Source organism: Pelodiscus sinensis, chromosome 30, assembly GCF_052426305.1.
Source record: "Pelodiscus sinensis isolate ZL-2025 chromosome 30, ASM5242630v1, whole genome shotgun sequence".
In the NCBI taxonomy this organism is placed as follows: Eukaryota; Metazoa; Chordata; order Testudines; family Trionychidae; genus Pelodiscus; species Pelodiscus sinensis.
In genome coordinates this window covers 6,583,135-6,652,841 of record NC_143081.1, presented here as the reverse complement: position 1 = coordinate 6,652,841, position 69,707 = coordinate 6,583,135, and the positions used below count along the sequence as shown (strand labels likewise).

General features: G+C 55.9%; 2 protein-coding genes and 2 pseudogenes across 2 annotated transcripts in view; 3 read left to right on the top strand and 1 right to left on the bottom strand.

Annotated features, from left to right (window-relative positions):
- LOC112544448 (olfactory receptor 10A7-like) overlaps positions 1-8,226 on the top strand; it is a 10,515-nt gene extending 2,289 nt beyond the window's left edge. Inside the window, exons 2-4 of the mRNA XM_089774207.1 lie at positions 6,878-6,924; positions 7,011-7,231; positions 8,206-8,226. Of these exons, the coding sequence (XP_089630333.1) occupies positions 6,878-6,924; positions 7,011-7,231; positions 8,206-8,226 (289 nt within the window). The remainder of the gene's footprint in view (positions 1-6,877; positions 6,925-7,010; positions 7,232-8,205) is intronic.
- Positions 8,227-32,105: 23,879 nt separating this feature from the next.
- LOC142821388 (uncharacterized) lies at positions 32,106-33,161 on the bottom strand. The gene is made up of 2 exons (XM_075912301.2): positions 32,908-33,161; positions 32,106-32,792 (listed from the first exon to the last, which is right to left on the bottom strand). The coding sequence occupies exons 1-2, from the start codon at positions 33,145-33,147 to the stop codon at positions 32,106-32,108; spliced, it is 927 nt and encodes a 308-aa protein (XP_075768416.2). The 5' UTR covers positions 33,148-33,161.
- Positions 33,162-35,534: 2,373 nt separating this feature from the next.
- Positions 35,535-38,201, top strand: LOC149521075 (T cell receptor alpha variable 4 pseudogene; annotated as a pseudogene).
- A 1,809-nt stretch (positions 38,202-40,010) lies between these two features.
- On the top strand, positions 40,011-40,872 carry LOC149521074 (T cell receptor alpha variable 9-1 pseudogene; annotated as a pseudogene).
- Positions 40,873-69,707: the final 28,835 nt, after the last annotated feature.

The window sequence follows — 69,707 nt, the reverse complement described above, 5'->3', positions numbered from 1 at the left end:
GAGCTGCAACCATAGGAGTGGCCACGATGGGTCAGACCCGAGGTCCTAAGCCCACAGTCCTGTTTGCCGGCAGCGGCCAATGGCAGGTGCGTCAGGAGGAATGAACCCAACAGGGAATTAGCAAGTGGCCCGCCCCGCTTGCCAGATACTTTGCAATCGACGGGCAGGGGCACGTCTCTGTGTCCGGGTCGGTGCCCGGGGAACGTTTCCTGCCAAATGTCGGTTCCAGGTGCGCTCGGGCGCCTGCAGAATTCCGGGGGAGCCGAGCCGGGCAGGGAACGGGGGAGGCTCCGTCCCATATCGGGCCTGGCTCCGGGATTGATTCCGCCCCTTGGTCTCTAGGGGGCTCAGGGAGGCGGAGAACGTTGGATTTCCCCGAGTGACTTAGGCCTGGAATCTCAAAGGTGCCCGAGGGAGCCAGGCGCTGCCCCGCTGCCCCGTCCCACCACGTCCCCCGCGGAGATTTCAGTCCCGCCTGAGGCTGCGGGGGGAGAAATTCTCTGGCAGGGGGCGCTGGTGAGTCACGGTCCGCACGGGGCAGGCGTTGGGAGCGTCGCAGAGAAGGGGCCGGGGTAGAAATGTGGGTTCCCCAGTGAGGGGGAGTGTGACGGGGACAAAGCAGGTGCCTCGCTGCGGCTGCGCATCCCAGTCCGGGTGAGCGGCCAGAAATGGGCCAACGGCTTGGGCCACTCACCGAGCGCAGCGGGAAGCGATCGGGGGGGAGTTACAGACACGGTGCGAACTGGGGCTCGCGTGTCCCAAGCGGCGTAAAGGAGGAAGAATCGCACTGAACCGCCCTGAGCCCCCTGGCCTGGAGCTGCAAATCCCTCCGAACCTGACCCGAGAGGGGAAATGTTCGCGCCTCAGGCCTCCCAACAAACACGGATCCCCCCCCCCCCCAAGTGAGCCGAAACCCACTAACGCCTGGGAAAATATTCCCCTTCATCACAACCGATCCCCAGGAACCCCTAGACATTCATGACGAGCTAAGTGACGTCATTTCTCGGTGTCTCCCCAGAGCTGTGAGAGCCCATCGGGACCCCCGCGCTGTGCCAGGCGCTGCACAAACACACCGGGAGGGGGACGGAGACTCCTGCCGGAGAGTCCATGGCAGTGACTCGGCTCGTTCAGGGAAGGCGTTTGTGTCTCTGATAAGGCGGGGAATATGCAAATAGCGGTGACCGCTGCCTGCTTAAATCGGTCTCTCTCTCCCTAAGCTGCACCCGGAGAGACACCCCGCAGCTCCCGGTGTCTGTGCAGTTACCAGCCAGCTCTGCCCCTCAGCAACTGGGAACATGAAATTTTGGGTCTATTTAGTGTTCGTGGTGGCTGCTTTGCCAGGTATTTTCTAGCTAAATACGCTGGAGAGGGGGACGGAGATTTTGTTTTGCATGTTTGATATTAATGCTTCTGTCGCGCCTTTGTTCCCAGGTGCCCGGTCCCAGGTGCAGCTGGTGGAGTCCGGGGGGGATGTGAAGAAGCCCGGAGACTCTCTGCGCCTCTCCTGCAAAGCCTCCGGCTTCACCTTCAGCGATTACTACATGCACTGGGTTAGGCAGGCTCCGGGGAAGGGGCTGGAGTGGCTCGCTTATATCAGCGACAGTGGGGGTATTATACGCTACCTTGATGCCGTGAAAGGCCGATTCACCATCTCCAGGGACAATCCCAACAACCTGCTGCACCTGCAAATGACCGGCCTGAAGCCCGAGGACACCGCCCGCTATTACTGTGCTAGAGACACAGTGACACGAAACCTATTGACGCTCCTACAAAAACCCAGGCTGCAGAACCCGCAGCCGCCTCGCAGGGAATTGACTGTAGCCTGTCGGGGCTCGGCTGCTGGGTGAAGCAGGCAGTGGGCGTGACAAGGGGAGCTGCTGTGCGCTGGGACATGTATGAGCTTGTGTAGGTCTGGCCCCACTGTGGGGAGTGCAGCCTGCGGGACCTGGCTCCGAGCCGTTCGGGGTACGCGGTTCTAAAGGGGGATCGGTCGCTCCGGGTCTTTTGACCCTTCTTAATCCGGCCCTGGCGGTCGGACCCGGTAGGGAAAGTTCCACGCTGCGTGCCTGTTCTCGTGTCCTTATGTCATACGGTGTGTGACAGACAGACACAGACAGACCCCGCCCTTCAGCGATTTCCCAGCTGCCCATTGGCCTGCGGGCTGAGTAAACAGCAGCGGGACGTTCCGTGTCCAGCCGGCCTCGAACTCCCCCGCCAGGAGACAGAACAGCGCAACTCTGCGTCACACCCTCCCCGGATATCCCCGTTCTGTTGGCCCCGCCCCCGGCCCATTGCCTTGCAGCTCATCACACACCACCTCACTGCTGTACGGCAGGTGACTGTGTGTCCATTGGCTGCGCCCTGCAATGGCTGGGAGGGGCTCGAAGGGGAAGACCCCCCCCCCTCCGCCTCCCCGAGCAAGTGCACTCCCCTCTCCCCCTGAGGCATAGTGATCCACTATTTGATCTGAGGAAGTGGGTCTGGCCCACGAAAGCTCATCATCTAATAAACCATCTTGTTAGTCTTTAAAGTGCTACATTGTCCTGCATTTTGCCCCTGAGGCAGGCATTCTCAGCATCAGGAGCCCCGCTCCAATCAAATCTCCCTCCTGCAGAGCCAGGCAGGGAGGAAGAGTCTTACTTTGAAAAGGGGCTGCTCCTGCCTCCCAGCCCAACCGCCTCATCTCGCAGCTGGTAGGGGAGGCATCAGGTGGCCAGCTGTCAGTCTCTGCTGGTCAGGTGGGCCAGAGCAGCACGCGCTCCCCTCCCTCCCAGCCCAGCACCCCCCTAGCACGGAGCCCGGCAACGGCCCCCTCCTGCCCCCCCTTCACTAGACTGCGGCACTCCTCAATCCCCTGCCCCCGCCAGACACAGCAGGGAAAACTGACCCGATGGAGCCCGCAAACACTGAACTATCTGGAGATGCCAGGGAGACACAAATTCAAGAAAAAAAATGGATCCAGCTGTGACCCTCTGTAAATTGCTCACAACTGAGACTCTCAGTTTGAGAAACACTGCCTCAGGGTATGTCGACACTACAGTGTTATTTCGAAATATCTTATTTCAAAATAGTTAATTTGAAATAAATTATTTCAAATTAACACGTCTACACACAAAATGCATTTCGAAATAGCACGTCCACACTGAGTGGACACTGAATTGCATTTAAGGCCAGCCAGAGCCAGGTCCAGCAGGGCATCAGGTCAGGACTTACTTTGTGTGGCTGCCGCCTGAGGCTATCTGAGGCCTGTGCTTAAAGGGACCCCCCATGGACAGGCGATTCTCAGGCTTCCCTGTTTGCTTGCCTACCTCAATGAGGGACAGCAAAGCATTTTGTCCCTGCGTGCTCTGGTTGCCCTCACTCAGGACACCACAGTCTGCAACATGGAGCCAGAACTGCCCCTGGGCACTCTGATGCTACTCATGGACTTGCTGCTGTGAGCCTGGCTGCACTTTCTGCAGGCTGCCATTTGGGAGGTCCATTGGGAGTCTGTCAGTATCCAGAAAGCCCTGCAGGAGAGCTTCCACCCTGAGGAGCACTGAGAGCCCCCGGTCTCCTCCACTGAGTGCTTGTGCCTCATTCCTCCCTCACGTCCCCCTTCCTGATGTCAAATAAAGTACACATCTTTTCATGAACACAAACTCTCTTTATTTAACAAAACTGGGGGGGGAGGTGAACTCTGGTGAGACTGGGGGAAGGGAGCAGGAAAGCAGAGAGAGTGGGAGGGGGAGGGGGAAACCTGGGACAGAATCAGCTTTAGGAAGTGCAGGGGCCCAATTTGAACAGTTTTGATGGGGCCCTGGCAGCCAGGATTTTTTGTTGAGGGGAAAAAAACCCCAAAACACTGCACACATAAAGGCTACGACTACACTGGCATGATTTTCCAAAAATGCTTTTAACCAAAAAATTTTCTGTTAAAAGCATTTTTGGAAAAATCGCGTCTAGATTGGCAGGATGCTTTTACGCAAAAGCACTTTTTGTGGAAAAGCGTCTGTGGCCAATCTAGACGCGATTTTCTGCAAAAAAGCTCCAATCGCCATTTTCACAATGGGGGATTTTTTGCAGAAAACAGTACTATGCTGTCTACACTGGCCCTTTTGTGCAAAAGTCTTTCGGAAACAGACTTTTGCCCGAATGGGAGCAGCATAGTTTTTCCGGAAAAGCACTGATGATTTTACATGAGATCGTCAGTGCTTTTCCGGAAATTCAAGCGGCCAGTGTAGACAGCTGGCAAGTTTTCTGCAAAATCACATGATTTTGCAGAAAAGCTTGCCAGTCTAGACAAAGCCAAAAAGTCACAGCCCCTTTGAATCCACAGCTACAGAGCAGAGTCATGTCCTGCCTTCCCGCCCCCCACCCAGCTTCACCAGGCACCCAAGTGCTGCTGTTTTCTCTGAGCTTTGCACAGGTCATGTAAGGGAGGGGCAGAACCCCTCCCCCATAAGGGCCAATGAGACTAAATGTCTGAGCTAATAAACGACTGTGTCACACGCTATACAAAGCTACACACACTGGGCTTTAGGATGTGAGGGTTCAGAAAATTGGTTTGTGGTATGTGAGGGGCTCAGGGCAGGGGGTTCCAGTGTATGACAGGCTCAGATGTAGGGTCTGGGGGAAAATAAATAGTCACATGAACCTTAAAGGGAAAGGGGGTATGTCTACACTACCCCGCTAGTATGTATGCATACCGCACTTGCTAATGAAGCCCGGGATTTGAATTTCCCGGGCTTCATTAGCATAAGCGGGGAGCCGCCATTTTTAAATCCCCGCTGCTTCGAACCCCGTGTAGCGCGGCTACACGGGGCTCGAACTAGGTAGTTCGGACTAGGGTCCTAGTCCGAACTACCGTTACTCCTCGTGAAACGAGGAGTACCGGTAGTTCGGAATAGGCACCCTAGTCCGAACTACCTAGTTCGAGCCCCGTGTAGCCGCGCTACACGGGGTTCGAAGCAGCGGGGATTTAAAAATGGCGGCTCCCCGCTTATGCTAATGAAGCCCGGGAAATTCAAATCCCGGGCTTCATTAGCAAGTGCGGTATGCATACATTACCCTCCTAGTTCGAACTAGGAGGGTAGTGTAGACATACCCAGGTAGTGAAATGGTTCCCACCCTCACCAAAGGGGCAGAGCCACAAGGGGGCAGCAAAGTGTCACGTGGGAGCACGAAGCGTTTCTTCCCACAGACTGACCCTGGGCACAGACTCCGGGAATTCCCGCCCCAGCGCCCAGGGCTGGATTGTCCCAGGGAGGGTCCGACCGCTCCGCCCCCTTCCCCGTCAGCACAAGGGCAGCGCCCAGGGCCCCTCGGAGGGTTTGGCAGCCGCAGCGCTCGGCCCGTTTCACCCGGGCGGGGGGAGCCCTTGGTTCTGTTCTCGCTGTGACACGTACTGAGCAGCACATGGTACCACTGCTCAGTATTGGGGGTCACTGGAGCCGGTGGGACCTAGCCCATGTCATAGCTGCTGAAGGTGAAGACTCTTATCACCAGAGCAGGCTGGGTATGGGGAGGGGAGCGGAGGCGCAGCTGCCTCTGGCCCGGGGCACCTCTGGTGGGGGCTGGGGCATGCTGGGGGCCTCTGCTCGGGAGGGGGGATGCTTCTAGCTTTGATTGAAGGGGGCAGTGCTGGCCACGGGGAGAGGGTGCGGTGGAAGGACTGGAGAGGGGGCTGGTCTCTTCCAAGGGGGCTCCACCCACCGCCCACACGCTCATGCCTGCGGCTCGCCTGGGCAATTTCAAGGCGTCCAATGGCTTCCGACTGCAGTTACGCCGCAGTTGCCGGGGCCCGGGGCCATTTTAATAGCCTGGGGGGCCTGGGGACTGTCCCTGTTCAGTGTGTTTGTGCGAGTCCGTAGTGCTCGGTGGAGAGGGTGGGAGGGCGGAACATCGGGAGGAGCGTTTTAGAGATTGGCCTTTACTGACACTGTCTCTGTTCTGATTGCACCTTACTAGATACTGGCCCCTAGAGCCGCGGGCAGATTGGGAGCCAGGTGGGACAGTTCTGAAGTTGGGTTCTGAAGAGGCTCAGCCCTTCAGTTAATCACCAGGGCCGGCTCACTCCAGTTCTACTCAGCCGGGGGTTACTTCGCACTCACTCGCTGTGTCTACACTACAATTGCAGGTGTGTGGTTAGAGGGCTGGTGCCTCCCACACTCTGGTTCTTCTCATGCAGACAGAGACCCGCCACAGCAGAAGCCAAAAGGGGCAGAGAATTCGATGTTCACCGGGTTGGCTTCCAGCAACCATGACTCCATGTTCCTGTTTCCTGTTTTCCCAAATTACTTCCTGCTTGCCCCCAATGCAAACTGTAATATCCTCAGCTATAACTTAACCAATCATGGTCCTGAAATGAACTGACCAGTCCTCACATATTATAATATAGTTATCTAACCAATAATATCCCACCGCCTTAATTGTCCTACATCCAGTAAATCCGTTATGCAGGAGGCAGAAACAATTAAAGAGTCAGCTAGAGGCCATACAGATAAATAATAGATAAGGGAGGCAGGTCATAAAAAAATTAAAGAAATGAGGATTTCACAACTGTCTTTGCTGACTTGTGGGTTCTTGCCAGAGGAAAAAGGGAGGAACCCAAGCTTGAAAGAAAGAAAGAAAGAAAAGGGCCGGAGCCCGCAGCGGTCGCTGGTCTCTTGTTCATTTCCCCGCCCTTTGACCCAGCCACGAGGCCGCAGCGGAGCAGAAGCGCTAAGACTCCTGCGCTCCCCGCCCCTTTTCTAGGGCGGTACCGGGGTGTCGGACTTTATGCAAATCTCCCGCCAGGGCCCGGGTTAAATCGCAGCCCCTGGGTTCCCCGGGACCCGCCTGCCCAGGGGCTGAAGCGAGTTTCAGTTTTCGTCCTTCTCGTTGCTCCGTTTCCCAGGATGGACCCCGCGGTGTCGCTGCTGCTGTTACTCGCCCTCTCGCCCTGTGAGTCGGGAGGGGAAATCCGGGGAATGATTAAAGCCCCAGGGAGCGAGCTGAGGATTTAACTCTAACGGTTCGTGTCTTTGCAGGTGTCCGGTCCCAAATCCAGCTGGTCCAGTCCGGCCCAGGCGCGGTGAAGCCCGGAGAGACCCTCACCCTGACCTGCGCTGTCTCGGGTTACACCATCACCACCGGTTACAATTGGAACTGGATCCGGCAGCCCGTCGGGATAGGGCTGGAGTGGCTGGTGTCGGGATATTACAGCAGTTCCAAGTGGAACACACAGTACAGCCCATCCTTCCAGAGCCGGGTAACCATCTCCCTTGACTCTTCCAAGAACCAGTTCTCGCTGCAGCTCCGCTCGCTGACAGCTGCAGACACCGCCACCTATTACTGCGCCAGAGACATAGTGACACAAAACAACGCAGGACCCGTACAAAAAGGGGAAGCGAAGGCTGCCCAGACATTCACGCCTCTAACGCTATCAAGTATCTGTCTGGATAAGCAGCAGATCACCCCTAACCGTCTCCGCTAGATGGCGGTAAAGGGACACCTCTGTTTTCACTCGAGCCTTTCACACCTGTCCGTCAAAGTGGGGTTAGACCCTGGCCAAAAGGAGGAAGACGGGGGAGGAGGGAAAATTCCCGGACTCCTCACTCAGTTCATATGGGATCGCACTGGTGGAAAGATAAAAAGAAAGAAAGAAGAATGACTCCGCCGAATCTAGCAAGATCTCTTGCAGGGAAAGTGCCGCATGTTTATTTATCAGCAGGTGGCGCTGTTGCTCCAAAGGGACTGAGAAACGCAGAGAAGAGCCCCCTAAGAGTACATAGATCGATGCTCTTCCAAAGGGGCTTTGGGAGACTGGCCATTGGCTCCCGTAACAGCCAGTGTCTCAGTCCGGGTGTAAGGAAACAGTCACCGCTGGCTTCATTCCCTCTAGGGGTCCAAAAGTGTCAGGAGGATCCCAGGACCCCGTACCCAGCGGTTCACAGACACCCAGGCCGGGGCACTCTGACCCCTGCACCCGGAGCTCTGGGGCGAATCAGTCAGATCATTGACAGGAGCAGCGCGTGTCTCTTATAAGCCGGGGAATGCTAATGTGGGAATCAGTGTCCTCTTTAAATCTGTCCCTGTCTCTGCCCAGGCAGCACCCGCAAGGACAATTTGCAGCCCCCTGGGTCTGGGCAGCGATCAGCCAGTCCCCTGAGAACTTTCCCTTCCAGCACCAGGGACAATGACTTTTTTTGCTCCCAGTAATTTTGTCTGTTGCGACCTTGCAAGGTGTTTTCGTCCTCTGAATAACGACAGATGTGGAAGCATATTCAATTCTCCTTGTGCTGACACCAATATGTATAACCGGTCTGTGTTCCCAAGTGCCCGTTCCCAGGTGCAGGAGGTGGAGTCTGGGGGGGATGTGAAGAAGCCCGGAGACTCTCTGCGTTTCTCCTGCAAAGCCTCCGGCTTCACCTTCACAGACTACGGCTTGCCTTGGGTCCGACACGCTCCCGGGAAGGGGCTGGACAGGGTCGCCTACATTAGTGGCCCCAGCCCTAAGGGCGATTCACCATCTCCAGAGACAACCCCAACAGCCTGCTGAGCCTGCAAATGACCGGCCTGAAGGCGGAAGACACGGGCCTGTATCTCTGCTCCAGACACACAGTGAGTGACAGCTGGCACCTGAGGCGGGCAGCTCAACTGACACCCCCATGACTGTTATGCGAGCAGCTCAAATGACACCCCTCCTTCCTCCAGCACAACACTCCACCATCTCTGTGCATATAGAGCAAAGAGAATACATACCCAACAGCAGCAGACACAATTTTCTACCCCCTGGGACTTAGTGCTCCTCTTCCGCCAGTCTGGCACCTGAGGCAGTCACCGCAGTTCGCCTCATGATAAACCCCTCCCGGGGCCTCCCTTTTTCCTTAATGTTCATGTAACTTGATAGTTTCTTTTGCCTTTGAGGGACCTGGGGCAGGAGTTTTGTTTATTTGATTTTTGAAGACAATTTCTAGGATTTTCCCTCTACCACGCTGTGAGGTAGTGGGGGTACCTTGCTGGTTGCTATGCTGGGTGGTGGGCTGTGGGTGACCCCCACTGGCTGCTTTAAACTCCCTGTTCCTCAGGACACAGACTCATGGGACTGGGAGGGGCTTAGAGCGGACATCCAGTCCCGTTCCCTGCACACTTGGTGGGGCTCAGTGTTATCGAGACCGCCCCGACAGGTGCCCTTTGCCGCAGCTGGGGCTGGAACCAACAAAACTCTTAATCCGGGTTAGATCTGGCAAAAAGCCACCAGCCTGCCATTCATACACACAGACGATTGGAGACAGGTTGGTTTGTGGCTTGGCCTCCGGTGCCCTTGGTAGGTGGCACATGGAGGCGGCGCTTCCTGCTGCCTCCCTTGTGTGACCTGCCAAAGGAAGAAGCGAGGCAGGAATGGGGCAAAGGAGGAAACTCAAGCTGAGGGAGGCAGGGCAGAAGCTCAGAGCCAAAGCCTGTGGGGTGCGGCTGGCTGTTCGGAGGCCCAATCCTGAGCCTGTCTCATGGCATCCGAGAGCCAAAGAGAAAAGGGGGAAAACAATCAAAGCTGTGTCCCAGTGGGCATGAGCCTGCGCCCCATTTGGCCGAGCTGTTTGGGCGATGTTGGGCTTGACGGGCTCCCTGTCAGCCTTTTTCTCTGCTCAAGTTGTGCCTTTGTGGTTGCCCCAGGGTGTTATTCGTGGCTTTGGATGTGGGGTGGGGTGGCTGTGAGCAACCGAGATCCACGAAGCCCCCACCTGGCCCTATGGCGGTGCAGTCTGAGGCGCGCATCCTAGAATGGAACGTCTGGGACCGGACCCAGCGCTATTGGCTGCCCAGCTGTTCTCAGACTCTCCTGGACAGGCTGGTGCAGCCTTTCACCCGCAGGCGGCTCCCAGGCCCGCTGCCCTTATCGCTTCTCCACAGCGGCTGTGTCCCCGGGACTCCCCCTCCCTTCCCTTGGCTTCCTCGGCTCCCGGCTCCGCAGCGCTTCCCGACAGCCGGAGATTGCACTTTCCAGGCATGATCTTATGTATCTGAGTCTCCAGACCGCTTCCTAAGGGCCACCCCAGGAGAAAGGGAATTTCCTTCAGGCAGTGGCCCCAGTGGCTGGGAATGGGGGTGTCGCTCTGGGCAAAGCCAAGATTCATTGAGCTCCTGGTGCACAAGAACCGTTAAAAGCCACCTGCCCGGACACCTCGGCTCCGGGGTTAACAGCCTGATGCTCTGCCAGCTGCGCTAATGAGTGGCCTTAGAAAAGGCTCCAGGCTACTGGTACCAGAGAGAAATTGTTCCCACGCGCAGCAACGGGACAGAGCCACAAGGGGGCAGTAAAGTGTCACGTGGGAGCACGAAGCGTTTCTTCCCGCAGACTGACCCTGGGCACAGGCTCCGGGAATTCCCGCCCCAGCGCCCAGGGCTGGATTGTCCCAGGGAGGGTCCGACCGCTCCGCCCCCTTCCCCGTCAGCACAAGGGCAGCGCCCAGGGCCCCTCGGAGGGTTTGGCAGCCGCAGCGCTCGGGCCAGTTTCACCCGGGCGGGGGGAGCCCTCGGTTCGGTTCTGTCAGTTTCCTTCCTATCGCCTGTTACATTCTGAGTTCACAATAGGAGGAATCTTCCTGCTGAGCCCCCCAGTTAACTCCGAGCTCAGACCCATGTCCACGTGCTTCAGTGTCTGCCGGGATCGGGACCCGAATTTCATTCGTGTGTTTAGTGCCCGCCAGGACCGCGCCCCGCTCAGTTCTCCCGGCGGCTATTTGTACAGGCGGGTGACGCTGAGGTTTAGTCAAGTGACGTAGCGGTGCCCACATGCAAATGAAGAAGGAAACTGACTGATAAAGGCGAACAAGCGGCCCTACCTGAACAGCTGCCGGCAGAGAAAAGGTCGCTGCTTCCCAGCCACGGGTCTGAGGCTGAAAATGCTCCGTCTGGGCGTCTTTTTCTTATTGGCAGCTCTCCCAGGTAGGTGAATGGATACCCTGGCAGCTGCTCAGTACACCTGGGCTTGGAGAGGGAAGATGGTTTTAAAGCTAACCCAACGCGGAAGCGATTCAGGATTGTAAATTCTCTGGCTTTGAACAAATCATATAGCTTGGGATTTTGAAACAGCCAAAAGGATTTAAATACCTAAATTCATCATTTTTGGGGGGAACTGTGTGTAAGAACTCAGATCCAGCTCTGCAATACTTCAGGCTGAATCTATGCCTCAGTTTCCCTTCTGCAGAATGTGAACAACTGCACCGGCCCACTACACAGGAGTGTGGGGCGTGTAAATTCTTTTTACACACAAGCAGCTTCGCTTCTGCTGTGAGAAGGGCATCAAAGAGACTTGGATAAACCTGGGAAGGGGGAAGAACGGAATTCACTGTGTTTTTATGATTGACAGGTGCCAGCTCTCAGGTCCAGCTGACTCAATCTGGAGCAGAAATCAAGAAGCCTGGAGAGTCCGTGAAGCTGACATGTAAAACCTCCGGCTACACTTTTACCAACAATGATATTAGCTGGGTCCGCCAGGCTCCCGGGAAAGGCCTGGAGTGGATCGGATACATCAACACAAATACTGGTGGCACTAGCTACGCCTCGGCCTTCCAGGGCCGATTTACCATCACAATGGACCCTTCCGTAAGCACGGCCTGGCTGCAGCTGGGCAGCCTGCGAGCCGATGACACCGCCACGTATTACTGCGCTACATACACAGTGACACAAACCAGAGCCACAGCCCTTCAAAAACCCCAGTGAGAGAACCCAGGGCTCCTGCGAAGTCCTCACTCACCCTGGACAACGGTTACCCGCGTGAACCCGGGTCATTAGTCCCCTTCCCCCCTCCAGTGACTTAGAATCAGAAACAGTTAAAGGGGTGTAGAGCCCTAAGTGCCTAACTCACTTGCCAGGGTACGACTCAATTATTGGGCCACAGTCAGCTCCACATGGGCGTGTGGGGTGGACAGACAGACAGGGATGTCATGTCACCAAAGTGCCAGGGGGAACAAGGCCTACCCACCCTTGACTGCTGGTTTCCAGTCCCAGGCACCCGGCAACCTCTATTCATGTCCCACGTTTCTTTCTGGGGCCAAGCCTCACACCGGGATAGGGAGGAGAGGAAATCCGGGGAGTTCGTGGCAGTGGGTGTTCAGCAGCTAGAACATGGGGCCCCGGTCCGTGTCTAGGACTCCCGGGCACGGCCAGAGAACAAATAAGGAGAATGGGGGGCGGTGCAGCCACAGAGGTGAAGGGTGGAGAGTCTGTGTGAACCCAGCAGGTGCAGTTCGAGATGGGATCGATTGGCCACTAGGCGGCAGGCGACGACAGTCAATGGGGGATCTCCCAGGCTCCCCTTACTCCTCAACCCAAGTCCCCGAGGCTCCTTTGGCAGTTCCAGCCTTATGGAGCGTATATCTGAAAGACAGCCCAGCCTAGCCCAGCCCAGCCCCACTGCCCGCTCCCTCCTGGCTCTTAGCAGCCACTCCCCTGCGGGTCCCGGCAGCGCGCTGAACACTAGGGTTCATTGTCCGCTCGTAAGAAGCAAGTTCTCTGACTCAGTTTCCTTTGTAAAGCGCGCCCCGCCCCCGCCCTGCAATTCCGGGTGCAGAATCCGCTGCCACCAAGGGGTTGTGCAGCACCAGGCAAACCCCGCATCAATGGCGGAGGAAGAAGAGGAAGGAGCCAGCACCCCCGGGCAAACACGAATGTCTGGGGCCTCGGCTCTGCGGCTAGCAGGGCCCGTCGCGGGACTGGGGACTCGAAGCCGGAGCCCTGCAGAGATCCCTGGAGCCGCGCTGGGGAAAGCTGGGACTGCGTCGGGGCACCGGGCCAGTGGGCACCGGGCTACGGGAAGTTTCTGGCCTCTGCTGGTCCCCGCTCGGGCTGACGTGATGGGGGGTGCTGTACCCGCAGTGCCACTCGGGCGTTCGCAGATCCCTGGGGAGGAGCAGAGACCCTGGAGACCCGGGAGCTCCCAAAGGTCTCCCTGAGGCACAGGCAATAGCAGCTCCTGGGAATGCTGGACTCGGCAGGGCGCGCCGAGGGGCCGGCATTCCTCTCGGGAAATGGGAAAGGCCCGAGTCTCCCAACCCCGCCACTGCAGCACCGGCCAGAGGACCCGGGCCCCTTTACATCCTCCAGGACCTTCGGAGCTAGGGTCGAATTAACCGTCTTTGGGATCCAGGCACCGAATCGCATTGAACCACTTTGAGCCCCCAGGGCCGGAGCAGCGATTCCCACCGAATCTGCACAGAGAGGAGAAATGTTCGCACCTCCGAGCTCCCAATAAACATGGACACCCCCTCCTCTCCCCAACCATCACCACGTGAGCCGAAGCCACTAACACCAATTAAACTTATTTCCCTTCTCCACAGCCGATTCCCAGGCAACCCCTAGACATAAATGGCGAGCTATGTGACGTCATTTCCCCTTCTCTTCCCACAGCTGTGAGAGCCCATCGGGACCCCCCGCGCTGTGCCAGGCGCTGCACAAACACACCGGGAGGGGGACGGAGACTCCTTCTGCCGGACACTCCATGGCAGTGACTCGGCTTGTTCAGGGAAGGCGTTTGTGTCTCTGATAAGGAGGGGAATATGCAAATGACGGGGACCGGTGCCTGCTTAAATCGGTGTCTCTCTCTCCGCTGGGCTGCACCCGGAGAGACACCCCGCAGCCCCGGTGTCTGTGCAGTTACCGGCCACCTCTATCCCCTGCAACGGGAAAAATGAAATTTTGGGTCTATTTAGTTTTCGCGGTGGCAGTTTTGCCAGGTATTTTCTAGCTAAATACGCTGGAGAGAAGGACGGATAATTAGGTGTTTGCGATTTTGATACTTAGTTTGTATCGTGTTTGTTCCCAGGTGCCCGGGGCCAGATCAGCTTGGTGGAGTCCGGAGGGGATGTGAAGAAGCCCGGAGACTCTCTGCGCCTCTCCTGCAAAGCCTCCGGCTTCACCTTCAGCAGCTACGGGATGAGCTGGGTCCGGCAGGCTCCTGGAAAGGGGCTGGAGTGGATCTCACATATTTACAGTGATGGGAGCCAACAATTTTATGCAGACTCAGTCAAAGGCCGATTCACCATCTCCAGGGACAATCCCAACAACCTGCTGCACCTGCAAATGACCGGCCTCAAGCCCGAGGACACCGCCCGCTATTACTGTGCCGCACACCGTGACATGAAACCTATTGAGGCTCCTGCAAAAACCCAGGCTGCAGAACCCGCGGCTGCCACGAGGGGGCAGCAGAGACTCGAACAACTGGGCGCTGGGCACAGAACTGAGAAGGCTCCTTCAGGCAAATAAAACAGAAACCTGCCGCTGGGCTTTTAACCCTTTCACTGCCCAGCCTCGTCCCCTGTTCGCAGACAAAGTCCCTCTGGGCAGGTGGGGCAGACACCGCTCCTCAGCGCTGGGAGCTGATTTACCCCCTGTCGGGGGAGGGGATTCCCAAGGTTTGTCCTGGGACAGAAACTGCAGATTCGTACCGTGTCGTTATTCCCGATGTCCGGTCCCAGGTGATATTGGGGGGGAGGATGGAGAGGGGGAGGAATGGAGTTCGTCTCCACCTTCCCGGTGAAGCCTCCAGATTCCTGTTCAGTAGCACAGGAAGTGAAGAGCCCCTGATAGTCCCGAGCTCCATGTTGCCCCAAAGGACTTTGGGAGCCGGACCCTGAGCAAGGAGCAGGAGGCCTCGACTGGTGCTCGTGTGTCTCCTGCTTCTTCCTACATTTCTTCAACCTTCACTTTCCATCCTCCCCGCGTCCGTCTGCACCAAGTTCCAAGCCACAGCAGGTCACGTAGGGTATTTATCTCCCCAGTGTGTCCATGGACCAGCCCCCCACACGTGTCTGTTCCTAGCAGCCCTAATACCAGCTTCTCCTCGGACTCGGAAGCTCTTTCTAAGGATCTATCAGTGCTATTATCCCCGTTTGACAGAGGGGGAAATTGAGGTACCGGAAGCACAAGGGACTTGCCTACAGTGAGCCACGGGAAAAACCAGGAACCGCATCAACAGCTGCTGAGTCCCAGACTGGTGCTTTATCCTCACAAACCAGCCCGCTCCTACCTAGCGGTGCGGGGCTGCAGGCCAGACCAGAGGATCCCAGCAGCGATTTCTGGTAGCAATGAATAAACAGTAAAATAATAATATATCGTGTCCCTCCCGTTGGGTCACCCACGTACGATGTGGCCCCTTCCTAATTGCTATTTCGGCTACAATGGCATATTCCTGCAACAACCGCATTCACCTGCCAGCCACAGGCAGGAGGCTGCTGGATACGGTGTCACCAGATGACCAGCAGGGAGAGCGCAGGAGCTGAAAATACTGGACAATTCGACCGTTCTTTAAAAAAAGTGTCAAGAAATCTTCAGGGGGCTTAACCACAGGACTCCCCCGTTAACGACGGGACTGATGGACTCCCTATTTACAGTAACATGTATTCTCGTGGGGGGAAGGGTAAATTCAGGTGAATGCGGCAGAAGGTGACAGCAGGGGGCGCTGTCAGGAAGGGTGCAAAGACAGCAGGACAACCAGTCAGGAGTAGGCGAGGCAGCTTACGTGTGATATGCGACCCGGGCAGATGGCAGCGGGGACAGACACCCGGACAAGAGGACACACAGAGAACAGGGGCGGGGGCAGAGGGAGGTTTTCTCAGATTTGGCACGAATCCCCAGAGTCGCGTTGACAATCTAGATCGGCCCCCAAAGGAATATTTTGTCTGACAAAAGACAAGACACCCCCAAAGCGCAATAACGCGAAAGTGTCGCCCATGGCCACGTGTGAACCCGAGGAGAAATATTGCCTAACTAGTGACCCGTCAATACTGGGGTGGTTCGTTCCCTCTCCTGGAATCTCTGGGGAATCACCGCTCAGACAACCCCCTATGTCCGGAGCAGCATCGCTCCGGTTACTGCACCCTGCTCCGACGGGGTGTCACATCCCAGTAACCCAGCGTGACTCATCTCCGCATTGCAGCTTCCGGATCAGCTCCGAACTCCCCCCGAAGTCTCCCTGAGATCCGCATGTTTCGTGCTTCCCGGATTCACACTCATCACTCGGTCTCTGTGTCTGTCACGCTCGCTCCTGGCTCTCGGGCTCGGCAGTTTTTGGGGGCGGTGCAATCTCCATATGCAAATGCAGAGGAAATTTCTTCCCTTTTAAAATCCCACGGCCCGGTGCTCAGTCGGTGCGCGCTGCAGCAGAAGGGGAGCCGGTGACCTGCCGCTCCAGGGCCGCTGAGCGCAGTAGCCATGAAATGTGGATTCAGTTTCCTTCTCTTGCTGGCAGTTCTCCCAGGTGGGTGAATATCACCGGGGCAAGGCCGGGGGCAAACAGAACCAGCCGGGAGGAGTCTCGCCATGTGTCTTCTTTCTCCACAGGGCTCAGGGCTGAGATCCAGCTGGTCCAGTCTGGGGCAGAGATGAAGAAGCCGGGGGAGGCGGTGAAGGTGTCCTGCAAAGGCTCTGGCTACACGTTCACTAGCTATGCAATCGAGTGGTTTCGACAGGCTCCCGGGAGAGCGCTGGTTAATATAGGCTGGATTAACACCGATACCGGGGCACCGACCTACCGAGAGAATTTCAAGGGGAAAGTCACCATGACTCTGGACAAATCCAGCAGCACCGCCTTCCTGCAAGTGGGCAGCCTCCAGGCGGGAGACACCGCCGTGTATTACTGTGCCAGAGACACAGCGAGAGAAACCCCATTCACCGCCGTTCAAAAAGGAGAAGCGGGTTTCCTCCTGCGTGTGGCAACAGCCGCTAATCGCACTAACCAGCAGCGACCTTATCTCGCTGCTTCGTTCCGCACACTCGTGTTTCTGGCACGCGCCTGCCGTGGCACATTCCAAGTCTCGCGGGGAATTCGGACACCCCCTTCTCGTTGACTTCTGATGGGTCCTGAGCATGCGCATCCCGGGGTTGCCTGGCGAATCTAACCCGCCAGATTGTCCTTCCTTTGGGGCAGTGGCCTTCATTGCCTAGGGGGTGTCTGTGGTCGCGGGGATCACAGAGGCCTCAAAATGCTCCAGTAGAGAGATAGAACCACAACCGCGCGTATGGCCCCGCTCTGAGCTAGTTACCGCGCTACGCACAATGGCCGAGATTCCCAGCCTGCAGAAATACGCACAATTCCACCGGCTCGGGCTAAACTGCCCTGGTTTGTGCCGGCTGGAAATCTGGCCCCATTGGCGAGAGCCTCATTCGCACCAGGTCGGAATTGACCCCACTGGTTCTGTTGGTTCAGCTGTTCCATGGGATGGTTCCGCCCACTGATGTCATTGGAGCTACACTAATACCATGGGCTGGAACCTTGGTGGGCCGGTGGCCAGCTCTGTCTGCTCCCCATTACCGGGCGTGGGCAGAGCCCAGCGCCTCCCGCGGGTACCTGCTCCAGAGGGAACGGGGGCGGGGCTGACAACGTTTGTCTCTGCCGTTGGCTGCGCAGCTCCCAGCAAGAGGAGCTAGTGAGCGGCCGGGGGCGCCGGGCCTGCTGGGGGAAATGGTCCTGCAGGCTCCCGGGAAGGGGCTGCAGTGGGTGGCCGGTAGCAGCAGCGGCGGTGGGAGCAGCACGTTCTACTCTGATGCAGTTAGGGGCCGACTCATGATCTCCAGGGAGAACTCCAACAACCTGCTGCACCTGCAAATGACCGGCCGGAAGCCCGAGGACACCGCCCGCTCTCACTGCGCTAGAGACACAGAGACACGAAACCTATTGATGCGCCTGCAAAAACCCAGCGTGGCGAATCCGAGGCCGCCACGAGGGGGCAGCAGAGACACGAACATCCGGGCGCTGGGCACAGAGCTGAGAACAAGCTTGTGGCTGAAAGGGAGATTTTACACCTTTGAACCCGTTCCTCCCTTTACTTCCCCTGGGCCTGCGGGACGGGCATCACTGGCTGCTTCGCCCTCGCTCCCCGCTCCCCCCGGCCCGGCAGCACAGCGGGGCGCCCCTTACAATCAAGTTGGCGCTCCGGGAAGCTACCTGTCTACCTCGCCCCTTAATCCGGCCCTGTGTAGACATAGCCACAAAGTGCAGGGCTGCGGCCCCCGTCACAATCCCCCTCCTCCTCCAGCAGCCCACAGCCAGACCTTCTGAGGACTGCCCACCGGGAAATTCCCGGTACCCCCCGGGCCAGTCCGCCCCTGGCGGAAGGGCCGGATGAAAAGTAAGAGGATGGCTTGGACAGTAGATACGGAAAGATCCTTTATCTCGATAGGAAGGAAATCGAGGCTCTCGAAATAAAGTAAGCGGCACTTCGATGCTTTTAGGACAGAGCTGGGCAAATACTGGCCGGCGGGTCGGATCTGGTCCACCGGGGTTAGCCCCCGCATGACCCCCACACCGCCATATTTACCGGCACCTCTGCAGGTACGGGGGGTTCCCGCTAATGGGAGCCTCGGTCACTCGCACCTGCAGACTTTGAGCCTGGGAATGGGGATGAGGATAATGGGGAAGGCCGGGGACCCCGCTCCGCCCACTGCGGGCTTTCTCACTGACTTTGGAGCGCCTGCCACTGGTCCCTGTCCCGGAGCTGCTCTCGGACTAGAGGGAACGAGGGTCCGACCCGTGGGGCGGTGACCATGGTCCTGTGTCCGCCTGCCCCGGGGCTAATTCTCTGCGCGGAGACAAGCTGAGATGTCGGTTCTGGGTCAGGGCTGGATTCCTCGCTTTGTGCGAGGGAATGTCACGTCCCCTCTAAGCCAGAGCCTCCCAGGACTCATGTTCTGCCCCTGGGCAGCCCCTTATCCTGTTTGAGCTGCTCGCCCTACGAGCCTCCCGCTCAGACCAGGTTCCAAACGGGCATGTCATGCAAAGGAAGGGGCGGAGACTGTGGAACCAATTCCAAGTTATTTTACCAAGTGATTCCCGATATCACCCCGCACCCTCCTCGACATGGCCCAGCGTTGACTTCCCAATGAGAGAGACCCCAGAACTCAGCGGGTCCGTTTCCCCCTAGTGGCTCTGCCCTGCAACCGCAACTCCAGGAACACTCGATCATCTCGGGAACACTCCAGGAGCGCAGGGCGCTGCAGTTCCCCCCACCCCGCTTCCGGGACCCGCCCAGCCCTACGAGTCTCTGTTCCACGACGCACAAACTAACCCCTCCCCCCTTCGATAAAGCGGTTTGTCCGTCTCGGAAACCAGCCTCTCCCTGCAGCTGCAGTTCCTGCCCCATCTGCTCCTCCCGGGAGAGATTCCCCCTCTGGGCATCCCCGGGGCCCTGTCTGTGTCCATGGCAGGTGCAAGGCACATTTTGGAGCAGCCCGTGAGCCTGGGGAGACACCCACCGGTTTCCAAGGGCTCAGATGTGGGTGGGGGTGAGGAGGACGCTCCCCTCCACCAGACCGCGCTCCCAGCACAGCCCCTCCCCCCCCCCGCCCCTTTCCCGGCTATTGTATCCCCGCTAGGAAAACCCTCATGGAAATCCCTGGCCAGAGGGCCCCTTGGTTCCAGTGCGGGGCCCGGTCCCCCGCTTCCCCGAACTGCCTCTTACAGCCCCCTCCTGCCATTCACCGGCGCTGAGCTGAGCGCCCGGCCTCTCTGGGAGGTAAAGGGGAAACGTGTCCCCGAGGGGCATCGCCATGTACTGAGCGCTCAGCCCGCGCGGTCCCTTATGCCCGCCCTGGGGAACCCGCATGCAAATCCCTGCCCGGGGGTTCCTGTTAAATACCAGCCCCTGGTTCTAGGAGCCTCAGTCTCCGCCCAGACACAGACCTGCCCGGCCCTGCCCGCTGGGGAGTTCCCCTCAGTGCCTTAAAGGAAAATGGAATCGCTGCTGCTTTTCCTGGCCCTGCTCGCCGCCCCCGGCTGTGAGTGTCCGTGGGACACGCGGGGGAATCGGGGGCCGAGCTGCAGACTCCTCTAGTGCGTAACGTTTGCTCCATTTGGCTTTTTTTCCAGGCGTCCTCTCCCAGGTGCAGCTGGTCCAGTCCGGCCCGGGAACGGTGAAGCCGGGAGCGACCCTCAGTCTCACCTGCAAAGTCTCCGGTGCCTCCGTCAGTGATTCCTATTGGAGCTGGGTCCGGCAGCCCCCGGGGACAGGGCTGAAGTGGGTCGGGGTTATCCGCAGCACTGCAGATGGGGGGACCACAGAGTACAGCCCGGCTCTCAAGCCCCGCGCCGCCATCACCCGGGACACCTCCAAGAACGAAGTTTATCTGCAGCTCCGCTCGCTGGCAGCTGCGGACACCGCCACCTATTACTGCGCCAGAGACACAGTGAGACAGCGCTAAGCAGGGCCCGGCACAAAACGGGGAAGCGGATTAAGTAGCCAGCCTCTTAGCCTGTGCCACGGCCTCGCTTTGAAATGCACCTGGCCAGGGCGGCAGCCCCAGGTCCAGACCTCTTGTTCGCTCCCTTTGCCCCCCAGCTGTAGGGCTGTGACGTCAGCAAATGATGTCATTTCGCTGCCGCTCTGTGTGAAGCATCATTAGCAACAGCAAGAGGGGAAGGGGCAGGAATCAGATTAGCAGCAGCATTAGCTCTTCAGGGGGATCCCAGCGGCCTGTGCCCGGCGCTGCACAGACACCCAGCCCGGGGCAGTCTGAGTCCCGCACCCGGAGCCCTGGGGCGAGCAAGTCAGATCCCTGGCAGGAGCAGCGCGAGCCGTTTACAAGGCTAATGATGGAGACAGTGGCCTATTGAAACCTGTCCCTGCCTCTGCCCAGGCTGTACCCGGAGAGACAGCCCGTAACCCCAGGAGCTGTGCAGTGACCTTTCCCACCCACCAGAGAGCGCTCCCATAGGGGTTCCTGCCCCCTGTATTTCATCCCCGCTGGGGGAATCCCCCATGAAAATCCCTGGCCCAGCAAGGTCTCCTACATCCCAGTCCAGGGTCCCCTCCAGAGTCCTCTCACAGCCACATTATCCGTGTGCGGAGCTGAACGCGCGGTTCTCTGTCATGTAAACAGGCCCCCTGTCCTAAGAGCGCACCGCCCTGTACTAGGCACTGGTATCTCTTCTCCCCGCCCTGGGGAACCCGCATGCAAATCCCTGCCCGAAGATGCCGCGTTAAATCCCAGCCCCTGGTTCTAGGAGCCTCAGTCTCCGCCCAGACACAGCCCGGCCCGGCCCTGCCCGCTGGGGAGTCTCTCAAAGGGGAACGAGAATGGAATTGCTGCTGCTTTTCCTTTCCGTGTTCCCTGCCCTCAGCTGTGAGTGTCCGCGGGCAGCGGGGGGTTCGGGACACGCAGGGACGTTCGGAGGCTGAATCTTTCCTCGCTTTGTTTCGCTTTCCCCAGGTGCCCGCTCCCAGGTGCAGCTGGTCCAGTCCGGCCCGGGGACGGTGAAGCCCGGAGAGACCCTCACCCTGAGCTGCGCTGTGTCGGGTGCGTCCATCGCTGACAGCACTTCCTACTGGCAATGGATCCCCCGGTCCCTCGGGACAGGGCTGCAGTGGGTGGGACTCCTACATGCAAACAGCGGGTACACGAGCTACGCCCCGTCCCTCCAGGCCCAAGTCACCTTCGCCGCAGACACCGCTAAGAACCAGTTTTCTCTGCAGCTCCGCTCGCTGACAGTTGCAACCGCCGCCTGTTCCTGCGTCAGATACACACAGTGACACAGCGTATAGCAGGGCCTGGCACAGAAAGGGGAAGGGGTTTCCCTGCAGCCAGGAGGGACCTTTAATGCCTCAACTTAATTTTTCTGTAACCTTGGAGGGATCCGGTTTTTATTCATAACTGCTGGGAAATAACGTGGATTTCATTCAAAGCACACCCCTCGCCCCCCAAAACTCCCGCAAAACATCTCTCCACTCCCCATCGCTGAAATGCACCAACTCTCAAAGTTAAACCCGGATGAAAACACGTGTAAAGGTGTGCGACGTGTGACAACAGAACTGGTTTCAATCTGGCACCAGACCTGGCTATGACAATTTCTTTACAAACAAACAAACAAACACCCCAACCGCTGGCTAACCCAAGGATCTTCCAGCTCCGCTCGGCTCCAGGCCGGTCACTGTCCCGGAGCCGGGACTTTACCCCCGCCCCTCACACGTGTCCTGGCCTCTCCGCTCCTGGCCCAGGCGGAAGGTCTCCAAAAGACACGAGACCGTTCTTACCACAGAGCTCGAAGCCCAACGTTCTGGGTGGGACCCGCACATGGAGGCACCAGAAGACACATTCTCCCTCCGGGCTCAACATCCCACCTGCCTATAAATGCAGCTCCCCAGAGCCAGGCCGGGCCGAATTGATGATTCCTGAGTGTCAGGGGCCATTGATCCCTAGGAAACACACACTCGGGACCGAACAGTTCTGGGGGTTTGTTCCTCCCCGGGCTGCCTTTAGGTGAGAAATTAGAGCAGGGAGAGAGACAGGGCAATAGTATCATTGAGGTGTTAAGCAAAGGGACGGTTAAGCGAAGGGGCCGGACCGGTTCCATGAAACGCTAATTAGGAGGGAGGCGGAGAGAGGCAGCGGATTCCAGTGAGGGTTCAGAATCCGAGTTCTAAAGAGCATCTGGACCAGCGCTCAAGAGAGGACAGAGAAGAGATTGGGGGAGGGTTAGAAACAAAGGAAGCGTTTGGTGATGGGCAGCGGACGGGTCCGAGGAAAAGTAAAAGGATGGTTTGGACAGCAGAGACGGGAAGACCCTTTATCTAGATAGGAAGGAAATCGAGGCTTTCGAAATACAGTAAGTGGTGGCGGTGCGTCGGGGTTCCCTCGCCCCCTGCACCCCCGTAGTGGCAGGAACAGACTCCACCAGCCAGTAGAATAGGAGGGAGTTTATTGCTTCTCCAGGATACAGCACAGCACAGATGTCATCTTGTTACAGGGCAGGCCTAGGATGATTCAGACCCCTTGAGATGGGGGAGACTGGGCCCCTAAATCCGAGCCCCTTGCTTAGGCTGCTCCCTCCATGATACCAGCCAGAAACAAACTCTTTCAGCCCTGCCCCCCAGCCAGGTGCTGGTCTCCGCCCCCTCCCTTTGTCTCTCTCTGGGAGGCTGAGCCTGGGTGTCTGGGTCAATACACGCCTGGGAGAGTCAGTGAGAATCTCCCATCACAGAGCAGGGGGACCACGTCACAGAGCAGACAACCCCTCCCCCAACTACATCACACCCTTCATCTAGATAGGAAGGAAATCGAGGCTCTCGCTATATATAGTAAGTGGAACCGCGATGCCTTTAGGACAGGTGTGGGCAAATACTGGTCTGCGGGTGGGATTTGGTCCACCAGGATTAGCCCCGGCACAGTCCCCACGCCTCCATATTTACCTGCACATCTGCAGGTACGGGGGCAATGGGAGCTGCAGTCACTTGTTCCTGCCAAGTTTCAGCTGCTGTCAAGGGGCGGAGCCAGGGAACCAACTCATAATATGCTGCCGGTTGACATGTTCCCAAACAGGTTTCTCTATGTTCCCTTTACATATATCTGATTTTTGTCCCTTGATTCTTTGCTGTAGGGACCATCCAGTTTCTCCAATATAGAGAGCAGCGGGGCATTGCTGGCGTTTACTGGCATAGATCAAATTACTGGATGTGCAGCCAAATGACCTTTTGATTTGGTAGCTTATGTTGTCAAGGAAAAAAGAGAGGGAAATAGTTCCCATGCGCACTGGGACGGCGCGATGGGGTTCCCCCGTCTCCTGCACCCCGAAATGGCACAAACAGACTGCACCAGACAGTGGAATAGAGGAAGTTTATTGCCTCTCCCGGATACAGCACAGCATAGATGTAATCTGGTCACAGAGCTGGGCTAGGATGCCTCAGGCCCCCTTAAGATGGGGGAGACTGGGCCCCTAAACTCCAGTCCCCTTCCCTAAGCTGTCTCCTCCATGCTTCCAGCCAGCAACTCACTAACCCTCTTCCAGCCCTGCCCTCCAGCCAGGGCAGCATTCCACCTTCCTTTGTTCCTCTCCATGGGGGGTGTCTGGCCACTGGTTTGCATAGTGACTCATCCTGTTTTGCTGGGTCGTGGTACCCACAGCAGCCAGTGGGGGTTACCCCAGAGCCAGCAGCATAGAAACCAGCCAGGTACCCCCACTACGTCACACCTGCCCTGGGAAACCGACCCCTGCATATGAAGTCAGGAAGCCAGAGGCAGGAAAAAGGCGGTGCAGGTGGGGAGAGGTGGCGGGGAAGGGGGCCCGGCTGCAGCTGGCTTCCTGCAGATGAAAGCCTCTCACTGGTTTCTGGGAATCTGCACCACAGCTCCACTCAGAAATTCACCGCCAGGGGCACAGCTGGCAAGAGACAAAGTAGAATGAGCCCAGAGTCCGGAAGGACCTTTGTGGGGGGAGAATCTCTGGTACCAGGGGGGTCTTTCATCCAGCAGACAAAGTCAGAGTGAGCCCCGGGGGCTGGACACTAAACCGGGGCAAACTCAAGTGTCAACGTATCTGATGAGACGCCGGGTTCTTCGCCACTCGGATGGTTCGAACCCGGCCTGGATTTCGCTTTCTGGAAAACACGCTCAAGCTCCGCCATGAACCCTATCAATGGTGCAGGGAGCACAGCGTGAAAGTCTCTGGCCTGTGTGGCACGGGATAATAGATACAAGGCCACAGCGGTCCAGTCTGCCCTCACACATCCACCCGCCTGCTGCTCACACCTCTGGCTGCGAAGGTTGGAATTGTCATAGGCGCCTCTTGGGTTTAGGCACCTGGATTCTATTCAATTGGAGTTATTTGATTTTCCCCACACCGCCCCTGCTCTCCCGCTCCGCACCGAGCCTCCTCCTCCCTGATCAGCCTCCGGTACCTGTTCACGCCATGGGGCCATATTCACACAGTCCAGAGACTCGCTCCTCCACCGACAACCCGGTTTTGGGTGGGCTGGGGAACCACAGAGCAGCCAGACTCGCTCCTGGGCAGGTCGGTGTCAGCTCGTCCGGCAACCCCGCTCAGAGACACGGACCGCGCCATGGGGCCTTAGCAGGGAGAGTATTTCTGTCCCCGCCTGCGAAGTCGCGAGCCCTGCAGAGAAACCGGTTCCTGCGAGGCTGCGGAATTGTCCCTGTTTAGACACACACCCACTAGCCCGGCATGGCTCCCGCCGGTGCTGGTCATGGCTCTGCTCGTCCCCGTGCTTTGCCTGGCTTCGCCGTTCGTGGTCTGTGCCAGGGACCATCTCTCGGGGCATCTCCTTGCGATCTCAGGGTCTTCAGGGCCGTGTCTAGACAAGGAGCTGAGTGTGTGTGTTCTCTGCTCCTCCCGCAGGAGGCACCTTTGGGGCAGACTCCGTGACCCAAACCGAAGGCAGCATCGGCATCTCTCAAGGGGACCAGCTGCGTCTGAATTGCACCTACCAATTCTCTTTAACTCCTTATCTCTTCTGGTACGTGCAATATCCTGGCCAGCCCCCCCAGATGCTCCTGCAGGACCTCGCCGGGCAAAATTCAGGAGAAGGGATCTGAAAAAGGTTCAATGCCACCCACGACACCAAGGGCAAATCCTTCCTCCTCTGGAAACCGGCCGTCGAACTGAGCAACTCCGCCACCTATTACTGCGCCGGGAGTGACTGGGGCTGCTCAGAGGAACATATGACTGACATGGGGCAGTGAAAGTGAGTATGGGGTCGACGCCAGAATCTTGGAGACACACACACACACACACACACACACACACACACACACACACTTCCTTCTTTCCCAAAATCCGGAATTTCACCCTGCCAGAAATGGGGGTGAGCTCCCAGAATCACCAGGGAAACAAAGGAAAGACAGGAGCCCATCCGCTCTCCCAGGAGCCGCTATGAGGAAAGCTGCCCCCAGCCCTGTCCCTGAAGGAAAGGGCCGCTGGACACAACATTTCACCGCCTGACACCGTCTGTATTTATAAAAGGTCTTCTTGTTTCCCTTTATGCCTGTAGCTAGTTTGATCTCATTTTGTGCCTTTGCCTTTCTAACCTTGCCCCTGCATTCCCGTGTTGCTTGCCTATATTCATCCTTTGTTATTTGTCCTAGTTTCCATTTTTTATAGGACTCCTTTTTTATTTTGAGATCGTGCAAGATCTCCTTGTTAAGCCAAGCTGGTCTTTTGCCATATTTTCTATCTTTCCTACACAGCGGAATTGTTTGCTTTTGGGCCCTTAACAACATCCCTTTGAAATACTTCCAACTCTCCTCAGTTGTTTTTCCCTTCAGTCTTGCTTCCCATGGGACCTTACCTACAAGTTCTCTGAGCTTATCAAAATCTGCCTTCCTGAAATCCATTACCTCAATTGTGCTGGTCTCCCTTCTACCTTTCCTTAAGATCATGCACTCTATTATTTCATGATCACTGTCCTCTATACTGTCTTCCATTTTCAAGTTCTCAACTAATTCCTCCCTATTTGTTAAAACCAAATCCAGAACAGCTTCTCCTCTGGTAGCTTTTTCAACCTTCTGAAACAGAAAGTTGTCTCCAATGCAGTCCAGAAACTTATTGGCTAGCCTGTGCCCCGCTGTGTTAGTTTCCCAACATATGTCTGGATAGTTGAAGTCCCCCATCACCACCAAATCTTGGGCTTTGGATAGTTTTGTTAGTTGTTTAAAAAAGGCCTCATCCACCTCTTCCACCTGGCTAGGTGGTCTGTAGTAGACTCCTAGCATGATATCACCCTCGTTTTTTACCCCTTTTAGCTTAACCCAGAGACTCTCTACACAGCTATCTCCTACGTTCATCTCCACTTCAGTCCAAGTGTGTACATTTTTAATATACAAGGCAACCCCTCCTCCCTTTTTTCCCTGTCTGTCCTTCCTGAGCAAGCCGTACCCTTCCATACCAACATTGCAATCATGCGTCCCATCCCACCAGGTTTCTGTAATACCAATGATATCATAGTTGTATTTATTGGTTAGCAATTCCAGTTCTTCCTGCTTATTACCCATACTTCTCGCATTTGTATATAGGCATCTAAGATACTGATTTGATCTTGCCTCCCTGTTGTGCCCTGACCCTCCTTTCTCCTTGCCATTATAGGCCGTAGTCCCCCCCCCCCCCATTTCCAACCCATCTCCCAGTCTCACACATTCAGCACTTACCTGTGGGCTTTGCTCACCTGTCCCCGTCTAACCTAGTTTAAAGCCCTCCTCACAAGGTTAGCCAGTCTGTGTCCAAACAAGGCCTTCCCACTCCTGGAAAGGTGAACTCCATCTCCGCCAAGCAGTCCTTCCTGGAAGAGCACCCCGTGGTCAAGGAAGCCGAATCCCTCCTGGCAACACCATCTTCGCAGCCAGGCATTCACCTCCAGGATGCACGTGTCTCAGTCCCAAGTGCCACAGAAGCTGAAACTGAAACTGCTAGCACTCACATGGAATCAGACTCAATTCACACTTCAAACTGTAAAATTCAAACCGTCAGGCGCGCACACACACACACACACACACACACACACACACACACACACACACACACTACAGCTTGTACTCACCGGGTAGCCTCTTCAGCGGTGGGGTCGCTTTGCTCTCCCTCTTCAACTCCTCTGTCTGCAGTCCCCTGTCCGCTTCGCTCCCCTGGTTGCACTGCTCTGGCTTTTTAAAGCCACTGCTCATCACCACCCCGCAGGTCAGATAAGCCATTTTATGAGCCTCCAGTAGGGGGCATCCTTTTTTGGTATTTTTCCCTCATCACCTCTTTAGCCTTTTTTCAAAATTTTGCAGTGATCTTGGCCTGGAACTTTTTGGTAGCCACCCATTTATCCGCCAAATGCTGTCCCCCCTTTTGTTTACACCTTATCTGATGGGAACCCCTGAGGATGACCCCTTTGCCCAGGCCCCTTTCTTTCAGGCCCCGAGGATACAGAGTGCACCAGTTTTCTGAATGAAGCATCAAACTCTTCCCCCATACTAGAATATGGGGGAGCTGTGATGAGCTTATGGTTTTGGGAGAATGGTTTGTCAGTCCTTGGTTTTTTATTCACAACCCCTAGAGCGCGTGCTCCGGGTTTGTGAATGTGTGGTTTTGCGCACGTTCAGAACCCCTAGAGCGCCTGCTCCGGGTTTGTGAATGTGGGCGTTTTTGCTCACAGTTCTCAGGGCTTGGTGTGGCAGTGGCCGCTGAGGAACTGGAGTTGTGTTTGTGTGGCTGCAACACCTCGGCATTGCAGGAGTTTTCAGTCCTTGGTTTTTTATTCACAACCCCTAGAGCGCGTGCTCCGGGTTTGTGAATGTGTGTGGTTTTGCGCACGTTCAGAACCCCTAGAGCGCCTGCTCCGGGTTTGTGAATGTGGGCGTTTTTGCTCACAGTTTCCTCAGGGCTTGATGTGGCAGTGGCCGCTGAGGAACTGGAGTTGTGTTTGTGTGGCTGCAACACCTCGGCATTGCAGGAGTTTTCAGTCCTTGGTTTTTTATTCACAACCCCTAGAGCGCATGCTCCGGGTTTGTGAATGTGTGTGGTTTTGCGCACGTTCAGAACCCCTAGAACGCCTGCTCCGGGTTTGTGAATGTGGGCGTTTTTGCTCACAGTTTTCTCAGGGCTTGGTGTGGCAGTGGCCGCTGAGGAACTGGAGTTGTGTTTGTGTGGCTGCAACACCTCGGCATTGCAGGAGTTTTCAGTCCTTGGTTTTTTATTCACAACCCCTAGAGCGCGTGCTCCGGGTTTGTGAATGTGTGTGGTTTTGCGCACGTTCAGAACCCCTAGAGCGCCTGCTCCGGGTTTGTGAATGTGGGCGTTTTTGCTCACAGTTCTCAGGGCTTGGTGTGGCAGTGGCCGCTGAGGAACTGGAGTGGTGTTTGTGTGGCTGCAACACCTCGGCATTGCAGGAGTTTTCAGTCCTTGGTTTTTTATTCACAACCCCTAGAGCGCATGCTCCGGGTTTGTGAATGTGTGTGGTTTTGCGCACGTTCAGAACCCCTAGAGCGCCTGCTCCGGGTTTGTGAATGTGGGCGTTTTTGCTCACAGTTCTCAGGGCTTGGTGTGGCAGTGGCCGCTGAGGAACTGGAGTTGTGTTTGTGTGAGAGTTTGTCAGTCCTTGGTTTTTTATTCACAACCCCTAGAGCGCGTGCTCCGGGTTTGTGAATGTGTGTGGTTTTGCGCACGTTCAGAACCCCTAGAGCGCCTGCTCCGGGTTTGTGAATGTGGGCATTTTCGCTCACAGTTCTCAGGGCATGGTGTGGCAGTGGCCGCTGAGGAACTGGAGTTGTGGTTGCATGGTTGTTTCTTACCAGTGTCTTTTGTTTTGTCCTTGGGTTCGACGTATGTGAGGTTCAGACCACCCGGATGCTTCATCTGCACTCGTGCTGTTTTGCGTTGTTAAGGGTCTCAAAGCAGATTCCTGGTTCTTTGGCCGTTCTGGAGGAGGTGTCCTCGTAGCTCTGTCTACAGCATTGTCAGAAAAGTTGTCCATGCCTGAGGTGGGGGAAAAACATTTTACAAAAAAAACCACACACGTACACTTTACCATCTCTCTCACCCACACCTGTGTATTTACTTAAAACCTCATAGAGCAACCAAACCAATAAGCAAAATATATTTACTGGGCTTCATCAATCCATCAGTCACTGATGCTGGTGAATTTTCTTTTTCAGCTGTCTCTTTCCTTTTTCTTTTGAGCTTGTTTTCCCTCTAGTCTAAGGACCTCTCATGTTTTTACTGTACTGTGGAGCAAACAACATTATTATAAAACACATGAAACCCTCTTGTAAAATTTAAAAAGTTATAGCTTTAAAAACAAAATAATCCATTTCAGGCTGTACAACCAACATGAGTTTTGAGTTTGTTTCTACCACTTAAAAAAACAAGCAACAAAAAACCACACAATTTTTTAAATACATCTCATTTTGCAGAATAAAAGCCAAGACTGCTTTTAAAACCCCTTGTTAGTTTAAACAAACCAAGTACTTAAAAAAACCCTTCACCTATGCCTTGCACAGCCCCTCTCCCCTCCCTCCACACACATACACTAAACAGCAGCTTTAAAAAACACACCAAACCAAGTTTGCAGCCATAGACTTTTCAAAACCCACATGCATTTAACACATCACATTTTGCACAGAAAAAGCAACCCACCAAACACACCTTACCAGCAGTTTGACAACATCTATTTTAAAAACACACCTGTGTCTGTTACAAACTCCATCACACACACCTTCAAAAACTCCCCACAGCTGTTTTAAAACCATTTGCAACTATATTTTTAAAAGCAGGGGTATGCAACAAACTGTTTTTTAAAAACCACTTATCTCTAGCATAAGCCCCTGAATCACCTACAACTTAACCCCAGCCAGCTTTTTTTAAAATAAAAACTCCAGGTAAAAACACACATTTTTGTAACCATCCCAGATACTTTTAGCCTAACTCCACCGCTTCCTCCCCCAACTCAGAATTGAACATTTATTTTCAAAATACATTTGGCACAGAAAGAGCAGCCCACCAAACACTCTATACCAGCAGTTTGCCAACATATAGTTTAAAAACAGCAATAAGCTCCCCCACAATTAAGTTTTGAAAAAAAACCAACTCACAATTTAAACATTACAATTAGTTAAAAGAAAAAAAAATAACCCACACGCTTTAAAAATGATTATGGATAGTTACCTTCTACCACAGGGTAAAGGCATGCTGGCACAGGGCTATTCTGTTTTCCCTTATGTATATTTGGGACTACGGAATAAAAAACAAGCAAAAAAAATGTGAGTTAGGATTACCCCCAAATGCTTCAAACCCCATTTTAAAAACACACCTAGGTCTTGCACAGACCTCATCTCACACACACACACACACACCAACCCCACATACATTTAAAAGCCAATTGCAAAAGTTACCTTTCACTATGGGACACTGTTGCAGGCACATGCTTGTTCTGTTCCCCCCCATGTGTGCTTGGGCCTTAAGGTTAAAGAATAAGCACAAAAATTAGTTAGTATTACCCAGGTTTTTTTTTCAACAGTATTAAGCACAACTACAGTTAAAAATGGTTTTTACCTTGGCCTGGTGGGGAACTGCAGCTTAAAATTACTGGTTCCATGTTAAACAGATCACACTGCAATAAAGATAGCCACCATTATTTTACTAAGGGAGCATGGCCAAAGAGAGACATTATAGAATATATATTTTCAAAGTTACAAACAGGGAACATACCTTCTCCTGTTGCAGTCCAGCAGCCATTCAAGAAAGTTTCTGTTGAAAAGGACAGTCACCCCAATACCTAGGTTTTTTATACCCTCCTAGCCCATTGTTTCAAACAACTTCAATGTAGTAGCTAGCAGGTGAATTTGATCACTGCAGCTCTGAAATAATAGATCCTTAAAGACATAGGCACCCCTCCCTAACATTGCCTTTTCTGATCTGGGGGTGGAAGAATTAAGCTGTCTCCACACCTGAGTTGCTTTTGGCTACATTTTTTTTCTTTTAGTTAAAATACATTTTTTGTAGGGCTTTCTTACAGTATTAACAGTAAAAGCACCAATCCTTAATGTAGCTGTACCCATTTCCATGTGGAGACCCTTTGCAGATATCAATACATGTCTTGGGGTTTGTTTTTTTTAAACATGCTTCTTTCATGCTTAAGGCTTGGGGTTTAAATAAAATGCTTTTAAATGTTTGATTGTCTTTAGAGAAAATGCTTGTTCTAAAGTATGGGTAAAAGTTGGAAACATTTCAGTTTTGGGTTAGATCCTTAATTTTTTTTTTTAACTTTTAATGGCTAGAAAAAGTAGCCCATAGCATTTAACCAACTCCTGGGTCATATTTAAACTGTCCAATAGTGTTTCTACCAACGCCTGTGTCCTTTAAACTGTCCAATAGCGCTCTACCAGCCCCAGGGGTTATATTTAAACTGTCCAATACCATCTGCAAACTCCTGAAGTGTTATTTAATTAGATATTCATCAGAGCCCACCCATCCAACCCATCAAATTTAATTACTGAACATTAACCTCAACAAGGGTAAGTGGTCACACCTAAACCTAATCATTGACTGGAGCCCCTGGCTATTCAGCGAGGTGCGGTTAAACCATTGAGTTCATGTCTAATAAATCCTAACTGGGGTGGTGGTGGTAATTTTTTCCTTTTATTTAAAAAACAAAATATTTGAGGGGTTTTTCCTTCCCTCGAGTTTCTACCATACATTTTTCAGGGGTTTTTCAGTAAATGGGCCCCTTTATACAAAATGGATTCTCACAAACTTTATTTTTTTAAATGATTTTATTTAAAAGACATACAGACCATGTGTTCCACCAAAACTTTTACTCATGTAAGGATCACACAAACCTTCTGAGAGAAGATTGTCACAAAAGCCCCTTTTCAATAGATTTTTACAGCTACCAAGTTTTATATCTCATGTGTGTCCCCTCACCATTCTCTAACTTCATCCTTTTAGACATCTTACAAATAGTCTTTTTCTTAAGCAGGGTTCTGTAACTTTTTGTACGCACCAAACATTCAATATAACGCTCTAAGCAGGCGTCTTTTGGCTTGGTCATGGTCTTTAAAACACTGTGAGGATCTTGACTGAATTGCACTGCATTTACCAAAGTCACCCCTTGTGCTAAGTGTTCTTGAGTTAAGCACAGACTTTGCATAGCATAACCTACGGCAATAACAGTATTTAATAAGCTTTCCAAACACAGTTCAGCACATAGGCCCCAGAGCTTGCAGTTTATATCCTCCGGAGTCCAAATCACACAGTCATGGTGCCGCTGGGCTGGCGCATCTATGACGCAACCCTCACAGTCCTCAAAAAGCTTTTCCCTAAGACAGTGACTAAGGACGGTATAAACACCAATGCGTACAATGGAGCACACGACTTTTTTACGCTTATGATGTGGCACTGGCTCAACTAGGTCAATGCCAAGCCACCGCCTGAATTCTTCATGGCCGTCATCCTTGGCGTTCTCTTCAATGCTTTGTATCGGTGTTGAGCAAAAACAAGGTGGGCCCGGTTCGTCTGCCTTGTCCGATGCAATGCTGTCCTGGGTCTGAGGGTCAGCTAGAAAGGCATTGTCAAGCTGTCAAAAGATTGCCAGAAAGAAATAATGTAAGACGCTCTGGTCATTTTTTTTTAAGTTTACAAAATCCCGGTTTCCTAACCCCATGATGCCCCAACTTCGATCTTTCACTTACCTGTTTGGCTTCTTTTCCATGTGTCTTGTCCGACTCCTGGGAGCCGTGGGCACCTTCCTCCTCCAGGCCATCTAGCTCATCAGGCTGCCTCGTGAGCGGTTGGGTTTCGGCGTCAGATACTGGTGTATCCATCAGTGGCTGGGCCAAAGGGCTCCCTTCAACTTCTCCTTCCTCCTTGGAACTGTTGCTGATGTAGCGCTTTCTTCTCAGCACCAAAACAAAGTTGGTGAAAGAAGCCATGTTTCCACTCAGCGTTTGCACGCTCTTGGAAACACGTGCTCTTGGAACAAGATGGCCTCTTTTGTGTGGTGCTAGAACTTATGGGGAAGTGCTATGTTCTGATTGGAAGAGGGTGTCATGGGAAGCTCTTAGAGGGGTCACATGACCCGCTTCCGGGCGGGTCATCCGGTCCCAGAACTGCCCCCCGATAGCTCAAAGCGGTTCGCGGGGCGGTCCTACAGGGGAAAAACCCTTCCTGATTGGTAGAGAGAGGTGGGACGAGTTCTTAGAGGGGTCACACGACCCACTTCTGGGCGGGTCATCTGGTCCCGGAACTGCCCGCGATTGGTCAAAGCGGGTTGTGGGGCAGTCCTACAGGGGAAAAACCCTTCCTTATAGGTGGAGGGAGGCGGGGCGAGTCCTTAGAGGGGCCACATGACACCCCTTACTTCCAGTCACCTGCCCCTATTGACCCGGATGTACTACCCTCCAGGGGCTGGACTTCCGGTGACAGGGGAGATGGGACTTCCGGTGCCAGGGGCGGGACTTCCGGGGTCAGGGGCGGGGCTAACATTTGATTGATGGTAGGGCCCTTATACTACTTACAGCGGCTCCCCGTGGCTGGGATTTGAAGCCAGGAGGAGAGACATCTAATTCCAATAACCAGGCCCGACGCGCCCTGGGTCCGGGGGCTGGGTTCGGCGTCACGGGCAGTGAGAAAATCCGGGCTTGGTGGTTTTCTGAAGGGCTGTTCTGGCTGAAACAGGACCGAGTCTGGGGTTCAGCTGCAGAGAGGTTCAGGTCAGATTCTCACAGGGGGTCCCCCTAGCCAGGTGACGTGGCGCTCGGTGAGTGACAGCTGCCAGTCTCCCTGGAGCGCTCCGTGTCCAAGAGGCGCTGGGGGTGGATTCTTCATGGCTCTGCACCATCCCCTTGCACCAATGATGGGCATGTTGGATCCGCTCCGAATTCAGTACTCGACTGCAGTTTACACTCCCTGAGAGGCCATGGACTCAGTGCGCAGCCCCTGAGTGGCTCTGCTCTGCTTTCTCCTCCCCGCAGAGCGGATCAAGGGGGACTTGGTGACCCAAGTGACAGGACCCGTTTGAGTCTCTGAGGGGGACCCCGTGCTTCTGAACTGCACCTACAAGGTATCCGGGTACCCTTCCCCCTTCTGGTACGTGCAGCGCCCCGGCCAGCCCCTGCAGCTTTTCCTGAGGGACGCGGGCAGCCAGGACTCGGATGAGGGGCATAGGAGGAGATTCGGCGCTAAAGCCAAGAGAAAACCGGACTCCTTCCACCTGCGGAAAGCGGCCGCCGAACTGAGCGACTCCGCCACCTATTACTGCGCTGTGAGTGACACAGTGACACGGTCCGGCAGGGCTGCCGTGCAAAATCCGCGTGTGTGTTACCGAGCGCCTCTGTTCTGCGAGGAATATCAAACTCCGTAGACGGTGCAGTTAAGTCTCTAAAGAGAGGTGGGTGCTGCCCTGAAAAGGTCATCTATGCGCATGTGCGCATGCGCACACACACACATACAGAGAGAGAGAAAAAGAGAGAGAGAGAGAGAGAGGAAAAGCGGGAGAGGTAACATACCACATATACACATGCACAGACAGACACAAGCTCTGCCACACCACCCATTATCTTGCTCTTTTTTTAACCTTGTTAAAGTCTGGCCTTCACCACATCCTCTGGCAGGGAGTTCCACAGGATGACTGTGATCTGAGTGAAGAAAAACTTCCTTGTGTTTGTTTTAAACCTGCTGCCTATTAACTTCATTTGAAGACCCCTAGTTCTTACATTGTGGGAGTAGGTAAATAACTTTTCCTTATTCACTTTCTCCACTCAAGTCATGATTTTATAGAGCTCTAACTCACCCCTGGGCCTCAGTGGGACCCTGGCAGATATGGACACTTCTGGAACTGCAGGACTGAACTGATGGTGATCAGATTCAGCGAAATAGCTCAGAGCTATGCAATAAATATCACCCTGCTTGGGCCATGTGTCTGATGGGGGAGAGGAACGTGGGTGTCATTCCCTGTAGCGGAGAGGAGAGAGGATCTCAAAGAACAGCCCTGACTAATAAAGTATTTGGGGCCAAATTTACCAAGGTCTCTGCACACCTGTTCATTTATTTAAGTGGCCATTTCAGATTCAAAACTTTGGAAAAGTTCCAGGGAAAATTGTGTTTGGAGAAAAAAAAGTTAAGTTAAAAGGTAAAACTGAAACAAACAAACCAAAAAATCTGGCACACTCAAGGGGCAAGAACGTTATCTCGAAATATGGACAGCTGCACAGTGCAATCCCCTGTTTGTTCTCTGCTCGCCACCAATTTTACTGGAAAACAAGATAATTTCCTGTCTCAGTACTTATTAAATTCCTTTCCGCCTGGATACTCTCCCACAATGCATCAGGGCTCACTCAGTGTTATTGCCACAGTTGGGCTGTCTGACAGCACCCGCCTTTACCCCTGTACCTGGCAGAAACAAAATACTTAGGCCAGGGGTGTGACGGCGCGTTGGGGGTTCCCCGTCTCCTGCACCCCGAAATGGCACAAACAGACTGCACCAGCCAGTGGAATTGAGGGTGGTTTATTGCTCCTCCAGCACAGCGCAGCACAGATGTAATCTGGTCACAGTAACTGGGCTAGGATGCCTCAGGCCCCCTTGAGATGGGGGAGACTGGGCCCCTAAACTCCAGCCCCTTCTCCTAGGCTCTCCTCCATGCCCTCCGACAGCCAGCAACCAACTCCCTAACTTCCAGCCCTGCCCCCCAGCCAAGGCAGCATTCCACCTTCCTTTGTTCCTCTCCATGGGGGGTGTCTGGCCACTGGTTTGCATAGTGACTCATCCTGTTTTGCTGGGTCGTGGTACGGCGCGTTGGGGGTTCCCCGTCTCCTGCACCCCGAAATGGCACAAACAGACTGCACCAGCCAGTGGAATTGAGGGTGGTTTATTGCTCCTCCAGCACAGCGCAGCACAGATGTAATCTGGTCACAGTAACTGGGCTAGGATGCCTCAGGCCCCCTTGAGATGGGGGAGACTGGGCCCCTAAACTCCAGCCCCTTCTCCTAGGCTCTCCTCCATGCCCTCCGACAGCCAGCAACCAACTCCCTAACTTCCAGCCCTGCCCCCCAGCCAAGGCAGCATTCCACCTTCCTTTGTTCCTCTCCATGGGGGGTGTCTGGCCACTGGTTTGCATAGTGACTCATCCTGTTTTGCTGGGTCGTGGTACCCACGGCAGCCAGTGGGGGTTCCCCCAGAGCCAGCAGCATAGAAACCAGCCAGGTACCCCCACTACGTCACAAGGGGTCACCAACCAGTAGATCAGGATCTACTAGTAAATCTCAGAGCCTCTCACAGGGGATCCTGACTTGTTTGGCCTGGAAACTCTCAAGGTCTGGTACTTCATTTGCTGCTCCCGCACTGTCCCTCTGCTCCTGCCCTCTGCCTTGCAGCTGCCACTGTGGGAGCCTCCGGTTTGCTGTGCAAGGTGTGGGAGGGAGAATGGGTTCACTGATGTTGGGGTGTCCCTCCCCACACTTCTGTACCCTGTCTCGACACAGAGAGAAGGGGTGGAAGGCGATAGGCAATTCAAATATCGGTCACTCTCACATGCTTTGTGTGTCTCTGTCATTCTCTCTCACACACGGTCCTTCTCTCTCCTCTTCCACCCTAACGGGGGTGGGATGGGGTGGTTGTTACTACTTTTACTGCTGGAAAAGTGGGCTATTTTTTTCCATCCCTGCACTCAGGCACCTGCCCGGGAGGTGGGTCTCCCCGCACGCAAACTCCTTCCCAGAGCTTGCATCCTGAAACCCCTCCTGAACCCCAATCCCCTACCCTAGACTGAGGCTGGAGCCTGTCCCACACTTCAGACCCCTTGGGCCAAGATCAGAGCCTGCACCCAACCCCCTAGCGAGCCTCTTAAAAGGGACTGAGGATGGTGGAGGTGGAGCAGAGACAGGGCCTGAAATCGGCGGGGTAGGAAGAGGGACAAGGATATTTCGGTTTCAGGGAGATCTTACATGGACTTAAGTTGAAAAGGAGAGCTTGTGGTTAAAAGGGTTGGGGACCACAGACTTTGGCAAAGTTCTGCAGAGAGGGTTTGTGCTGCACAGCTCCAGTCGCCCGGCAGAGGGCTCCGCGTGCCACGCTCCATGTAGACTTGTCGGCCTCTGGATCCTTTTCACACCCTCCCTGGCTTTGCTTTCTCTCCCTCCCAGCCTGGCAGTTCACTCTCCGCTCGGAGCTCCTGGCGGACACGCGGAGCCTTTGAGCGCCTAAGCACAGACTCTCCGGGGCGGGGTTTGTGTCATTGACACCACCCAGGACCCAACTCAAAATCCAGCAGCAACAGCAGGGTCACAGCGCGCGTGTCGCTCCCCGGGTCTGCAGCGGTGGGAACAGGGCCCGGTGTCTGTCCCGGTGAGGGTCTGTGGGGCTGGGGAAAGAGACCAGCGGAGGGTCATCGGGGAAGAGCAGAGACACCCTGATTTGTGCGGGGATGGGAACAACGCGGGGTGCAGCGATTTTGCTGCTTCTCGTTTGGGGTAAGATTTCCTGTTTCCAGCTGCCCCTTGCCCATTCCAGCCACCCCTGTCCCCAAACCCTCCCACCCCACCTACCACACCCCTGCTCCCCCGCCCATCCCAATCAACACCCCTCTCTCTCCCTCTTCCCATCCCACCCAATACACCCAGTCCACCCTACTGCCGTGTCCTAAAGTTCCTCAGTTACTGACTTAACTCTGCCAGGTTTTAATTCCCAGGTACCCGGGGCCGGGCTCAGATCGAGCAGCCGGACTCCGCCAAAGCTTTGGAGGGAGCCGAACAGAACCTCACCTGCAACCACCCCGCAATCACGACGAGTGACAGTGTGTTTTGGTACCGGCAGTTCCCGGGCCGAGGGCCCCAGTTCATCGTGTCTGGGTACAGCGGAACCACGCCTAGCTCCGAGCCCGAGGGAGCCCTGCACATCCCCGGGGACAGGAAATCCAGTGCGCTGGTCCTGCGCAGGGCGCGGCTGGAGGACGCGGCGGTGTATTACTGCGCTCTGGGCGACACAGTGTGACAGCCAGGGGCGGGCCCCGTACAATAAGTATCGCCGTGTATGTAGGGGGCTGGAGGGGGGGGGGGATGCCAGACACGCTTTCGGCTGGGGAAGTGGAGCGACAGTCAGATGACAAGAGGTGAATAAAACCTATTGGGGCCAAATTTCCCAAAGTCTCTCCGGGCGCTGATTAGGCGGGTTTTAGAGTTGATCCCTTTCAGAGAGAAAAATGAGGGAAAATAAGAGGTAAAGGCTGGAAGGAAGCTTGTGGCGCTCACACGGAACCAGACTACACTCGCACAATACGGGTGGGAGGGTCACACGCTCCAGGGGGGTTGACGGGGCCAGAAGAGAGATGTTCCCCTCCTTCTGCACAGGGAGAAAAACTGTCCAGGACCATCCTCCCCTACTGTCCTGGGAAACACGCTCGGCCTGGTCGCGAAAGTCGGATTTGGTGCTCCAGGGGTAAGAAAGTCTCCTGCGAGCTGTCGCGGGTGCTGTGGGCACGTTTGGCCACGCGGGGGCACGGAGGCGCTGGCTAAATTCAACTTACAGGTCGGTCTCTGTGTGACGGACCGGGCCGTGTCTGGGCACAGCTGAGGGCGTCCGCTCAGGGCGAATTGCTCGAATCCGGGGCTTCTTACAGCCCCCGACTGGCGACCTCTCCACACAGGCCACAAACCAGTCTCACAGAGCGCTTCAGCTGCCTGCCTGAAGCGTCCCGAGCAAAACCCCTCCGACACCCCAGCAATATCCGTGCCCCAGTTGGCCCCGGGCCTCATACACAGGTGGGGGGGGGGGTCCTAACACCCAATCCCACCTACCCCGAACAAGTCCTGTCTGGTTCCAAGAAACCAGCCACAGATCCCTGGTCAATTTACCCTCTGGACCTTACCCACAAATCACGCTGGGCCAATCCTTTAGAATCTATATCTAAAGGTTTATTATTACAATAAAGAAAAGCCTGAGAGTAAGGTTATTAAAGTACAGTACGTTACATGCACCGAATCTCCCAGTTCTCGATGCAGGCTCTAGCAGAGATGTACAGCTGCTGGTTTAAAAGTTCTTATTGCACATCCTACGATCAGGATGGGTTCACAGGTCTTCCAGGCTCTTCAATCCCTGCAGTGCTGCCTCTGGGATGAAGTGCTGAGCTGAGAACAAAATGGCATCGACCGCATGGCCTCTTTATACCTCCTTCCTGGCGTCTTCTTGTATGCAGCAAGTCACCTGGTCAGAGGCCAATCTCTATGTTCCCTGCTGGCTGCCCCCAGGTGACAAATCCCATTCTTTGGGTGTGTCCATAGCCTATTGAGAGCCATTGTTCCACAGGGCTTTGCTACTCAGCCTGTCCATAGCCATGCTTAACCACATTCCAAGAAATATTCAGCTTCCACACAGATTACAGATCTACACACACAGACATTATATACTCACATAAACAGTGTACACAGGATCAGAAAACAACAAGCTCCCATTCAATACCCCACATGGCTCCCGTTCATACCAATTTCTGGGGCCAACACCCCCACCTAGGGGTGCAGCAGCGATCTGGCTGCTTCCCTCCAATTCGGTAATGTGACACTCTGGTCCCCAGCCCCCCTCCTTCTCCTAACTCTAAGCTACACCCTGAACACGCCCCATTTCCAACAGCGCCATGGACACGGGGTTACAGCGCAGAGAGACTCAGTCCCGCCAAGCTGGGTTCAGTATTTGACGGAGCTCAGTTCTCGACTTCTCCAAACCGGAGTCCAGTGACACGCAGAATCCCCTTGGTGTTTGCCGAACAGGCGGATCAGCTCCGTTTAGACACAGACCCAGCGGCCCGGCATGGCTCCAGCGTGGCTCTCCGCGGTGCTGGTCACGGTGCTGCTCGGTGAGTCGCGCTCCGGTTCTGAGCCGCGCCGCGTTCTACGGAACCGGGCGTGGGCCGGGTCCTGCTCAGTCTGTCTCGGTGCCTGAGACCTGGGCGTGCTAATAGCCGAGTGTGTCTGCCCCCGACACCACGTTCCATGCGCTTGTGCTGGTCTCGCGTCTTGTGCTGCCTCCGAGTGTCCATCTTCCCTGTTCCCTCGGGGCTGAGATCTTGGGCCTTGTGTCCTGGGATTGTCTCTGTTTGTGGTCGCACGGGACAGTGTGTGTATCGCCCAGCGCTCGGTGGGGTCCGTGTTGGTCTGAAGTGTGTTTGCTGCGCGGTTCGTGTCTGGGACCCGCCCGCTCTCTGGGACGCGACCCGCCCGGCTCCGGGGTGTCTGAGCGGGTCTGGTCTGTTCTCCTCCCCGCAGGAGGCGCCTCTGGGGCGGACACCGTGACCCAAACAGAAGGCAACGTCGTCACCTCCCAAAGCGACTCGCTGCGTCTGAATTGCACCTATGAATTGTCTTTTACTCCCGATAATTTATTCTGGTACGTGCAATATCCCGGCCAGGCCCCCCGGATGCTCCTGCGGGACCTGGGCAGGCAGGACTCGGACAAAGGGATCCGCAAAGTGTTCGGTGCCACCCACGAGAAACAGCACAAATCCTTCCACCTCTGGAAACCGTCTGTCGAACTGAGTGACTCCGCCACCTATTACTGCGCCGCGAGCAGCACAGTGACACGGGCCCGCAGGGGGGCTGCGCAAAAACCGCGCAGGGGTTGCGTGGAGCAACAGGGGCTGGGCAGTGGGATAGGGGGCGGATCGGGGAAATAAACGGAGAAGTTTGAACGTGGCATTTGAATCTCACCCACACACGCACCCTTCTGTTTTCCTTCTTTGCCCTAAACTAGAGCTTCTCCACCTCGAAAATTCTGGTTAATCTCATGAATCACCAGGTTAAAAATCAGCACCTACCTTCACACATCCACGTCCCCTCGCCTTGAACGACTCCTGTGAAAGCAGCCCCCCGCAGCCCTATTTTATATAATGTCTCCAAAAACCGTGTGAAAAGACCGCTTGGTGCTAACAGGGCGCCAGCCCACACGCGACGCCAAGCACGGTCCCCGGTGGGAAGGTCACACACCCCAGGGCCGCCAGAGGTAGATTGTCTCTCCCCAAATTCACTGGAACCTCCCGACTTTCAGCAGGCCCCTTATCGCCTAAGTCACTACAGAACCCGAGGGACATCCCTACCTACCTACTTAAGCTCTGGCTGGGCAGGAAAGGCGCATTCTCTATCTGAGGGAGAAAAAACGTGTCCTCAGAGCTGTTGCGAGTGTTGTGGGCACGTTTGGCCATTCGGGGGTGCTGCGGCGCTGAGTTAATACCCAGCCAGGTCACAGCCTGGTCTCCCCATCCCCAAGCAGGGCCCAGCAGGGCGGGGGATGAGTCATTAAGCAAGGGGGCTCTGAACCTGTCCGACCAGTTACCTCCCAGGGAATGGAACAAAGGAAGGAAGGCGGAGTGGAGCCCTGGGTGGAGGGCAGAGCTGGAAGTGGAGCAGTTTTCTGTCTGGTATCATGGAGGAGGCAGCCTAGGGAAGGGGATGGAATTTAGGGATCCAGTCTCTCCTATCTCTAGGGGGGCTGAAGCATCCTAGGCCTGCCCTGGAACCAGATGACATCTGTGCTGTGCTGTATCCTGGAGAAGCAATAAACTCCCTCTATCTACTGGCTGATGGAGTCTGTTCATGCCACTACCGGGGTGCAAAGGACGGGGAAACCCCAAAGCGTTGTCAAACTAAGCCAGGTCCCCTGGATGCTCTTGCGGGAGGTGGGTGGGCAGGACTCAGACAAAGGATTCAAAAAAAAGGTTCAATGCCACCCACGACAAAAAGGACAAATCTTTCCCCCTCTGCACCGCAAGTGACAGGAGCTGGCAGTGGGGCTGCATAAACACTGCACAGGGGCTGCGAAGAGGAACAGAGGCAGACACTGGGCTCTGGAATTAATGTGGGGTAGAAGATGGGGTAGTCTGTAAACATTTATCTGAAATCAGAAATGCCAGTATGTATTTTTTAAGATGAGGAGACCACATCTGTAAGCAGTATTCAAGATGTGGGTGTAGCATGGATTTATATAAGGGCAATAAGATATTCTCCATCTTATTCTCTATCCCTTTACTAATCATTCCTAACATCTTGTTTGCTGTTCTGACTGCTGCTGCTGCACTGTGTGGATGTCTTCAGAGAGCCATCCTCAGCCCTGTCCCTGAAGGAAGGTATCCCCGACACACCATTTCCCTGTCCCTTACACTAACCACAAACAAGGACTCTGCCCTGATCACCAGGAAGAAATTCATATTCTAAAGCAGTGCTCACCAAGCCGTAGATCAGGATCCACGGAGATGTTGGAGGCCCTGACAGGTGATGTTGATTGGTTGGCCAGAAAACGATCAAACTTTGGGACTTCAGTTGCCCCTCCCCCAACTGCCATGCTACTCCTGCCCTCTGCCTTAGGGCTGCCCTGCCCTTGGGGAGATTCCTGCTTGCAGTGCAGGGTGGGGGAGGGAGGAAAGGGGGCGCTGATGTCAGGCTGTCTAGGTCCAGGGTACAAGTAAGATGCCTTAATCCCACTGCTCCACCTCCCAGAAGCCCTGTCAGTTCAAAGGTGCCCTGGCGGAGCCTGCATCCTGAACCCCTGTCGCAGACCGGCACCTCTCCCTGTACCTAACCTCCTTCCCAGAGGGTGCACCCTGAAACCCCTCCTGGACCCCTGTCCCCAGCCTGCTGCAAGTGATTCTAAATTAACCAAGTTCAGGGCGGCTGGAGGTGAGGCATAGGTGGAACTGAGGCAGGGCCTCAGAGAAAGGGCGGGAAGGAAACGAGGCAAGAGTATTTGCCTGTGAGGTGGATCTGACACTGCGAGTCCAGGTCGCCGCTGGGGGGCGCTGCGGGGCTGCACAATAAGTCCGTTCTCCCCTCCCCGCCAGTCCCTGCTCCTCCCTCCTCCCCCCTCTTCCCAGCACCCAGGACGCCCTGCGGTTCTGGTCGCGGCCGCGGGCGGGATCCACAGAGCAGAGAGACTCACTCCTGGGTAGGTCGGTGCCGGCTGGTTCCTCAGTCCAGCTCAAGAGACACGCACCGCGCCACGGGCCTTGGCAGGGTGAGAATTTCTGCCCCCGCCTCCGAGAGCCCCGCAGACAAACCGGTTCCCGTGGGGCTGGAGAGTTGTTTCCGTTTAGACACAGACCCAGCGGCCCGGCATGGCTCCGACGTGGCTCCCCGTGGTGCTGGTCTCGGCGCTTCTCAGTGAGTCCCGGTGTCTTGTCCGGCTGAACCGTGTGTGTCTGTGCCAGGGTCCAGGGACCGTCTCTCGACCAGGCCCTGAGTGTCTCTGTTCTCTGCTCCCCCGCAGGCGGCATGTCTAGGGCAGACTCCGTGACCCAAACCGAAGGCAGCGTCGATATCTCCCAAGGGGACCCTCTGAGTCTGAATTGCACCTACCAATTTTCTGTCACTTATCCTCCGTATCCCTTCTGGTACGTGCAATATCCCGGAGAGACCCTCCGGATGCTCCTGCGGGACGTGGGCAGGCAGGACTCCGACGAAGGGATCCGAAAAGGGTTCAACGCCACCCACGAGAAAGAGAACAAATCCTTCCACCTCTGGAAAGCGTCCGTCGACCTGAGCGACTCCGCCACCTATTACTGCGCCGCGAGCGACACAGTGACACTGGCCGGTCAGCGGCGCTGCGCAAAAACCGCGCAGGGACTTCGCAGAGGAACAGGAGGAGGTCACTGTTTTCTGGAAACGACTGTGGAGCGGAAGCCGATGGAGTCTCTAAACATTGATCTTAGAGCCGAAATCCCCACCCCACCGTTCCCCTCCACACACACGCTTTAGCTCTCGGCGTTTTCCTTCTTCCCCCCTATGCGGAGCTCCACCAGCTCAGAAATGGGGGTCGGCGCCGGGAATCACCAGGGGAAAGCGAGAAAAGACCAGAGTCCAAGCACCCCCCGGCCGGAGACCCCTGTTCTACAGGAAAACTGGCCGTTCGCTAGGCCGTGTCGCCGCTGGGGGGCGCTGCGGAGTTAGACAATGAGTCCCAGCCCCGTTCTCCCGCCCCCTGCTCCCCGCCCGGCGCTCGCCCTTTCTCACCCCCCTCCCCGCCCCCCACTGAGCTCCTGGGCACGTCAGTCCCTCAGCCCCGCTCAGAGACTCGCACCGCGCCACTGGCCTTGGCCAGGAGGGAATTTCTGCCCCCACATCTGGGAACCGCGAGCCCCGCAGACAAACCGGCTCCCGAGTGCCTGGGGAATTGTCTCCGTTTAGACACACACCCACCTGTCCGGCTTGGCTCCGATGTGGCTCCACGCGGTGCTGGTCACTGCGCTGCTCGGTGAGTCCCGGTGCCTTGTCTGGCTGCGCCGTGTGTGTCTGTGCCAGGGGCCGTCTCTGGGGGCGGCTCCTTGCGGCTTCGCGGTCTCTGGTCTAGACCAGGAGCTGAGTGTGTCTGTTCTCTGCTCCCCCCGGAGGAGACACCTCTCGGGCAGACTCCGTGAACCAAACCCAAGGAAGCATCGTTATCTCCGAAGGGGACCCGCTGCGTTTGAGTTGCACCTACAAATTCTCTGCCCCTCCGGATAATCTCTTCTGGTACGTGCAATATCCCCGCCAGGCCCCACGGCTGCTCCTGCGGGACCTGGGCAGGCAGGACTCGGACGAAGGGATCCGAAAACGGTTCAATGCCACCCACGAGAAACAGAACAAATCCTTCCACCTCAGGAAACCGGCCGGCCAAGTGAGCGACTATTACTGCGGCGGGAGAGACACAGTGACACCGGCCGGTAGCCGGGCTGCGCAAAAACTGCGCAGAGGCAGAGCAAAATCGGCGCAAGTGTTGTGCCGAATCGGGAAAGGAGAGAAACCCTCCCCACGTCCCGACTCCAGCCCTGTTCCCGAAGGAAGGCGTCATGGGACCATTCAGTGTCTCCGAAACACAAACACGAACCCTACCAGGAGGGCGGTGGGAAACGCGCGCTGGGCTATTGCTGATTTTTTTACCTGCCAAGGATAAGCGTAGGGAGACAGAACGTGAGATGGGCCCATTATCTGTCCACCCTCCTTCTGTCCAGCCTCCTGGACACTTGAGTGGGTCGCTGGACTCTGGACAGTATCGCCCGCCTCTTTGCACAGATAAATTCTTCCTGTTTCACCCGGAAAATCTGAGGCCCCGGTCCTGGTCTGCGCGCTCGTGTCGCCACGTGGGGGCGCTGTTGTACCAGGGATGAATAAACAGAAACAACTTCTTTCTGCACAACCCCCAACACCCGGACGTCAGACACTCTTTCTCACGCCCCTGCCTCTGACGTCACCCCCTGCCCTTCTCACGCCCCCCAGTCTGACGTCCCGGCTCAGAAATCTTTCCCCGGCAGACCCAGCCGGATCGCGAGCGGGGGGGGGGAGCTCCCGCTGCCCCCTGCAGAGGCCAGATTGAAAGGCATATCCGTCCCCCTGGCGCTGGGATTTGGCATCCCCGGGCACCCCGCAGGATGCGTCCGCCTGGGCTCGCAGCGGCTCTTCTTCTCCTGGCTGCTCTAAGTGAGGGGGGTTTCTTTTCCCAGATCCTGGCCCTACCGCCACCCGCCTAAGAAGGGGGGGGGGGGTCTGTCAATGTGCGCTTATTACGACTGCGAGTCTCCGCCGTGTGTCCAGTGAGCCTGAAGGGAGCCGGAGTTTGCCTGTGTCTGTTGGGTGTCCAGTGAGATTCAGGGAGCCGGTGTGTGTGTCCGTTGTGTGTTCAGTGAGCCTGACGGAGCTGATGTGTGTCTGTTGTATGTCTAGTGAGACTGAGGAAAGCCGGTATCTGCTCCGGGAAGCGATCCCGGCTTTACTGCAGAACCAATAAACCCAGCGGCCCCTCAGCCTCCATCGCAGCGTGTTCCTGGTGTGATTGTGGTGCGCCTCGGTGGGTGTTTGTGGTCTCGGTGTTTTCTCGCCCAGGGGTTGTGCTGCGGAAGGACACACTCGCAGGGAGGGCGTTCCCGGCTGTGTCCGTTCTCGGACCGCGTCACTCCCCCGCTCTCCCCCCGCAGAAAAGGCCTCTGAAGCGGCCGGGAACCAAATCGGAGCGAGCCTGATCCTGTCCCAAGGGGAGCCGGTGAGTCTGAACTGCAGCTACGCGGCCTCGTTCACCGCCTTCCCCTTCTGGTTCGTGCAGTACCCCGGCGCCGGACCCCGGTTCTTCCTGCGGGACACGGGCCGGGAGGACTCGGACCTGGGATTGGCCAAAGGCTTCAACGCTACTCACGACGCAGAGCGAAAAACCTTCCCTCTGTGGAAAGCGGCCAGCGAGTTGAGCGACTCCGGGACTTACTATTGCCTGGCCCGGGACCACAGCGGCCCAGAGCAGCGGGGGAGCCGCGCAGAAACCTGGCGGGGCGGGGCGGAGCGCTGGGGCGGAGGCCGGGCCGGAAACCATGCGGCGGCTGAAGGGTTAACTGCCTCGCTACCGAAATAATTCCCCCTCCCCCTCCCTTGTCTAAGGACTCGGGCCAGACTAGCCGCGGTTGCCTGGAGAGGCGATTTCAGCTCAACTCCGGCACTACACAAGCACCAGCGAGATTCTATACAACAAGAGCAACAACCACAAACATAACAACCACAACAACACGACCACAGCAGCTACAGCAACAACAGTATGAGCTAGAACAAAAACCAAACAGCACCAGCAACAACAACAGTAACATCAACAACAACCCTCTTGCAAAACAGCAGTAGCTCGGTGCCCGGCACCCACTGAAATCAAGGCGGGGTGGGAAATACCCATTTGCTGCCCCGGGAGGTCCCTGAGTGCGTTTGGGATCCGCCCCCTCCCGCAATGCCCCCTCCCCCACCTTTCTGGAACCAAGTTCCCCTTTCCCCAGGGGGAGTTCTCTTGCAAACCCCGCCCCCCTCCACGCTCTCAAACATTCAACACAATTGAGTCAGGCGCCCTGTGAGCGGAGGCAGCCCCACAACCCCACGCTGAGCGAATCATCAGGACCTCGGACAGCTACTCCCGGGCAGCGCCCGTCCCCCGCTAGGCGTCGGCGCTGACCACCATACCGCCTGGCAGAGTCGCGTTCACACCACGATGCGCGGCTGCTCCATTTCCCACAGACCCGGACCAAATACCCGTCCAGCTCCGTGTCCGGGCTGCCCACACAGACCACGGCCAGGTGCCCCCGAGGGAGTGAGCAGAACCGAGACCCAGTGAGCCCTCCCCGGTCGCCCAATCTCAGCCCCTCCCTGTGTCCCATTGGCCCGCGGGGTCCTGGGGAGTCTCCCCTCTGGGACCAACCCAACAGCCCCTCCCGACCGGCTCAGACCCCGCCTGTCAGCACCAGGGTCCGTGTTTTTCCACCAGTCACAGCCCATCTCCCCGCGACCCGCCCTCCCCCCTTCCGCCTTCTGCTGCCCCGGGAGATCGGAGCCGCTCGGTGCCCGGCTCCGCTTTATGCCCCAGCCGCGTTCACACCGCTGCAGCTGCGGCTACGGGAGTTCCAGAGGGGAAGGCCCCGCCCCCCCCCCCTTTGCGCCCCGGGCCTCGTCCCGCCTAGAGTCCTGACGCTGGGGGCTGAGGGCGAGGGTTTGGGATAACTCTAGCGCTATAGCAGGGTGAGGAGCGGGTTTGGTGTTGTGAGGATGAGGGAGGGGCTCAGATTTCGCTTCGGGCTTGAGCGAGGAAGGTGGTTCTCGATTTGAAAGGAAACCAGGACACGCCAGCCACAGTGGATCCGGCTCAACCTAGTCCGGGATCAGTGTCCAGAAGCAGCCAGGACCCTTCGCTGGATGGAAAGGGGGAGACCCTGCCCGTGGGGGCGAGGAAGGAGAAACATTCCCCTCAGATTGGACGTGAGCCCATGCCCTGGGGCAGGGAGTTTACTTCCTTAAAGTCGATTAGGTGATATTTAAATTGATACATCCATTTATATTTTGGCTGCAGCTGTACAACTGAGTGATGCAAGGGCACCGCGCCATATACACCCCCCACAAGACCTCCTCAACCCCCCCAGAAAACACCCTCCACACACCTCCCGTCTCTCCATACGTCTCCACCCCATTCCACACCCACTCAACCCCCCCTCCCCGAAAACACACACATATTCTCCACCCTCCCCATACACACACCTCTCTCTCCACTGCGTCATACGTGGAGCTCAGAGTGGAACCTTCCGGCCGGTCGGAGAAACACTCCCAGTGGGTGACAAAATACAACAGCAGGGGCCGCTGTGACACCCCTGAGACCTGATCCGCGTGTCGGTGACACCAAGCCGACTTCACAACCGGTCCTGAGCTCCGCCGTCTCCTGGTCCGAGAAACGCCCCGGGGCTCCTGCGGACAGACTAGAGACACCGGCAAGCTCAGAGAGAGTCGTCTCTAAAGGCACCACGTGGTGTTCGGGGCACCGGGGACACACCGGGACCCCCACCCGCCGGGGCAGGTTTTGCGGGATGATTAAGCAGCGACGTGCTGAAGCGACCATGCCGCTCGCGCTCTGCTCCGGGGCTTTGATCCTTTTTCTCGCGAGTGAGTAGAGAGTGTTTTGGCGCCTGGACCCGCGCGGTTCTGCCCCGTTTGAGAAGCGGCCAGTCCGCCCTGGGCCCGAGACGCTGCTCTGTTATTCTTACCTCCCAGCCGGCCCAGGGAACCGGCAGCTGAGGGGACACAGAACGCGGGCCAGAGACTACGATTCTCGTGGAAACGGCGGCGGGATTCCGTCCCCTGGTGTAAACGGTTCTCGACGTCCGCTGGGAGCAGTCTCAGAATCCAGGCCAGGGAGGCTGCATTTCTCAGGGGGGCAGGCGGAGGGAGGAGAGCGCAGGGGACCCCTGACTTAGGTTTCGTGGGGCTGCGATTACGGAAGGATTTTCAGGACGCGAGGAGCCGATCTACGGACCCGATTGGGCCCCCAAGCGCCCGTGAACCCTCCCGCCCCCTCACTTGGCGATTTCATTCTGTGTTGCAGGCAGGGCCCAGGCAGACGCGGTCACCCAGCCGGCAGGCTCCGTTGAGGTCCGGGAGGGGGAGCCGATAAGCATCAGCTGCGCCTACAGCTACTCCGGCTCCCCTGTCCTCTGCTGGTACGAGCAGCGGCCCCCCGGGCCTCCTCGCCTGCTGCTGACCCAGTACGAGGCCTCGGACGAGGGGGAGAAGCGACGCCGCCGGGGGTTCTCTGCCACGCTCCAGAAAGACTCCAAATCCTTCCCGCCGGAGAAACGCGCCAGCGAAGCGGGCGACGCCGCGGTCTATTACTGCGCCTTGAGAGACACGGCGAGCGCAGCCAGCGCCGGAGCCGATCAAAAACCCCCCGGCCGCGGGGCGCCAGGGACTGACATAGCGGAGCCTGCGGGTGCCCCTGAATCCCTCTCAGCCTCGCGGTCCTGGGCCCCGCCCCTCCCCCGACGGCACCCTGACACTGGGACTTGGGAAGTCTGACTCCTGTACCCGGAATCCTAGGGCGGCTGAGTCAGATCCCCGAGAGGGAGATTGTCTCTTATAAGGCGCGGGATATGCAAAGGAGGGAGTCAGTGTCCCGCTTAAAACTGTTCCTCCCTCTGCCCAGGCTGCACACGTAGGGACAACCCTCAGCCCCTGTGTCTGGGCAGCGACAAGTCAGTTCAGCACCAGGGACAAGGACTTTTTTGCTCTTAGTAATTTTGGCTGTAGCGGCTTTGGAAGGTATTTTCTTTCTCTGAATAAAGGCAGAGGTGGAAGCTTATTTAATTCTCCTTGTGTTGAAACCAATATTTATAACCGGTCTGTGTTCCCAGGTGTCCGGTCCCAGGTGCAGCTGGTGGAGTCCGGAGGGGATATGAAGAAGCCCGGAGACTCTCTGCGCCTCTCCTGCAAAGCCTCCGGCTTCACCTTCAGCAGCTACGAGATGAGCTGGGTCCGGCAGGCTCCCGGAAAAGGACTGGACTGGGTCGCTTTCATTAGTAGCCCCAGTGGATCAACCATGTATTATTCCCAGGCAGTCAAAGGGCGATTCACCATCTCCAGAGACAACGCCAACAGCCTGCTGAGCCTGCAGATGACCGGCCTGACGGCAGAAGACACGGGCCTGTATTACTGCGCGAGAGACACAGTGAGTGACAGCCCCGCCGGGCTGGGACAGAAACCCGCCTTGCCTGGCAGAGCCATCGCTGAGTCACGGGGGCTGTGTCTACACTGGCATGAATTTCCGGAAATGCTTAAAACAGAATAGTTTTCGTTATAAGTATTTCTGGAAAAAGAGCGTCTACATTGGCAGGCTGCTTTTCCGGAAAAGCCCTTTTTCCAGAAAAGCATCTGTCGCCAGTGTAGACGTGCTTTTCCGGAAAGACTACTGGGCTGTCTACACTGGTCCTTTTACAGTGTTCCGGAATAAGGACTTATGCCCAAGCGGGAACAGAATAGGTTTTCCGGAATAGTGGCTGATTTTGTACAGTAGAGCGTCGTTGCTTTTCTGGAAATTCAAGGGCCAGTGTAGACAGCTCGCAGCTTATTCCGGAAAAGCGGCTGATTTTCTGGAATAAGTGGCCCAGTGTAGACACAGCCGCTCTGTTTCCTCTGGCACAGCTGCAGGGGAAGCTTCGCTCTGCTCTGCCCTGCGCGGGGAGACCTGTTCACACTCATTTCAGCTGCGATCTGGGAGCTACTCCGGTGCCCGCTGAGTCAAACCCCTCTTCCCCCTCCGCTCGGTTCCACGGGCGCTGGATCAGGTCCTGTGAGTTCAGTCAGCGCAGACTCCTGCCAGCTTCAAATAAACACAGTTTGCCTTCGTGAATGCCCTTCCTAATCACTTCCAGGAAGCTCAGAGCGCACGGCTCTCATCGAATTGCCCTGCCTTGAGGAGAGGGAGAACGGTCCAATGGTTAGTGCATGAAACAGCCACTCGGATTCGCTTCCTTACTCTGCCTCGGAATTCCCCTGTGACCGACAGGAAGTCGTTCTGTCTTGCCTGGCCTCAGTGTTCGCCTGCAGAATGGGGGTAACAGCGCGCCTGCCGCAGGGGTGTAATAAGACTGACGCGTTACAGAGTGTGAGGGGTGCGGATCCTGTAGCAATGGAGATCAGATAAGCATCCAAAGGCAAAACTTCCGTGAGGTGATTATGAATTGCCTGGAGTTTTTTGGATGCACAAATGGAGACATTTGAACTCCACTGGTGAACAAAATTAAACAAACAAACAAACAAACAAAAACAGACCGAGAGTTAAAATCCCAGATCCTGCTGAATTTCGATGCCATTTGCGTTCTTATTTCCCGCAGGCTCTTTTGAAATCCCCAAGCCACAGGAGACAGGGTATAAATTCTCTTCTCCACAATGATAGAGATGCAGCCGTGTAGTCTGGTCTAACTGAGACAGAAGACAGAACTATGTAGCACTTTAAAGACTAACAAGATGGTTTATCAGGTGATGAGCTTTCGTGGGCCAGACCCACTTCCTCAGATCAATTTGTGGAAGAAAATTGGTACAACCATATATACCAAAGTGATACAATCAAAAAATGAATGCATGTGAAATTGACAAATCACATTTTAGAACAGAATAGGGAGGGGGGTGTGGAAGGTTAGTGTCTGTGAGGTGATAGTGTCATAGGGGTGATAATTGGGGAAGCTATCTTTGTAATGGGTGAGATAATTAGAGTCTTTGTATAGACCCATACATGTAAGTGGCAAATTTAAGCATGAATGACAATTATGAAGCTTCTCCTTGAACTCTGGAGTTAAAGTCCCTTCTCCACAATGTCCTTCATTCCTTTAAGAGGATTAAATGTTTGTAAACTGAGTTTGAGCGTCCCTTTACCTCAGGAGCTTTCACACATTTCGCTGAGCTGAACTCACTCTGAGGGAGGTCGTGTCCAGGGAAGGGATCCCAGGTGTGGACTCAGCTCACACTCTGTCCTTTTTATATTAATTCTGGGGAACCTTCCAAGAGAGGTTCCGCTTTAAATACCAACCCTTGGTCTTAAGGAGCCTCGATCTCCTCCAGACACAGACCTGCCCGGGTGTGGCTGCTGGGCACAGTTTGCTTCTTCACTGAAGATGAACCTGCTGCTGATTTTCTTTTTTAGGGTGGAGGCCCCTTCAGAATCGTGGCTACGGGGGTTCCTGCTGAACTGTCCAAGCAGCCTATGGGAATGAGATGCCCGGATCCCAATGCACATTAGTGGCACTGGGGTGCCTCACTCCCTTGGGCGAGGTCTTGGGTTGTTTAATTTTCACATGTTCCCCTCTCCCAGGGGACAGGGCCTGGCTCACTCCGTCATTTCCTGTTTCCCTCCCAGGTGCCCTCTCTCAAGTGCAGGTGAAGGAAACAGGCCGGGGAGCGGCGAAGCCCGGGGAGTCCCTGACACTCGCTTGCACCATCTCCGGAGGCTCGGTTTCCAGCACCAGCGCCGCCTGGGACCGGGTCCGGCAGCCCGCGGGGAAGGGTCTGAAATGGGTGGGAATCACGTGGTACACACTGAGCACTTGCCTACGCCCCCTCCCGCCGGGGCCGAGTCACCATCTCTGGGGACACCGCCAGGAACCAGGTGTCGCTGCAGCTCCGCTCGCTGACAGCTGCAGACAGCGCCCCCTAGTGCTGCGCCAGGGGGACACACAGTGACAGGGCAGAGTCGGGCCTGCGATAACAGGGGGAAGCGGGTTTTCTACAGTGCGGAGACACTGCGGACTGGGCCATTGGTCACACTGGGGGGCGGGGCTTTTTCCGTGACTCTCCGGAGCCTTTACCCTGGGTTATTGCTCACAAAGCTCCCGTGTCTCTGCCTGGCTCCGGGCCCAGCCGGCCTGCCATGCCCATGAGAATGGCCCGGCTCAGAGACCCCTGAAAGTTCCCGGTCCCCTCCCAGCCAGACAAAGCACCACCCCTGCGCCCCGCTTGTGATACAAGGAGGTCACGTGTCGCCCCGCGAAGGGGGGTTAGCTCCCGCCCTTTGCCTTGTGCAGGTTGGTTCGCTCGAAGCATCCCCATCCCCCCGCCCCTCCCTGCCACCCTGCCCTGAGCGGTACGAGGGGCCGCGGCATCCTTGTGTCTTCTCCAGCGAGTGCGGTTACGCCAGGACCCTGTATCGGGCTGTTATGGCACCAGCGCACCTATGGGAGTTGGTCACCCGGGGGGGTTCAGAAAATCCCTCCTGACACTTCGATGCCTAGAATAATCCGGCTCCAGGTGCCTTGTCCCGGGGGATACAGGGAGTCTGAGACAGAGCAGGGAACCGGGCCTGGCCAGGCAGGATCCTAGGGGAGATCACTGCTCCCTGAGGGATCCTCCCTCGCTCCTTCCTGCCCCCTCTGAATGCCCGAGCAAGTGAACTGGGCTGGTTCAGTGAGAAGGTTTTATGTGTCGCAGGGAGGGGATATGCAAATAGGGGCTGAGCGTCCTGTTTAAATCTCTCTCTGCCTCTGCCCAGGGTGAACTCGCAGGGACCAGCCAGTTCCTTGAGAACTTCCCCCTCCAGCACCAGGGACAATGGGACTTTGGCTGCTTCTAGTTCTCCACGCTGCGGCTTGGGAAGGTATTTTCTCCCCGATACCCCCACGGCAGGGACAAGGGATTGTTCTGGGGGGGATGCTGCCAGCGATGGGATTGTAACAGCGCTTAACGCTGGGGTCTCACCCCCTTTATTGGACAATGCGGTTCATGCGGCTCCTTTTACTCCTGTTGATTTTAATTCGCGGCTCCAATCCGTTGCTAATGTTTTAATTTCCAATTTCCCTGATTCCCTTCCCCCCAGGGGCCCGCTCGCAGGTGGTTCTGACCCAGTCGGGCCCAGCGCTGAAGAAGCCCGGAGAGGCCCATAAGCTGCAATGCGCCACCAGCGGGTTTGCTCTCAGCAGCTACTGGATGGGCTGGATCAGGCAGGAGCCCGGGAAGGGGCTGGAGTGGCTGGTTTATTATTACGACGAGGCGAACACCAAGTTCTACGCCGCCTCCGTGCAGGGCCGGTTCACAGCCTCCAAGAGCAGCGCCAACTTCTACCTGCAAATGACCAGCCTGAGAGCGGAGGACAGCGCCGTGTATTACTGCGCCAGGGGCACAGCGAGGGGAAGCGAATCTGAGCTCGCACAAAAACTTCTCCCTGCAGGGACCGGGGCGGGATTTCCTGGGGGAGGCGCTCAGGCCCCGCACAATAACACGGACAGTGCCCCCCTCCCCCATCTCTGACGGGCCCTGCGCCCAGCTGGAAGGGGAGACAGGCGCTGCTGAGCCCAGCCCCCTGGGGAGCGCAGGGAGATGCCCAGCAGCTGTTTCCCGGCGCAGGGAGAACGAACAGCTGCATCCGGCCCCGCGGTTAGGTTGCCCCAGGGACTCTCTGCTCAGTGTGAGGCTCCCTCCTCCCAGGGAAGGCAGCGGGATATTCCGGGCCCTTAGGGCAGCCAGGCAGCGGACTGAGCCCTAGTGGGGGCGGGTGACAGGCAAGGTGGGGTCACTGATCCCTCAGGCAGCTCCACCCCAGCCCATTGACAGCGCAACTGCTGCCTGTGGCATTTCAGGGCGCAGAGCTATGGGAGACTGGGCAGGAATGGTGTCCCTGCCTCCGTTTGTCAGGGGCTGGGAATGGGTGACAGGGGCAGGATCACTGGACGATTCCCTGTTCTGTCCACTCCCTCTGGGGCACCTGGCATTGGCGGCTGTCAGAAGACAGGACACTGGACCAGATGGACCTTTGGTCTGACCCAGTCTGGTCGTTCTTAGGTTCTAATGACCCTTTTATCTGTATAATTGCCTATAGCAAGAGAGTATTGAAAACAATAAGGAGAAGAGGGAGAGGTCTAGGTTGGATATTAGGAAAAACTGTTTCCCTAGGAGGGTGGGGAAGCACTGGGATGGGTTCCCTAGGGAGGTGGTGGAATCTCCATCCCTAGAGTTTTTTTAAGTCTGGGCTTAACAAAGCCCTAGCTGGGTTGATTTAGTTGGGATTGGTTCTGCCTAGAGCAGGGGGCTGGACTTGATGACTCCTGAGGTCTCTTGCAGCTCTATGATTCTATGATTCTAGGGTTATAATAGTTTCATGAAATGCCGTTTTTTTCATACAGTTAGCCCCACTCAGCTCTTGAAGGTGTTTCATTTACAGTCACACAGGCCTACAGACACCTCCCAGGTAACAATTCCTGCCTGGAGATTCTTTCAGGGCACCTATTGCCCATGTTTACTCTGTGACACAGCAGAATTCAGCCCATTCCAATGCCTGGGCTCAGACATTGAAAGCAGGTGAGCGGGTACAGCACCCAGATCCCCCGAATTTCCAGGGCTTAATCTAATAATGATTCTGTCCTCTACAGTCTAGCCGTGCCAGGGAGAGTTTCAAACACAGGTGCTGGATCAAGGGGCCTGGCTCCAAGCTGATTCTATTCTATTCTATTCAGCCCATGCAGTTTGGTTCAATGTCTTGCAACAGCTGCCAGGGCACCAAAAGGGCTTGGGCCGACCCTGCTCACACATGACTTGTTCCATCCCCTGCCTTCCTCATATTTACCCCTCCTTTCAACCCCTCTTCTCCCAGCACCCACTCCTCTCCTCTTCCTTTCTCTTCCCGCAATGCCCCTCCCTTCTCCTTTCTCAGCATTACTAACCCTCTCCTGCCCCCACCGATACCTTCCCCCTCACCCTCTGCCCTTTCCCCTCATTGTCTTCTCTTGGCCACCTGGCATGTCTCTCCTCCACCCTGCCCCTTGGTGCCTTCCCCTTTCTTCTCCTCCCCTGTCCCCCTCCTCTCCCTCAGCACAAGTCCCTCCCTCTCCTCACCTTCCCCTTTGTTCTCCCCCTGTCCCTTCTCTCACCTTCCTGACTCTGCAAACCTTAATCCTCTTGTGCCAGTGTGGGGTTGCATGGCAGGTGGCTGCCCCATGTGCCTGGGCTGGAGCCAGGGCCATGGTGCTATTCTTAGTATCCTAGCCCTGGCCCAAGAGCAGCTATAGCATGGCCCTGCTCCAGTCCCAGCACCGGGGGCAGATGAGGGGGTGGACGGGCCTTGGTGCACAAACTTCTAGCTGGGGGAACGAAAGGCTGTGCTGAAAGGCCAGGGCTTGCCTGGAGCCTCCACTCCACCCCTGGGCTGGTGGATTCATAAGGCCTGGGGATCCATTCCCCTCTTGGAACTGGCTCCGGGTGCTGAGCTGTAGCTCCCTGGTGTGGGCTGAGGCTGCCACTGCCAAGCTGACAACTCTGGCCAGGGTTTGCAGGGCAGTGGCTGGAGGGTGAGGGCAGGAGGCAGGGTGGAGACCAGGAGGGTGGGAAGGACGGACCAAGAGAAGGGAGGAGAAGGCAGGGCGATGGGGAGGAGCAAAGAGTCAGGTAGGGCCTTGGGGAGGAGGGTGTCCCCAGCAAGCATGGAGAGGTGTCCCAGAGACGCAGGGCAGGACTGGCCCTTGCACCTCCCGGGGAAGAAAGAAAAGTGGCTCGGTCAGTAGCTGAAGGCCAAACCCAGCTACCAGCAGGAGGCTGCCTCCTCCCCGCTTCCTGCAAGGCTGAAGTGGCGGCCGCCCATCTCTGCTCCTTGGGGCTTTCGGGGAAGCAGGCCCTGGGTGCTGGAACTTGAGCTGAGCCCGCGGTGCTATTTTTAGTACTGCCGCCCAGGCTCCAGGTGCCACACGGCCCCACCCCCAGGAGTAGCTGGGGCAGTGACTGTGCAGCCACACTGTGGGTGGGCCACGTGGCGGGTGGCTTCCCCCTCTGTATTGCACAGAGGATTTTGTTTTCTGTTTGACTGCTCTTTGTTATTTAACACAAAGACCCTTGTGTGATAGGCTCTATAGCCGTGGTCACCAACTAGTAGATCGCGATCTACTGGTAGATCTCGGAGGCTCTAAGAGTAGCTCTTGAGCCCTCTCTGCACTGCGCGCCTGCACAGTACATTTACATTAGATTTCCTCATTTGAGGAGCAGCTACTCACTGAGCAACAGCACAGGTGAGGAGCTGCGAGGAATGGTGGGAATTTTTTTTTAAAGTAGCAGTATAAGGATTGGGGATAGCAAGTGATGGAAAAGAGGAGAATAGAGAGGGCGGGGCTTCAAGGAAGAGGCGGGGCAGTAGATCTTGGCTTGGTCTGTCATTTAAAAAGTAATCTTGGGTGTAAAAAGGTTGGAGACCACTGCTCTATAGTTTTAACAAGTTTCTTCATCTTCTCTGCCCTAACCAGACTCAGAAATGGTAAACAATTCCTGCAAGTGTCACGAGTCAGTTTTTGCTACAAAGAACACTGGCATGAATATGGCAGAATATGAAGCACCTGTTGTGTTACAGTAAGTGAACTAGCTGAGAACATTTCTCTGCTCATGTTTGGTCACATTTAAACACCCCCAAAGCACAGGGGTTAACGTCCCGATCCTGTCCATCAGCTATTAAACTCATGGCTCCTTCTTTCAGATGAAAAAATCCAGCATCTCAGCTGGATCGGGAGAAGCCCGTGTGCAACACTGATTAGCCTGCCCCAATTTTTCCTCTTCCCAAATGCCATAACATGTGAATGAAAATACACAAGCCATAGCAACGATGAATATGTATTGCTTTTCTCCCCCCGTTTTTCCCCCCGTTTACGTAGAACAGACCCCTGTGGGTCCCAGCACATTTCGCACGGACAGCTGTTCCTCGCCTCTGTCTGGGCAGAGTAAGTCCGTTTCCTCACAGGTTAAACCCAGCACTGACACTCTGATCTTTCGTGTCTGAGTCTGTAGACACGAACGTGTGGAGTGGGATGCGATGGTCACAAGTCCAGGTGTCGGAGAGGATGGATGAACTCCACTGCCAGGCACAGCACACGGGCAGACTCAGCTATTGCCACGAGGAGCGGCAGCGAGATGGTTCTCCACCCCTCAGGCTCAGGGGTCATCCAGGTGGGGCAGGGTTTCCATCTTGCCCTCTCTCTTCGCTTCCTCCACCCCGTGCAGCCACTCCATGCACCTGCGCTCCAGGTCCTGGTCCAAGACCCCCGGCGCCGGATCCTCCTTGTACTCCTCGTCATCGTAGTGGTTCTGCTTGTTCAGCAGCGAGATCTTCATTAAGGAGGTCAGGTCCAGGCTGGCCCTGCTCTGGGAGCCTGGCAGGAGCCCGGTGCTGCCGAAGGGATTCATCCACTCCCACTGGTTCTCCAGGTGGCGGCGCAGCAGCAGGCAGGTCTCCTCAGCCATGAGGTTGATCGTTTACTGCGTCATGGGGACTGCAGCCTCCCACTCTGACCTCGCCGCCATGCCTGGACTCCTGACAGAACGGCCGCGGGTACGGGTCGGGCTCGACCTCCGTGGCTGCAGTGGTGGCTGCGGCTGTAGCTGCTGCTGGGAGGCACAGAGGCGGGAGTTGGGTAAGGGGCCAGTCCCTGCCTAGGGTGCCCCCCATGGATTCCTCTCCCCGGGTGGTGGTGCTGGATTCTTAGGAGCCACCTGCTTCTTAGGCTGCATGCGAGGGGTGGCAGGGCCAGTGGCCACAACAGCAGGAGGCTGGATGGGCTGTAGGGGCATGGCGGTGCCGCATGACCCCTCTGCTCTGCCCACCGACTCAGCAGCCAGCTTCACCCGGGGCAGGCGGAACGGATCTTTCTCCGGTATTGAGATGCGCTCCCATATGAGAGAACAGCGCTGCTGCAACTGCCAGGGGCCCAGGCTCAATAAGTTAGACAGGCGACGGCAGCAGGGCTGAGCCGGAGGAGTGGGTGTGTGGGGGGGAAAACAGATGGTGGGGCTGTGGAAGCACTCACCCAGGAGGGCTGCGACATCCCCCGGGAGGGCTGCAGTGCCACCTCCTGGGAGAGCTGTGATGTCTCCTGAGAGGGGTGTGGCACCACCATACGGGAGAATTGCGATGTCCGCTGGGTGGGCTTTGATGCCACCACTGGAGAGGGCTGTGGCACTGTCATCCGGGAGGGCTGTGGCACCACAAGCCAGGAGAGCTGCAACATCCCCTGGGAGAGCTGCGATGCCACCACCTGGGAGGCCTGTGGCGCTGTCACCCGGGAGAACTGTGACATCCCTTGGGAGGGCTGCGATGCCACCGCTGAAAGGGCTGTGACGTCCCCCGTGCTGGAGTTTGAACACCACTGAAAAAGAGGGGATGGATTAAAATACTCCAAGAAGAGACAAGTCTGACAGAGCAAGAGATGTCAAAAGATAATCCCAGAAACATTCACAAGAACAAACTCTATAGGCAGTTTGAGCAAGGCTGGAGCATTTCCAGCTTTGAAATACTTTCAAGTAGGAATAAGGGATGTTCCGGAATAGGGCTTATTTTCCGGAAAATTGCATCTAGACTGGCGCTTTTCTCCAGCAAAAACCCCGAGCCGGAAAAAAGCGGCAGCCATGTAAATGCAAATGCCACGGGGGATATTTAAATCCCCCGCAGATTTGCAATTCCGAAGTGTCTCATTAGCATCCCTTTTCTGGAAAGGGGTGCCAATGTAGACACAGCCTTTTTGATTGTGATTAGTCCATGTGGATATGTCTACACTACCAGGTTATTTAGAAATAAGTTATTTTGAAATATCTCCTGTTTGTGAAGAAAAATAACTCGTAACTATTTTGAAATAATGGGGGTATTTTGAAATAAGCTTATTTCACAACAGGCTTGATAGTGTGGATGCTTGCCTTGTTATTTTGAAATAACGCCCCAGTACAGACATGCCCTAATACATGCAAAGAACAATGATTTTATTGTTCAGTTTTTTAAAAGATAAATGGTTCCCTCAACTATTCAGTCACCTTTCTCTTTTGCTGTCTCCTGGAAGCACTCCTCACTCTTGCAGTAGCTGTTTATAAAACTTAGCCATTATCCTCAGTTCACCCTCTTTGATAAAACCTTATGAACTAGTTTAAGACGTTTGGTACCTATTACATTTAAAGGTACATTTAAGAGAGACCTAAGAAGAGAGACAGACATTTCTTCTAAGGTCAATGCAACTGGAAATTGTGTTACTTTTTCATCACCTTATTCACACCTCCTTTCACCCATATCCAACAGCCTCTTTTAAAGACTCTCTCAGGATCTGCTTTCTTTTGTTCCTAAATCTTAGCCTCTACCAGTTAAACATGTTAGAGGGAGCTGCCATGTGCTGTGTAGCTATAATATCAAAAAGGCTCAATGCAACAATCAAAATGAGATTTTGGAGAAATAGATTCTTTACTCAAAGAAGGAATAACTCACATCACTACTTTCACAGCAAAATATTATTCATTAAGCTAGCTTTCCCACAATAATTCCAATATTCAAATCCAGCCAACCAAATGGATGGCTGAGAGGAGAAAACAGTAAGTCCTTTTTCTTACGCTGCTTCACCATGGTTCAAGAATAGAAATCTACATAAAACAATTTCCAACCATGAGTGACTGTGACCACAGTTATGTTATACATGATGTTGCCAGCACTAAGGTTAGTGAGGAAAAGTAACTGAACAGCTAGGAGAAGAGAGCAGACAGGGTAAGAATTAAAACTGGTTAGGATGAAGGACTACATTAGTCTGCAGGAAAGACTCATGTTAACATTCACAGTGAGCATGGATAACTCATGTTAACCCACAGGACAGAAAGAAAAGTACTTAGAAATAAAGTTATTCAAGTAGGCCACAAAAGTAGCTGCATTCTTGTTATAATAGGACAATCCACAACAGCCAGTGGTTGAATACAGGCCAATCCTCCACAGAAATAGTAAGTAAGCCTGTTTGCAAAGAGTAATCACATGACAGTTTAAAATATAGCCACCATGCTGTTTTCTTAACTGAAAATGTGAACCTATCTCACAGAGATCTGAGTCAACATGCACATGAACACATGCTTGTTTATGCTAAATCTGGAGGAGACAGAGCTACTGCTGTTGGAGAGAGGGAAACAAAGAACTTTCCGCCACCTAAAAACTAGGACCTAGGCTGTCTACTGTAGCTTCAGGATCCTCATAGTCTTGTTATGTCTTAATAGCTGAAGCTGGAAAAAATATTTCAACCACAGTTTGTCCCTAAAAATACTTTCACAGAAGGTAAGTAAAGTATATTGAGCACATTCCATATAGGCACTTCACGTACATTAACCTCTCAGGAGCCCTGAGTCCTGAGTTTTCTCCCTATCAGTATCTCATCCACTCAACAGTGAGACTCTGGCAGGGCAGGAAGCTATGGGAAAAGGGAAACAAAAGACACAAATTCCACTGTCCCCAGTGGTAAGGAACAAAAAGCCTCGGTGGGAAAATAATAGTTCCAATTTTAGTGTTTCCCACAACTTGCATTTGGCCAGCACACGAGAGGTCAGGCAACATCAGCACCAAATCCAACACAGGCTCTAACCTTCTCCTAAGAGATGTGTCTCTTTTTTCAGAATTGGATTTGTAGAAAACTACAAGAAGATTCCTCTTCATGTTCATGTTCAAGGCCTGAGAGCACTCAAGGTAAGAAGAGCAGGCCTCGAGATGACTCCTGGCTGCAAAACTATGGGAATCTGAAATTGCCCCAGCCCTGCATCCTGTCCTACCTGGCGGTTGTCATGGACTCTCTGTGAGTTCACCACCTGTCAACGTCCTTTAACCAATAAGCAGAGATGCCGAAAAAGGCCTTGTGATGTCACTGCCACATCCTGTCCTGCCCCTGGCCAGCCCCTCTGCATATTTGAGCCTCTCCCCCTGCATTACCCCTACTCACTCAATGTTAGTTCTAGGAATCAAGCAGGCTGCACATGGAATCATCAGAGGCTGCTCAGTGCCACATGTACTTTGCAGATTGTAAGGCCAGAAAAGACCAATCACCTAACCCCAGGGTGGACAATAATTTTCATGGGGGGGGGGGGTAACTTCAGGCTGGTTTTGGGCCCCCTGGAAGGTGCAGGGCCTCAGAGATACAGGGAGATAGAGAGTTTGGGATGTTACATTTAGATTAACTATGGAATAGTCAACGGGATTTTCATTGATTATTCAGCTAGTTGATAAGGACTTCCATGATCCACCTTGGATATGTACAAATCATATCAAAGAGCCCCTGCTGGGGCCCTTGTACATTTCAAAGGGCTGTGTGGAGCCTGGGGCCAGCAGGGAATCCCACTGGCCCCAGGCTTCCTGATGCACTTCCTCTCTGAAATGCACAAGAGCAGCCTTTCCTAACCTGTGTGTCTTAAACTGTGTTCCCCAGCACACCGGTGTGCAAGGTAGTTGAAAGTGTGCCAAGGAGAGCAGAGTTCAAAATGGTTGCCCTTAAAAGGGCAATGCCTGAACAGAGCTCAAAATGGTCACCCTTAAAAGGACAATGTCTGCTCTCCCAACAACCTGTTGTCCTTACAACTGACCCGCCTGAAGCCCAGGGCACCACCCGACCGCTATTACTGTGCGAGACACTGTACAGTGATATCGAACCTGCTGGTGGTCAAAGAAAAACTGGGGCTGCGGAATCCTCCTTTCCTCGTTCCCCACAAGGGGGAAGCAGATCCAGAAACAGCTCAGCCTGAGCGACAGCCCCGTGCTACGGTGTTGGGTTCCGGGGGCAGCCTTGGCGGTGTCGGTGCCCTGAAGCGCGCTAGGGCTCGAGTCACACAAGGGGCTGAGGCTCCTTCTCAGAACGCCGGGCTCCCCATGGAACTTACAGCCTCGAATTTACCGCCCAGCCGGGGCAGACACCCAGGCCGGGGCTCTGACGCCTGCACCCCGGTCCTGGGGCGAGTCAGTCAGAACCCGGGCAGGGGAAGCGCTTATCTCTTATAAGGTGGGGGTATGCAAATGAGGGAGTCGGCGTCCTGTTTAAATATGTCCCTGTCTCTGCCCAGGCTGCACTCGCAGCAGGGACAATCCGCATTTATCACGCAGGCCCCTGAGAATTTTCCCCTCCCACACCCGGGACAATGAGAATTTGGCTCCTTCTGTGTTTCGTTGCAGCAGCTCTGAAAGGTATTGTCTTGCTCTGAGTCACTGGCCCAGTTGGAGGAATAGTGTTAGGGCTGATTTTATACCGGTATTAAGAACCGGTTTGTATTTGCAGGTGTCCGGTGCCAAGTGCTGGTGGAGTCCGGAGGGGATGTGAAGAAGCCCGGAGACTCTCTGCGTCTCTCCTGCAAAGCCTCCGGCTTCACCTTCAGCAGCTACGAAATGGATTGGGTCCGGCAGGCTCCTGGGAAGGGGCTTGAATGGGTCGCTCATATAAACCCCAGTTTATGGACCGCATACGCGGATTCCGTGAAAGGCCGATTCACCATCTCCAGGGACAATTCCCAGAGCACGTTGTACCTGCAAATGACCGGCCTGAGGCCCGAGGACACCGCCCGCTATTACTGTGCGGGAGACACAGTGACACGAAACAGGTTTCTGACCATTCAAGAACTCAGGCTGAGGAACCGCCCTTCCCCCGGCACCCGCGAGGGGGCAGCAGAGACACACGGGCCGCTCCGGGCTGGGGCTGGGGCCCAGGCAAGCGGGTGACAGTAACACAAACCTTCCGCCCGTATTAACCCCTCCGCTCCCGCCACTGACCGGCCTGCAGCCCGAGGACCCCGCCCGCTGTGGCTCCGCCGGACACAGGCAGGGGAAGCCGCTGGGAGCTCAGACACAAACCTGCCCCTGCGGTCAGTAGGGAGAGTCCCGGCCGGTCAGAGCCCGGCGCTGCGGGCAGGGGAAACTCGCAGAAAAAGCCTCGTGCGCACAGCGAGGGGCCCTGCTCGCGCCGACTCGAGCTTCGCACCGCGCTCAGATCCAGGGGCCTGGCAGCCTGGCTGAGAAGGGCTGTTCCCGGATCCGTCCCTGTCCGCGTCCGTGTCTAATCACGTCTAGGTGCGGCCCCGCCCCCATTCTGCACCTTCTAAACACCGGGAAATGGGGGGAGGGGCAATTCCTGCCAGCCAGAGCCAGGCTCAGGGCGGCTCCCAGTGCTGCTACCGGGCAGTGCGCGTTTCCTGCCTGAATCGCTCCCGCTCCCTGGCCAGGAGCTACCCTCAGAGAGAACCCGCAGCCCCCTGGCTCTGTGCAGCCACCAGGCCGCCCCCGAGAACCTTCCCCTCCCAAGCCCCAGGGACAATGGGACGTCGGGCCGGTGACTGTTCCTCTCTCGGCGCGGGGCGGGGTTTTCTCTCCACAGACCCACCGCACGAACAGGAGCCTCTCACTGGGTCGCTGCGGTGACGTCACCCGTTCTGGGACGCTCCCTGACATCTGTTCTCCCCTCATTCTTACCCCCGCCCCTTTGCGGGCTCAGGGGCCGGGCACGGGCAGGTCTGACCCAGTCGGGCCCAGACATGAAGACGCCCGGAGGCTCCTTGTAGCTGAAGTGCCCTGAGCGGGTTCGCGGTACAAGCCATTGCCCGGCGCGGGTCAGAGAGTAGCCGGGGAAGGAGCTGGCGGGGCTGGTCAGCACCACACTCGGGGACAGCTACAATCGCTGCTGTGAGAGCTCCCAGGGCCGGTCCACCGCCTCCCAGGGCAGCTCCCATCGCTGCCTGCAACAGCCCGAGCCCCGAGGGCACCGCCGGGTGTTACTGCCCAGGACACACATCTAAGCTGAGAGCAAAGCCGCTCCCCCCCCCCCCCGCAGGGCTGCGAAGGGGTTTCCTGGGGGCAGCGCCCTGAATCCATTGACCGGGGGAGAGCAGGGAGCAGGCGCTCGAGGGCATTTCCCGGATCGGGGAGGAGCCGGTGCATCTGTCCTCGCCATGGGTCCGCCCCCAGGGACCCCCCGTAGCTTCTCCTCACTCCCCCTCCGCGGCCAGCCTCCCCCCTGCTCCCACCACAAGCAGAGCTGCAACGGAGCCGGTAGCTTAGAAGCGGGGAGGTCCAGCCCTACCTGCGACATCCGGGGACAATTTCAAAGGGCCCTGCGGGTTCCTGACAACACCTGCTGCGGCTGCTCCCCCACACCCTGGGCTGCCTCGCCAGGATTTACAGAGGATGGGAGCACCACGCGCTACGCGGACTCCGTTAAAAGGCGATTCACCGTCTCCAGGGACAACCCGAGCAACCTGCTCTACCTGCAACCGACCGGCCTGCAGCCCGAGGACACCGCCCGCTATCACTGCGCCGGGCACAGCGAGCAGAAAGCTGCCCAGCCCCGAACACAAACCGAGCTGCAGCGGGAGCCGCTCTGCCAGCGCCCGGCAGGGGGCAGCAGCGACTCGCAGTTCCAGCCCGTTCTGTCCGGTCAGCGCAAGGATCGGTGTGAAGGGCAGGTCGGTGCCAGAGCAGCGGGTGAATATTTCGGGAACTCTCTGTGTTCTAGGGACACGAGACAAATATTCCCGCAGGTCTCCCGCAGCCAGTGACACCGCTGAGAGCAGAGTGCAACGTGCAGCCAGAGACTGAGAACTGGGCTGAAATGTAAAACTGTCCTGCCCAGAGCCGGGTTTCGGCAAATTCTTCGATGCTTCCCTGAATCGAGGCCTGAGCCATTGTACCGGGACCTCGGAAATCCTTTGCGTCCCTGGAAATAGCCCCCTAATCTGCGATCTCTTCTGAATGATGCGGAATATCCCAGCCCCTTTCACATCTTCTCTGCGACAGCTCGCCCGCCCTGAGCTATTACTGAGCGCTGAGTCTGAGCGCGCTGCGCCGCCCCTGAGAAACAGCCTGTTCCCAGCCCGTCCGAGCGCCTGGCTGGGCTGTTCAAAGGGACCCAGAGATCAGAGAATTCCAGCTCTCCGGGGCGTGTGTTCATCGCTTGAAAAATTCCTGTGCCAACTCCACCCTGTGTCAGAATGGGGAACCCTGGAGGCAGGATCCAGCTTCAAAGCTCTGTGTGTTCTGGTTTTCTTCTAGTGCCCAGCGTGTCCATTAAATATTTGACATTTGTATCTGTAGAGCTGCCTGTACACACTGTGGGTTGAAAACAATAAGAAGGAGGAGAAGAGGGATTTAAGGGTTCCATGAAACGGATTCCCCTCCCCCCCCATACAATTAGCCCCACTCCGCACCGGAAGTGCTTTCGTTTACAATCACACAGGCCTGCACACACCTACCGGGTTCCAATTCCTGCCTGGTGATTCTGTCCGGGCACCGACTGCCCATGTTCACTCTGTGACTCAGCAGGACCCAGCTCACTCGGACGCCTGGGCTCAGACGTTCAGAGTAGACGAGCCAGTACCTGCACCAGCTCCCCTGGATTTAGGAGGGTTCATTTAATAACAGCTCTGTCCTGTGGAGTCCAGGAAGAGTTTCACACGCAGGTGGCAGGACCGGGGGGTCTGGCTGGAAGCTGAGACTTTGTTCTGTCGGTTCCCTCATTCTAGTAATAATTCATGTTACGTTTTGCTTAAATTGTGTGATGAAAGCCCGTCTGGGATTGAAAGCAGCGGGGGCCACCCCACCCCTCCGCCTGGGTTCTCACCGCTTCTCGCACTGAGAAAGAAAAGGGCCGGAGCCCTCAGCGGTCGCTGGTCGCTTGTTCATTTCCCTGCCCTGTGACCCAGCCACGAGGCCGCAGCGGAGCAGAAGCGCTAAGACTCCTGTGCTCCCCGCCCCTTTCCTAGGGCGGTACCGGGGTGTCGGACTTTATGCAAATCTCCCGCCTGGGCCCGGGTTAAATCGCAGCCCCTGGGTTCCCCGGGACCCGCCTGCCCAGGGGCTGAAGCGAGTTTCAGTTTTTCCTCCTTCTCGTTGCTCCGTTTCCCAGGATGGGCCCCGCGGTGTCGCTGCTGCTGTTACTCGCCCTCTCGCCCTGTGAGTCGGGAGGGGAAACCCGGGGGATGATCAAAGCCCCAGGGAGCGAGCTGAGGATCTAACTGTAACGGTTCGTGTCTGTGCAGGTGTCCGGTCCCAAGTCCAGCTGGTCCCGTCCGGGCCGGGCGCGGTGAAGCCCGGAGAGACCCTCACCCTGAGCTGCGCCGTGTCTGGTTACACCATTTCTTCCGGCTACTACTGGAACTGGATCCGGCAGGCTCCTGGGAAAGGTTTAGAATTCATGGGGCGTATCTCTGGACCCAGCGGTGGCACCGACTACGCCCCGGCTTTGCAGAGCCGGATCACCATCGCCAGAGACACCGCCAAGAACCAGTTCTCGCTGCAGCTCCGCTCGCTGACAGCTGCGGACACCGCCACCTATTACTGCGCCTGCCAGACACACACTGACACGGAGCGCAGCAGGGTCCGTACAAAAAGGGGAAGCTGTTTCTGTGCAGCCATTTGGGGCACTTAACGCCTCATTTTCCTCTCGCACAGAGAAAGGCAGGAACAGAGAAAGGAGAATCTCCAAGAGTCCAGATTTCATAAGGTTCACACAAGCAACGACGCACGGATATCGCAGAGCAGGAGTGAAACCGGTGTCACTCTGTGTTGCCGGGCTAAAGTTTACACAAGGCAACCACCGGCAAACTCCAAATCTTCCCCTGTTCTCCCATCCCCCTCTGCTGCCCTCCCGCCCCACCTGCAGCTCGTACCTTAGGCCCACTGTAAATTACAAGAGCAGCAAAGAGCTCAGCTGAGCGGGTGGTCTGTCCGGGGCACACAGGGGACCCCCGTGCCCTTCAGAGAACATAACCCTTATGCTGAGTTGTGACGTAGTGGGGGTACTTGCTGGGCTGTGGTGACCTCTGCTGTCTGAAGCAAGACCCAGCAGGGAAAACCTTATTATGCAAAGGTGTTGCCAAACCTGTTGAACCAGACACCCCCCATGGAGAGGAACAAAGGAAGGTGGAATGCTGCCCTGGCTGGGGGGCAGGGCTGGAAGAGAGTGGGTGAGTTGCTGTCTGGGAGCATGGAGGAGACAGCCTAGGGAAAGGGGCTGGAGTTTAGGGGCCCAGTCTCCCCCCATCTCAAGGGGGCCTGAGGCATCCTAGCCCAGCTCTGTGACCAGATTCCATCTGTGCTGTGCTGTATCCTGGAGAGGCAATAAACTTCCTCTATTTCACTGTTTGTGCCATTTTGGGGTGCAGGAGACGGGGACCCCCAACGCGCCGTCACATGAGTGCTCACCCCTTGCAGCCTCTTACACCCAGTCGGGGAAACCGCCTGCAAATCTGCTTGGGGCTTCCTGGTTAAACACCAGCCCCCGGTTCCAGTAGCCTCAGTCTCTGTCAGACACAGACCTGCCCGGCCCTGTCCGCTGGAGTGTTTCCCTCAGTGCATTAGAACTAACATGAAATCCCTGCTGCTTTTCTTGCCCCTGTTCTCCGTCAGTGTCTCTGCGCTAGCGGGGAAATAGGGACCGAGCTGGAGACGTTCCCGTGGGTCACGTTCGCTTCCTTTTCTGTCCCAGGTGTTCTCTCCCGGGTGCAGCTGGTCCCGTCCGGACCGGGGGCGGCGAAGCCGGAGCGACCCTCAGTCTCCGGTGTCTCTGTCAGGGATTACCACTGGGCCTGGTTCCCGCAGCTCCCCGGGCAGGGCCGGAGTTGAGCGGGTACATCCGCATCGCTGCACAGGGAGGGACCACACAGCACAGCCCGGCTCTCCGGCCTCGTGTCACCTTCACCAGGGACACCTCGACTGACGAAGTTTATCTCCTGCTGGGCTCGCTGGCATCTGGAGACGCCGCCCCCCCGTTGCTGCGCCAGACACACCCAGTGACGAGGGGCAAAGGCGGGACCCGCACGGACGGGGGAAGCGAATGTCTGAGGAGCCAGACATGGGCACTGCGGCCTGCAAGGGACGGGGCAGGCAGGGCACAGCCGACAGTGGGAGCCCAGGGGCCAATCCCGTTCATCCGGCCCTAGCCCCCTTCGCCTGGGAATGGGAAACTCGGCGCTTCCCGGCGCCCCGCTGCAATGCGCACCCAGGGGGTGACGGTTACACCGGCAAGGAGACGCCTGGGGCCTGATCACCACAAGATGCTCCGCGCCCGGCTCTCTGACTGACCCAGCTCCCGGTGTGGGGGGTGATTCACTTCGGGGGACCAGGCTGCCTGTGACTCCCATTGGGCACCGACAAATTCAGACTCTCAGACTCGGGAACCGCTTCAGGAAATGTTACTTCAAGGCGACCGAATCTGAGCGGTTCTGGACCGGAACGTTTCCACCTGATGTCAATTAAATCTGCAGGGGCCCAACACCGCCAAACATCAGCCCTCTGGCTGCAATGCATTCTGGGAGGAAAGGTACATTGAGGGGAAGGGCACTGGCTGGATCGGTGGGAAATGATGGGTTCACTTCTGGTCTCTGACAGACACTGCCTGAGAGAAAGCGGGTCACTCAGTTCCTCTCCTCCCTGCCTCAGGCAGCACCTACAGCAATTCCCTCTTCTCACTCCGGTTTTTCCCTCCCTCATCCCAGCAGCAGGAGTAATGCACGGGGCCTTTCCTTAGCAGCAGCTGCATCCCCTTTGGCTTTGCATTTATACTAATATAAATTAGTATATTCGATATAAATATTTAGCTGTGACCCTACATGTTCCCTGTCATTCGGAACACTGTGGCTCGCTGGGGTAGCGTTGATCGCTAATTTGCCTTGTGAACTCCTGAGCGCTGTCTCTGGTGCGAGCCCTGCAGGAAAAGCTTTAACACCCCTGCCAAAAGCTTTCCCCTCCCCCAGTGTGTGTCCCAGCCCCGCTCCCGACCTGCCACAATCACAGGCCTCCTTCGGCTACAGCCCAGAACTTTCCTGCCTCCCACCTACCCTCCCTTCCGCTGTTTGCAGCTGTCTGGAGCAAATCCAACCTGTCTCCCTCTGCCGGTCAGACCCGGAGGGGCCTCTCGGCTGGACAGACCCTCCCGCTCCGAGCCCCCTTTGCATATATCCCCGCTCCAGTGACCGGCTCCTCCTGCTTCCCCTTTGC

What these genes read in the sequence shown, in the direction of transcription:
- LOC142821388 (XM_075912301.2), bottom strand. Translation starts at nt 33,147, where the DNA reads ATGGCTTCTTTCACCAACTTTGTTTTGGTGCTGAGAAGAAAGCGCTAC. An exon ending in ATGGAAAAGAAGCCAAACAG is followed by an intron (nt 32,793 to 32,907) that starts GTAAGTGAAAGA and finishes ATCTTTTGACAG; the next exon opens with CTTGACAATGCCTTTCTAGC.